This window comes from Aristolochia californica, unplaced genomic scaffold (genome assembly GCF_029961685.1).
Source record: "Aristolochia californica isolate CCGP_79_NKW_82.1479 unplaced genomic scaffold, dmAriCali1.0.hap1 SCAF_12, whole genome shotgun sequence".
NCBI classification, from domain to species: Eukaryota; Viridiplantae; Streptophyta; class Magnoliopsida; order Piperales; family Aristolochiaceae; genus Aristolochia; species Aristolochia californica.
The window spans coordinates 16209625-16265743 of NW_027181793.1; the positions used below are offsets into that span (position 1 = coordinate 16209625).

General features: G+C 39.0%; 2 protein-coding genes across 2 annotated transcripts; both read right to left on the reverse strand.

Moving 5' to 3' along the window:
- Positions 1-3527: 3527 nt before the first annotated feature.
- On the reverse strand, positions 3528-4877 carry LOC137946611 (pentatricopeptide repeat-containing protein At5g08305-like). The gene is made up of 2 exons (XM_068792941.1): positions 4582-4877; positions 3528-3849 (listed from the first exon to the last, which is right to left on the reverse strand). Exons 1-2 carry the CDS (start codon positions 4875-4877, stop codon positions 3528-3530), a joined length of 618 nt encoding a protein of 205 aa, XP_068649042.1.
- Positions 4878-16228: 11351 nt separating this feature from the next.
- On the reverse strand, positions 16229-54653 carry LOC137946180 (replication factor C subunit 2). Its single transcript, XM_068792391.1, has 12 exons — positions 54585-54653; positions 54396-54474; positions 54210-54289; positions 46110-46232; positions 45923-45992; positions 45740-45813; positions 45488-45608; positions 45330-45392; positions 32308-32367; positions 23936-24061; positions 23772-23855; positions 16229-16506 (listed from the first exon to the last, which is right to left on the reverse strand). Exons 1-12 carry the CDS (start codon positions 54626-54628, stop codon positions 16405-16407), a joined length of 1026 nt encoding a protein of 341 aa, XP_068648492.1. The 5' UTR covers positions 54629-54653; the 3' UTR covers positions 16229-16404.
- Between the last annotated feature and the right edge of the window lie 1466 nt (positions 54654-56119).

The window sequence follows — 56119 nt, forward strand, 5'->3', positions numbered from 1 at the left end:
TATTATTACATCTATGTTATCCCCCCTGTAATGGCTTTTATGTCTCCTACCACTTGAGAGTCATTGTCCTGTGGAGGGACACAGTGGTGGACACTTCAGAGCAATGCCGATAGACACACTACCGATAGAATTGGAGTATGCCCTACATCCAGCATTAGGACTGGAGTATGAAGCAATGGCTTACCGGCTAGGAGTGATTTTTACTCTCACTTATATAATACCGTAGGGCCTCAATGAAGGACGCAACAGCGTGAGGGAGAGTATTGGAAGATAAAGGCATATTGGAAGATGTGCAATATTATACAAAAATATTCTATACATCATTTGTAGCAAGCTGGGAGTTCATGTTGTTCTCTCACCCCCAGCTTGAGGGGGAGTGTTGAAAGATAAGCTCAAGCCTACACTACCAAGGAAGGCCCACATATCTAAGATTATTATAAGATGAGCCACACGACCAAGGAAGGCCCACAAGATGGGCCCAAGCCCATAAGAATTAGGACCCACAATGATTACCATGAGCTGGCATCATTATCACATGAGTTAGAAGATCAAGAAGGACTCATAAAAGTATCTTTATCTTAGGGTCACGACCAAGAAGATTTTTAGTTTGAGTTATGTTTGTCTTTTATCTATATTGAGTTATTTAATTATGTTAGGACTTATCTTTAAGTGTTAGAGTTTTGGTGTAGTTGGGACAAGGGTAGTTTTATTGTAATTGGACTCTACTACCTTCCTCTATTATAAATAGAGGTTCATGTACTCTGATTACAATAAGTTGTTGATGTCAATGAAGTATTTCACTTTTCCATAAATTCAACACATCTGAGTTTTCATCCTCTAGAATAGGTCATACTCATCATCGATGAGGGTCTTTTTGTTTGACAGTGGTGCAAACTTGTCCTTCTTCGTGCCACTAGTTGAGGCTTGATTAGTCGTGGCCCATTTTGGCTTGCCTTAGAGTTTCAAGCAATATTCAATGGTGTGACCATATCTCCCACAATGAGTGCATTCCTTGCTGTCTGTTCTAGTGGGACCACTCCTTCCACCTCTTCCTTGACCTCCTCTATAATTTCTACCATGGTCGTGGCCCCAGTCGGTTGGTGTGCTCCTATTACCGGAGTATATCACTGATGATACTTCAGTAGGAAAGGGGGAAGAAGTGTCTGAAATGCGGAGTAAGTTGGCACATACATCATCAAAGGTGGGAATAGTGAAGGAGCTAAGGAGTTGAGTTTTAAAAACCTCAAGATACGACTTAATATTTTCTAAACAGATAGAGGTTTCTAAGGCTTCCTTCTACTTGTCTTGGACAGAAACATCAGTGGAGTTAGGCTGAGCTTGCTTCCATTCTTTAAGAAGACCTCTGAATCTTGCCAATTACTCATGTATATTTTTTCCTTGTTTAGTATTAAACATATTTTAGAGGATATCATATGGCATTTGTAGGTTGTTTGAGCTAAAGTACAATTTAGCACATTTTTCCCAAATTTTCTTAGTTGTCTCTAGATGGACAACATTGTTGGAGACATGCTCTTCCATGCTGTTAATGAGCCAACTAGTTACCAAAGTGTCATTTTAACTTAGTGTAAGAAATACCTTCCTCATCAAAGGGTGGTCCAAGCTTGGTTAGGTGACCTAGTAGGTCTCGGGTAATAAGAAATTGCCTAACTGATTTTGACCAGCTCAAGTAATTTGATACCCTCGCAAGGGTATAATAGTATTCTTGAGAATATCACTCTTACTACCAATGTGCTCTTTAGCCATTAGAGACAATTTGAGAATGATAGTCTACTCAAAATAAGTGACATGGCCAAAGTAAGAAGCTTTAATAACCAAGAACCAAGTGAAGCCAAGAGATGACAAAGTAGATTTGCTCGGGTAAATTGAAGGGGAACCCGAGCTTAATTAGTCCTTTAGGCAAGTAAAAGACCCATTTAGGCAAGAAGAATTTCTGGTAAAAAGATGTTGTAATCAAAAATCTTGTCTTCCTTTTAGAGTAATAGGAAAAATCAATGAATAACACCTCAATCAATCAAGAATGTGTGCCAAGAGTAAGATCTTTCCAAAAAATCTTGATGCCAATTTGGAATAAAATCAGTCTAGATTAAGTCCTTTATGATTTAGGCAAGATATGATTGATTGAAATTAAATAAATCAGGCCTAATCAGAGATCTTGAGATGTTGTAAGATCTCAAAAAAAGTCTAAAACTTTCCTCAAATAAGTTGGTGCCACCGTAGCTGTCCAAAGAAACACTTCCTCAAATCTTTTTTCCTTGCTTCCTTTTATGTAAATCTTTCGCTCCTAACAGGCCGGTCTTTTGGGTAGTATTAGCTAGGTGCTTAACAGGAGATTAGAACAAGGATCCAAATCGTGGCTTTGGCTTTGAATCAAACAAGAGGTTCGACCTTTAAAAAAAAAACCTGTCACAAGTAGTTGTTTTAAAACAACCTTCTTCTTTCAACTTATTCTTGATCAAGAAAAATGATGAACCTTGGAATGATATATTATTCATGCACGAGCATATTTCTATGATCCCAGATCTGACACAGCGATTTGTAGGGAGGAAGAAGAGAAAGACGAAAATAAAAATGAACGGAAGCTTGAAAACTCTAGGTTCTTTAAGGATAACGCACACCCCTGAGCTCGTTGAGGAGAACTCAAAGCCCTTGTTTACTCTAAATCAATACTTGCCTTTTCTTATTACTCTTACCCCTTAACTAGGGTTCACCCTTTCAAGGTTCTTGATAAAATATTATAAAAATGCCCTTGTGGCCTATTAATTCTTTAACTGAAATAAAATAAAGTAAAGTAAAGAAAAATAATTAATAAAATTCTAAATAAATTAACAATGTAATTGCGTGCATAACATTACACCCCCCCCCCCCCCCCCCCCCCCCCCCCCCCCCTTTTAGAAAGAGCTTGTCTTCAAGCTCGAAGGTAGGGTCTGTTGTCGAATGTCTCCACATGTTCCCAAGTAGCATCCGCGATATCTGTGTCAGCCCTCTAGACGATAAAACTGAAGCATTCCACCTGATAAGCAAACTTTTTTTTTTTTGCCAACATCACTTACTATAGAACACCCCAATATGGTTAAGCAACCAAACAACAAGTTGAACTATCACCGGCTCCATTCTAGCAATTTTGGCTTCTACATTAATAGCCCTTGCGTGATATGCCCCAACGGTTGCCTCATGGCCAAAATGTAGCATGTCCCCAGTAACCTCAGTAATTGGATTGAGTTGATTCCTAATGATGGCTGGCTGCCCAAGTTCATCCAGTGGTCCTTCACTTGTCTGAGTGTACATTACAGCTATGGCTCCACAAAAAATCCAACACAAAGCAAAGATCAAGTTTTTCTTCTTGTCCCTTTGAGAACAGATTGAGGAGCACTGGTAAGGTTCCAATTGGAAATAACCAGCAAAGAGAGCACAAGTGGGTGGACAGAAATAACAGAAACACTCTCTAGCTTAACATGTGCAGACCTCATATTTTTGAAGAACACAATAGCCACTTCAGTTGGCATATGCTATGACTGATCTGCTCGACTAAGAACAACCACACAACAGGCATCATTTTCAGTCTTTGAAACCAATCCATGTTCAGTAAATTGCTCAACATTCTTGACTAAATTGCCATGAACGTAAGCACTGAATAGACATAGGTAAGTGACCTCATCTAGCCCAACGTCATGAATTTTCATTGTACCAAACATTTCTAGTGAAGCTGTGCATAACCCATGTGCTGCAAAACCAGCAGCTTCATCTATGGGTCCCTTACTATCCATTACTATGGATTCATACACATGCATGAGGCTTAACTTAATAAAATCGTGCACAAAGCTTCCATACCTGATGAAGTTCTCACAAACAGCAACATACTTTTGTTGTTGAAGTCTTTTCTCTAGCCGTAGACCAATATGGTGTAGGCTATTGTTGGTAGCAGCAATGTTGTTGTAATTCTACTGAGAGGACTCATGAAGAGCAAGTAGTGCGCTCTGGTGAATTGCTATAGCAGTAGCAGGGAAGTTGGCATTCCTTGCCATGTATGCCATTGCTATTGCTATCAAAAGGATAGAAAAGATTGCTTCAACTGCCCCAAGGCGATGACCAGTAGCTCCCTTTGTTGAAGACAATGAATAAGCCGCTGAACTTGAGAAGTTCTGCTCATCTACATCCTTTCTATCAGTATATATTTTCTGCTATGGTGCCGTGTTCTGCATTGCTACAGCAGCAGCAATTTGAAAAGTCGTCATCAGCTCAGTCATCATCTATCCTGTTGAGCATGCCAACATGTATCTGCACTGCAATAGCAATAGAAAAAAAAATTAACTTGATCCACCCCACACGTTTCATATATATCCAATAACATTGCCCCATTATCCTGGTTGGCAGCATCTAATGGTCCACTGACAGCACCCATTTTTGCCACCGAACAACAGAACTAATATATCATGTTGAAAAATGTGGTGCAACACTGTTTTCTGCACAGGCACAACAACACTATTTTTTGGTACTGGCACAACAGACATCATTTTGTGGAAGAACCCACGAGCCTCTTCAAGTGGCATGTTATGTGCATACCCGACTGTACTGAGAACAGCCACCCTGCAGTCACAATTGTCACTTGGTGGAGCCAGTCCAAGGTCCTCACATTGGCCAGCATGCTGCACTAACATACCATGAGCGTAAGCACAAGCTGAAATAACATTAACCAAAGTGACAACATCTAGTAAGGTGGAAGATGATCTCAAGTGGTGAAACCATGATAGTTCTTCAATCGCATACCCATTTAGAGCAAATCCATTGATCATTGTGTTCCACGGAACCACATCCTTAGATAGATTAGACGAGAAAATAAAGTTGGCATATCCAACCATACCACATTATGCATACATATCCACAAGATCATTCCTTACTATAGCATCTTCCACTAATCCTAATTGAATGGCAAACAAATGGACTACTCGGCCCATTTTCACCTTCCTTAATAGAAAACATGTAGAAAGAAGGCCAGATATAGTTATAGAATTGGGCTCCATAGTTTCCCACTTCTTTTCTGGAAAGAGCTCTATGGCCTCGCTAGGATGGCCTATTTGTGTAGAGCCCAACCTCAGTGCTATCCATGAGACTATCCATTTGGATAAGGCCAAATGTTCTTCAGGACCCATGTATGAATTAGAACTGCAATTGCAGCAATTCGCTCTCTAGGAGCTGCTCTCAACTTATTTTTTCTAGTTCTTTTGCACCACTAGAAATTGATGACCATGGATCAGATGCAAAGTCAATATGCCCACGCAAAAATTGCAGCACTTATACTTTGTCCAGACTCCACTCAGAATTTGATTTTCTTTCCCCTCAACAGTAATAAAAATCATTCCCCACAGCATATTCTCCACCATTTCCAGAAAACCCAAAATGCTAAGCGTAGAAATCCAGTTCTCCACCTTTCTTCCAGGCATTTCATCAAACAACTGCCCGTCATCTTCCATTTTCCTTATCTCCTCTGGATTATCTCCAACCAGTCTATCTACTTGAGCCCCTTTCAGCACTACAATAGTAGCAGCTAGTTGAAAATTCGTCAAACTGTTCAACCCACCAGTCTTTCTAGTTTTTCCCACATTTGCTACCATCTCATTTCCTGAACTCACACCTAGTTAAAGAAATGACACGAACAATGGCCGAGCAACATACATATCACCCAAAATATTAAGCACAACATTTTCAATTTGAAAAAGAACAGACATACTGGTGTTGTTCTCATCAACAGAAACATAAATCACCCAATGAAATTTTTCTACCATTCTCGAATCCCCAAAAAATTCCCATCTTGCATTTCAGACCCAAAAATCAGAATTCTGTAAAAATTGGAGTAATTGCTCTGTTGCTCTGCTTCACGGAACAGAAAATCCCCGTGCCCAAAATTCTAGCAGTGTTGCTACTGCTCAGCCCCTTTGAGCCCCATCACCCCTATGAGAGATGCGTTTTGTAATAAAAATCAAGGACGTTTCAGAAACTTACCCCCAAATTTCTCCTTATTGACTCTCACAGGTCTTGATTTCTCTTCCTGTTGTCGACCTCATATCTTCCACTGTGGTTCCCCTTTCTCTTGTCACCCTCTCTCACATGTTCTCCTTGCCTTGTCGGCCACTGGAATGAGGGACCCCCGACAGCTGTCTGAAGAGTTGGGGAAAAATCTTGTTGGACTTCTCGGGGTAGCAATTTTTGGGTTCCAATTTCTTCCAACGAAGTTTTCCCCACTCAGCCTTTACTGACGAGGGTTGTGCTGAATAACCCTTTGATTTCAGACTGCGCCGTTGGAATTCCTTTGGTTTTTTCTGGCCCATGGCCTTTCTTCCCATCCATGACTGCGTCTGCTCAAGCGAGTTTAGGTCGTATGACCTTCTTTTCTGCGGCAGTGAGATGCCTCTCGATTGCAGAAATTTTAATGGAAGATTCACGCAAGGCTTCTTCCCATGCTAAACACCTTGCGCGTATTTCTTCCAATAGATCGCGCATGGCAATCCATTTTTCTTGGGATGAAGAATCGTTCATTGTGTTCTGACTCTGATAATAGTTGTTGTGATCCCTGATCTGACACAGCAATTCGTAGGGAGGAAGAAGAGAAAGTCGAAAATCAAGCCGAGGGAAGTTTGAAAACCCTAGGTCCTTTAAGGAGAACGCACACCCCTGAGCTCGTTGAGGAGAATTCAAAACCCTTGTTTACTCTAAATCAATACTTGCCTTTTCTCATTACTCTTACCCCTTAAATAGGGTTCACCCTTACAAGGTTCCAGATAAAATATTACAAAAATGCCCCTATGGCCTATTAATTCTTTAACTGAAATAAAATAAAGTAAAATAAAGAAAAACAATTAATTAGACTCTAAATAACTTAGCAATTTTATTGTGTGCATAACACATATCTCTTTACACTCATAGGAATTCTGAGATCTAGAAAAAAATCTCTTCAAAAGCTTAAGACGAGTGGAGTTCCAACTCTTCAAAAACCACAAATCGGCTAGTGAAAAAACGTAGCATAGTAGCCAAGTGATTAAATTTTCGAAATCCAATAGACAAAAAACTCGTAATAGGATAAAAACATTGCTCTATATAAAAAAATATTTCACCCATGAAACAGTAACTTCTCTTGCAAGATATTTCAACATAACCCATTTCCAGCCAGAAAACTTGCAAAGCGACTAAAAAAATAGCTTTTGACAAGATTTTTCCAATCCGAGATATATAAATCTCAATAATTTTATATAATAAAGATAATAATCTCTGAATTATCTTCTAGAGGTAAAAAAATTAGAGCATGAAGCCATAAATGGATGATAATAACAAGAAATTTTTTTTTATCTCAATAGGCTTCAATCTTGCTTCACAAAGTGCTTTTTATGAGTAGCATAGATCATAAACTCCTTAGAGCAACTTCTTGATGTGAAGTCCTAAATTCAATGCTCTATTACATTGTTGAATTTAGGACCCCGTGCTTAGAACCTCGGGCAAAATAAGAGAGGGAGAAGAGAAGGAAGAGAGAAGAGAAGAAAAGAGGAGAGCAAAGAGGGAACTCGGGTAGATAAGAAAGAAAGGAAAAGAGAGAGGGAAAGCCTTTAGGCTAAGAGAGAGAGAGCTTCCAAGAATTGAGATAAGAGGAGAGAGCTTGATTCTCTACACCAAATTGAGGGCCTCTATTTATAGTTTTTGAGAATAATTTACAATGTCTATAATGCCCTAAGCGCTACAAGCTTATGAGAAAAGACATAAGTAGACATGTTCACCTTGACTAAAAACACTCTTGTGCCATTTTGATGAGATGACACCTTATTTACAATCATGCCACCCGTCTTGGACGTGTGGGCCTTCTCCATACTCGTGTGGGCTTGGACCCATCTTCTAACACCTTTCGGGTGTGGCTTTGAAAGATAGAAGTTTGACTTGCTTTTCTAAGTCTAACCTTTTCTTCTCAAATGCAAGTCTATCACATGATAACTTGTCTTTCAATCCACTTTTGTCTTGAGGCATTTTTTATATAGTTTTCATTAGCCTCCTTTAAGAAAACAAGCTCTTCGCTGAGCTTTGCAATCTTATGTAATTGAGCATTGCATTTTTCCTAGTATTTATTTAGACTATGAATAGACTTTTCTACAAGTAATTCAAGCTCAGTTTCATAGTCTGAGTCACTTACCTCTTCGGAAGTGGTAGACTCGTCATCGTTATTTTCAATTGCCATGAGTCCAACATCACTTTCTTCTTCTGAGTGCCTAGACTCTTCATGCACAACATCCCAAGCTGAGATCAAGACCTTCTTGTTGTTGTTCTTGGGATCTTTGCTTATGGATGGGGTTCTTCTTTCATAGTTTGGACATTTTTTTCTTCTATGTCTTGTTTTTCCTTTCTTATGAAATTTGTCATTTTGAGTTCTATATTGGCCTTTTCTAAAATTCTTCTTTTTCCTATAAAATTTTTAAAGATGTCTTGTGCTAAAACTCACCTCATCGGAGCTTTCAACACTTATTTTGGCCTTAAGAGAAATTGTTTTTCTTTTGGGTTTCTCTTCTTCAACATCTTGAGGTTCTATTTCATATGTGAGATGGATTCCTTGTAGTTCTTCTGAGCTTATAGTTCTAAAATTCGCATTCTCATAAATGAAGGTCTTCCTCATGTCCCATGACTTTGGAAGTGCCTTGAGAAGTTTGCCATTTTGTCTATATAAGGAAATCTCTTATCCTTGAATATTCAATTCATTAATTATCTGAGTGAACCTAGAGTTCATCTCAGCTATTGACTCACCCGGTTTCATTTTGAATTCATCATATTGGCCTATCAACAAGCTAATTCTAGAGTTTTTAACTCTAGTGCTTCCTTCATGTGTGACCTCTATTTTTTTCTAAATATCCTTGGCAAACTTACATGTGGAGACCCTATTGAACTCATTGGGTCCTAAGGCACATAACACGAGGTTTATTGCCATAGAGCTTGTCTTGAGCTACTCTTTATCTTCCCTAGTCAGCTCATTGAATTCCTTTGCAACTAGAATGCCATTTTCAAGCTTTTGAGGCTCAAAAGGGTCATTCTTGGTTACGTGTCATATATCCCAATCACTGGATTGAAGGAAGAACTCCATTATTATATTCCAATATCCATAGTTTGTTCCATTGAAAAAAGGATGATGGTTGGCCGATTGTCCTTCGAGAAGGAGCAATATATCTTGAGATGTCATTTAATCTCTTTCAAAATCAAGTGGATTTTATTTCAATTAAGTGTTTGGCCTACTCTGATACCAATTGTTGGCCTAGGTGAGATGGGGTGGGGTGGGGGTGGTGTGAATTGAGTATTTTAAATTATAAGCCTTGTAAGGTGTGTATACAAAATATCATGCAAATTCATAATTTAGATGGAAAATAAACATGCACACACTATAACACAAGGATAATTTTTGTTATCGATGTTCCCCTAAAGGTATTTACCACCCAAGAATCCTTGCTTGTAAAATTATACTATTTTAAAGCTCTAATAGCTGGAGTTTACTCAAAGAGATTCTAACTCTCTTTAAGCCATGTGTAGCTCAATATACAGTTTTACAAAGAACAATCTCCCCAAGAGATTGATGCTAGATTATAGCTCTAGTTGGTCCATTCTATCTAGATTTAATAGGTTCTAGATGAACCTTTTTAAAATTTAAACAAAAGAAAGGAAAACTTACACCCTTTACTTAGAGGGTACCTTCACCTTGAGAGATCCAAGCATCCACCTCTTTTCAGCACAACGAGAATGTATAGGAGCTAGACTATATGAAATGCAAAGAATAGGTAGAGGATAGAGTGAAGGATATACAAGATAGTGGCTCACTTTCACTCAAAAGGTCCTTTAGAGAAGATTTACAAGTTTGAGATTAAATGATCAAAGTATTTGCCAATAAATGCTCATTAACTTCTCTATGTGTGCTTTGGTGGGGTATTTATAACATTCCCAAGCCAAACTAGCCATTTTTTGCCCGTTTGAAATAGTCATTAAAGTGATTGATCAATCAATCGATCATAATGGCTCTTTTTCTGTCAGAAAGTGACTTATTGATCAATGGACTGATTGATCAATATATTACCATTGGTCATCAAAAGTTAAGTTGATCGGTCATTGACATAGGATGATTGATTTGTTGAAATTATGGAAAAGAGAAAAACTTTATTGACTTGTTGTAATCAAAGTACATGAACCTCTATTTATAATAGAGGAAGGTGGTAGAGTCCAATTACAATAAAACTACCTTTGTCCCAATTACACCCAAACTCTAACACTTAAAGATAAGTCCTAGCATAATTAAATAACTCAATATAAATAAAAGACAAACATAACTCAAACTAGAACTCTTCTAGGACGTGACCATAAGATAAAGATGTATTTGTGAGTCCTTGATCTTCCAACTTATGTGATAAGGATGCCAGCTCATGGAAATCATGGTGGGTCCAACTTCTTATGGGATTGGGCCCATCTTGTGGGCCTTCCTTGGTTGCGTGGGTTTGGGCCCTATCTTCCAACACTCCCCCTCAAGTTGGGGGTGAGAGAACATTAAGAACTCCCAGCTTGCTGAAAATGATGTATAAAATCCTTTTGTATAAAATTGCAATCCTCCAATCTTCTGACACCCCCCCTCACGCTGGTGCTCTCTTCCATGAGGCCCAATTAGCCAATTCAAGGGGGTATAACATAGATGTAATAATAACTTCCTCCGTCATGGTGTCCCAATCATTGACATTTGATATTTTTTACGGGGTATTAAGTTCCTCCGTCATGGAATCCCAACTGTTGACATTTTTTATATTTTTGACAGGGTATTAAGTTCCTCCATCATGGAATCCCAACCGTTGACATTTGATATTTTTGACAGGGAATTAAGTTCCTCCATCATAGACTCCCAACCATTGACATTTTTTATATTTTTTTACAAGGACAAATAAATAATGGTCTGAGGCCACCTCTTCTTCAATAATAATGTCCCCAAAGAGACATAATAGCTGCAGCTAAATATAACACGACCATCTTCCAACACATAACATGAACCATATAATAAACTTCGTAAAAGAACCCATGAAATAATCTAATATAAAAATTTCTTCTTAGATGTATAAGCTTCATTTGTGCTCCCATTCTCTTGAATATTTTGGTCACATAAACTTTATCCACAACATCTGGAATAAAATACATCTTTTTTGTACTTCTTCTACTTCTCCCCCTCAAGCTTAGAGGTAATGGCAGTGATCCCATCTTGAACCAATATAGATGCAACAATAAGCCCAAATAACGTAAATGTGGTAATAAGCTCTTAACCAGGTAGAAGTAATATATTTTTCTGATATAGCAACTCAAATAGGGACGCAAAATAATAGGCTTAAATTCGAATTTTTCAATGCAATAGGATCCCAGCATGACCTTTGATTCTTCTAATGCGAATATATCTTTAACTATAGATCAGATTGACATGAAATATTTTCATTTTGAAACTAGACTTTAATAACTTTAATCCAAGTATAAATTCTCTTCATAAAATATAATTATCAGAAGATAAATAATTTGATAGATTTCGGTCTTTGCCATCTGGCCAAACTAAGCACTGTTTCTCCTTTTTTTTCCAGCATGACCATTGCCTCTTCCAAGGTCAATATATCCTTATAAAAAATTCAGGTCGAGAATTGGTTGAATAGGTAAGAAAATAGACTTACAAAATATTTCTTTTGTTATGTAATTCTTCATATAAAGTCTCGTTCTTGATAACATAAAATACCTCGGAAGTTGAAACTTTCTGCTGGTGCTCGAACCTTTTTTCAATCTGACATTTGTTGCTTCAAATAAATTTCTCTTTGTATATAACTCAGATAAAAAATTGGTTGAATAAGTAAAATAATAGACTTACAGATATTTCTTTTTATATGTATTTCCATATAAATTCTAGTTCTTGAGAGCATAAAATACCTCGGAAGGTGAAGCTTTTTGTTGCTACTAGAACATCTTTTGCAATCTGACCTTCACTCATTCAAATATCAATATCTCTCTGTATATAACTCCGATTGGAAAAAATCCTTTTTCCTTGGAAAGTAGACTCAAATATATTTTTGTCAATATATATTTTATAATATAAAAATCTCGGTATAGATGTTAAAAACTCAAATCAAACTATGGGTGCAGGGACTAAAAAAATAACAACGAACCTAGACTTAGGGTTTAGGGTTTAGAGAAAAGGATCTCTATGAGTTGACCAAGTCAACTCATAGAACCCGCTCTGATACCATGTTGAATTTATGAAAAAGAGAAAAACTTTATTGACTTGTTGTAATCAAAGTACATAAACCTCTATTTATAATAAAAGAAGGGAGTAGAGTCCAATTACAGTAAAACTATCTTTGTCCCAATTACACCCAAACTCTAACACTTATAGATAACTCCTAGCATAATTAAATAACTCAATATAGATAAAAGACAAACATAACTCAAACTAGAACTCTTCTAGGATGTGACCATAAGATAAAGATGCCTTTGTGAGTCCTTCTTGATCTTCCAACTTATGTGATAAGGATGTCAGGTCATGGTAATCATGGTGGGTCCTACTTCTTATGGGTTTGGGCCCATCTTGTAATACTCTTAGATATGTGGGCCTTCCTTGGTCGTGTGAGCTTGGGTCATATCTTCCAACAAATCAGAATTCCCATTGGCTGTGCAATGTAAGCATTTAGATTGATCAATCGATATTGTCCAGACAAGCAAATTTAACATGGAATGATCGATCATCCTAGTAGATTGATGGATCAGACAAAATATTACCAGTCAGGGACATAAAATATGATCAATCATATGAAGCTTCATATAATCAATCATACTTTATGTCCCCAACTGGTAAGATTTTGTCTGATCCATCAATCTAGTAGGATGATCAATCATTCCATGTTAAATTTTCGTGTCTAGACAATATCGATTAATCAATCCAAATGGAATAATCGATCATGCTTTATAGAATGAAATGACTATGTTCTAGATGATCGATCAATCGACTTTGTTTGATCAATCATGCTTTATATTTTTGGCCTACACACTTCTGGATAATCAATCATTGGCAAAGGTCGATCACCATTCCAGTGCCATATCAACTAATTTGACTTTAAAAGCATGGAAATGATTTCGTTTAAGTGCTCTAACATGGTCTAAGTGATGTTTATGATGTTCCTAAACATGTCTACATGCAATTTATGACTTAAAGCTTCATATTCACTATTGTACTCAAAGAAGGGAGTTTAGGAATACTCTCTTGCATTGTGATTGAATTTAGACATATGACTTTTACATTGAACTCTAGTCTTCTCATTGTCTTCTTCCTTGTGGGTGCTTCTTCAAAAGACTTCCTTCAATGATGTTTGAGGTCTTGAGTAGGTTTTGTCATTTTAAAGCTTTAGTCCTTGAGATGCATTTACTCTTGATGGTAAAGTATCTGAAATACTTGATTTTACTAATTGTTAGCTCTATTATGTTTTTTTATTACCAAAAGCAGTAAGAGAGTCATCCTACGATCAATAGGAGTCTACTCAATAAAATAGGTGGCTCCTAGTTCTCAAACGGTCGCGGAGGTGGAGCAATGTGGCTGAGAAGGGTCTTGATCATGGAATAGAGTCGAAGTTGTCCTTCACTTAGCTCATGGTATCCCATCTTCAATTCTTCTTGTGTACCTACTATTTATTGTCGATGGCTTCATCAAGCAATTCGAAACGACCAATGGCTTCCTGAGTTGCTTCCTCTTGACAAATTCAAACTGATCAAACTGTGACTGATATTGAATTTTGGGAAAGAGAAAAACTTCAATAACTTGATGTAATTTGAGTACAATGAACCTCTATGTATAATAGAGGAAACAAGTAAAATCCAATTACATTTAAACTACCCTTGTCCCAATTAGACACAAGTTAAACACTAAAGGATAAGTCCTAAGGCAATTGAAAAACTAAACGTAATAAGAAGATTAACATAACTAAAACACCTTTAATTTAAAATATTTTGCGAGAGCTCCTCTTGTGAGACTCTTTTAAGACTTTGTGAGACTTCTTTTTGTGAGAGTCATGTAAGACTCCTCCATCTCTTCAACCCTCTCCCTCAAGCTAGAATTTATAACTTTAGCTTGCAAGGAAAAAGATTTTTGGCCTTCAATCTTCTTTTGCTGAAAAAAATCCTCATAGATGCAAAAAATTTCATCTTTTATATGTTCAAAGATACCCACGTGAGTAGGGGTGGCATGGCTAGTAAATAAGAATAGTCTTGTTGAGAAGTGACCCTATTCCTTGCATTCCATATAGTCAAGCTCCTATACATTCTCATTGTGGTGAAAAGAGGCGGATGCTGGGATATCTGAAGGAGAAGGTACTCTCCAAGTAAAGGGTGTAAGTTTTCTTTCTTTTTGTTTTAATTTATAAAAAAAAATCGTCTGGAACCTGTTCAATCTAGATAGGAAAGGGCCAACTAGAGCTACAATCTAGCATCCATCTCTTGGGGAGATTGTTCTTTGTAAAATCGTGTATTAAGCTACATGTGCTTTAAAGAGAGGCATAACTTCTCAGTGTAAATTCCAGCTATTAGATCTTCAAAATAGTGGAATTTCCCAATCAAGGGTTCGTGGGCTGTGAATACCATTAGCGGAAGTTCAATAACAAAAAATTTCCATCTAAATTACAAATTTGCATGATATTTTATGTGCACGCTTATACAACTTATAAGTTGTAATACTCAATTCACCCTGCTTTTGAGAAGCCTCTTGGACCAACAACTCCCTTTATACACATTTTGTATATGTCATAGTTTCTCAACATCCTTTTGCAATTACTTTTTGTAAATCTTTATAGAATAGTGAAATGAAAAGCCTTCGAGCTAAATTTTTTGTCTATGTTTCTCATTTGTACTATCTTTTTGCTTATGACAAAAAGGGGGACAAAAGGACACAAGCACCACTAAAATAAAATTTGAAAACTTGACGTGTATAGATTAAGGGGGTGTTATTTCCTTAATTTGATAAATTTTATAACCTCCTACCGATATGGATGTTTTATCATTTAGTTTTTTTTTTTTTTCAAAATTAGGCTTTGCCATCATCAAAAAGGGGGAATTGTTGATTGAGCTTTGACTCCTATCTTGATTTTGATCATATAAAACCTTATTGATCTAACATTTACAAATCTAGCTTTTGAGATGCAACTATTTGAAGAGACAAAAATTAAGGTTTATACAAAGAAAGGGAGATACAAAGAGATGTAGAAGGAAAAGATAGAAGAAAAGAAGAGAAAAGAGGGAAGGGTACTAGACAAAAATTTGAGAGGGGAAAAAGAGATTTGGAAATGATTGACTAATTTCTTCCTTCAAGCAACACCCTATTTATAGCACTATTTAGGAAACTCCTTAGTCAACTAGGATTATATAAATTTTTTAGGAAATTGAAAGAATTGCATCAATCTAAGAAAGATTCTAAGAATTGAAAATTTACATCAATTAAAGATAAATCTATTCTAAGTTTATCTTATTTTACCAAGAATAAGGGGTATTCTCCTCTTTTTGCCATCAGATCCCACACCCCTTGGACATTTTGCCTTTTACCCTCATATGTCCCATGCCCCTTGGGCATTTTCCCTTTTTTTGCTCTGATGCCCCACGCCTCTTAGGTTTCTATCAATAAATAATGGCATCAACTGTAACTGTAACGAGGATTGGATCAAAGACAATTGATTTTCTGTAGATGTTGCTGAATAGTTCCATTATGTTTTTACTGAACTGCAACGGTTAGTACCAACTACAAAGCAGATTGTACAAGTTCCTAAGTTGATCGAGCTAATTATTTTTCTTTCTTCTTCAACCTTTATTTTATAGTTTTGTGGCTTTATCTCGTCTTTAGAAAAAAATGATCACTTTTTAAAGAGAGGTTTCCAGGTTCATATCCTATTCAAATAAATCAAAGAGCCTTGAAATACATTTCTTGTTGGAAATCGATTCTAATGCTTACAAAGGGCACCGATACGCTATAAAAATCATGCTAAAAATCAATATCCAATGGTTTAGAATCATTGTTGAGGTCATTTTATCAGTTGCAGTCACCTCTCCATGCATTTCTTGGCTGAGCTTTAAATAGTTTTCATCAAGTTTGGTCGACTAGTGGTGACACTCAATTTACTGCTCATGGTTGCCTTTTGAGACGGTAAAACTCCATTTAATTTCTAAGTAAATAAGAGGCACTGTACGTTATAAACAAATATTGATTGGAATTTCTCTGTTACTATGTTACTATCTCTCCGCTTTCTAGATTATTTCTGTTTTGCCTGAGAATAACAAGGAAGCAACACTGTTTTCATCTACAAAAACATTTTAGGCTCAAAAGCCTAACAGCTATTCATAGCAAAACTCCTCAGGCATGTTACAAAGAGCTCTCATTGTGTTACTTGCCACATCCATTAGCTGAAAATACTCATCTGCTCCATCGACCAGACACTGGAAATGCAAAACCAAAAAAGTGAGAAGAGTCTAAAAGTTGTTACTGTTTCGTTGGAACACAATTAATCGGAACCACTCTATAGAACCCTATGCAGAGAAAAGTCATCATCTGGTAAATAGAGTGTCAAAACCTTCAATCTCAGATCGATTTTATGAAATGAAAATATTTTATGAGTTAATCAAAATTCGATATCTCAAAAAAAAAAAAAAAAAAAAAAAAAAATACAGTAAGACCTTCTAAAGATACATTGCTGTCATTCACTGTAAAAGACTCAGACTCGGAATATGTCCTTATTGACTAATCTGAATAGGTCTCCGTCGGGAACCAGTTAAAAAACTCACTACTTTTAGCAGTTCGATCGAATGCTTATAGCTAGGTCATATGCCACTGATGTGGGTAAAGCTAAAGCAACAGTAGTATTTACATCATTCGTAGGTGCTGCTAACTCTCCATGAGGTAACTGTAAGATTTTCCAAGGTAAAAAAGCACCCAACCAATTAGAAACAAAAATAAATAGAAACATAGTTCCAATAAAAGGAACCCAGGGGCCATAATCTTCTCCAATCTGAGTTTTGCACAGGTCTCGAATGAATTTAAGGACATTCTAAAAAATTCTGACCGTTGGTTGGAACAGTTTGTGGATTCTGAACAGCTATAGCGGCTGAACCTAATAAGATAGCAATTACAACCCAAGAAGTAATAAGTACTTGGGCGTGGACTTCGAAACCCCCTATTTGCCAATATAAATATTGGCCCACTTCCACACCCGATATATCGTATATATCCCTTAGTGTGCTTATGGAACATGGTATAAAATTCATATTACCCTCTGACAGAAATAGAACTAAAAAGGAATTATAATTATTTTGATTCAACCATCTCTTTCTCGACTCACCCACTTCCGACTTTAATCACATATTTCAGAGTTACAAACCCGTGTTAGCTCAGGCCAGACCATGCTCACCTTGTAGGATAGGAAAGCAGACCCAAGAGAATTTGCTCTGTGGGAGCCTAATATGAGTAGGACCAGTACGGCCAAAGAGAGCCTCAGTAATAGTCAAGAGTACAAGAGTCCAAAGCAGCGTCAAAGCTGAAGCTTTGTAGGAAGCAAGAAAAGTTAAAGAGTAAGAGTAGCAAATCCTAAGCAGAGTCGAAGCAGAAGCTTTGTAGGAGGCAAGAAGAGTAAAAGAGTAAGAGTAGTCAAGCCAAAGGTAGAGTGCGACTCAGAGTAGCCAAGTCACCAAGTAGGAAAAATAAAGTCTTATGACAGGTTGGAGGAATTCTGCTAGGCAAGTCATAGAGTTTATAAATTTGTAAGGCCTTTGAGCCATTGAGGCATCCAATCAATTCAAATTCAATACAAATTTAGCTGTGGCCAACTCAAAGCGATTAACCATCCATATTTGACCACAAGGCAGCTAACCCCTGAACCAAGGGTTTTTATCCAGTGATAGCTGCCAAGCTCCACCACCATCTTGCCTGTATGCCACCCTTCATGTTGTTGGCCCAGTGGTTTCTCAACAGGGGGTGAATTGAGAATTACAAGGCATGGAATAATAAATCAAGTAAATATGTAAAGTAAGAGTATAGAAATTTACACACCACGATTTTGACACCAAATGTTTTGTTATCGGGTTCCCCTATTGGTATTCACAGGCCAAGAACCCGTGCTTGGGAAATTTCACTAATTATATATCTATTAGCTGGAATTATACAAAAGATATTACGACTCTCTTTTAAACCACATATATGCTCAAATACACGATTTACAATATAATCTCCCTAAGAGATTAGTTAAATTCTAGCTCTAGTAAGACTCTCTCTATCTAGATTTAACAAGGTTCTAGATGAACCTATTTCAAATTGAAAAATACAAAGAAAGGTAAAACTTACACCTTTGTCAATTGAAGAGAAATCCTTATCCTTTGAGAGTTCCAAGCTACCAGCCTTTGTAACACAAAGTTGAATATAGGAGCTTGACTATAGTGTGTTCAAGGAAATGGAATGAGAAAGAAGTGTAGAATTTTGCAAGGTTTTGGCTCTCTTCTCAAAAATGCACTTAGGAAGACTTTTCAAAGGATTGAGAATAAATGCAGGTAGGTATGCAAATAAAAGCTAATTAACTTCTCAATGGAAAGTTTGGTGCGGTATTTATAAGTTCCCTCAATCCAAACTAGTTATTTGTTATTCGTTTAAAAAAAATTGAGTTCACATTGATCAGTATAAAGTGGTTGATCAATCAGTGTAAAGTGGTTGACCAATCAATGTAAAGTGGTTGACCAATCATATCCTATGTAATGACTATTTTTCTATAAGAATGCGACTTATTGATCGATGGTATGATCGATCAATATCTTCCCATTGAATCTGACATTTTAAGTTGATCGATCAATGCACATGGTATGATTGATCAATCAGCATTTTTACTTGCAGTACATACAAGTATGATCGATCATACTTTATGTCCCTGACTAGCAAAGTTTTGTATAATCAATCAATCACTGAGGTTGATCAATCAATCAGCATGAATTTTCTTTGCCTGGACAATATTGATCGATTAGTCCAAATGGGTTGATCGATCATGCTTTATAGTACAATTTGGCAATGTTCTGGATGATCGATCAATTGACCTTGGTTGATTCATCATGTTTTATATTTTTGGTTTATGCACTTCTGGTTGATCAATCATTCCAGTGCGAGTTTACTAAGTGGATTTTTAAAGCATGGGAATTTGTGATCCTAGGTGATTCTAACATGTATGAAATATATGCACGCATTTGTAAAAAACATGTTTGAATGTAAAATATGTCCTAAAGCTCCAAATTTGCATTGTACTTCAAGTTTTGGAAGAAAATTGACTAACTCAATGATTCCTAAAACTCTAGTCTTCAATTTTTCTTCATCTTCTGAGGGTGCTTCTTCAAGAGTTATTTGACATTCCATGGAGCTCGAGGTCTTTGAGAAGTTTGTGTCGATTCAATATTTTAGACCTTCAATTTGCTGTCTCTTGAAGGAAAATTATCTGAAATACTAAATTTGTGATTGTCAGTTCAATTAAGTTTCGTTATCATCAAAATCAAGCAGAGAGTCAACGCTTGGTCAACACACGCACTATCTTCCCCTAGCTCAACTCGATCAACCACTTCACCACCTCTCCATCCACAAGTCCACCCATTTCATCCAATTGCCACTCATCCACGCCCCTGTCCAAGTCCTACCTCTACTAGGACTCACCTACAAGCCACACCCTACACCTTCTCAAGTCCCAATCTCCCTAAGAGCCCCCAGCCAACCAAACTACTAGACTCCCACTCCCCTTCCATACCTCAACAGCCCACCACCTTGGAGTCCAATCCCAATAGGACTACCTTTTTAGTTGAGTCCTCATCCACTAGAAGTCCCTCTTTTGTCACCCCATGAGCTCTCCCACTTCCTCTATACTTCCTCCCATGAATTCCAATCCTCCTCTAACCAACTCACATCCTAGAATCTCTCCAACCTAGACTTTCCTATTTGGGAAGCCACACGCCAGCCACCACTTCCTCTTCCTTTCCTGCACTATCTATGCAGCTTCCTCTCTAGCTCTATTTACCAACTAGGTCTCTTATCTCACTCTCCATCATCTACACATCTTCCCCAACCTTATCCATGTCCAGCCTACTCTCTCTATAAAGCATCCTTCTCTCCTCTCATAATCCCCAAGCACATCCTCAAGCCTAACCTCTCCAATTCTCACTTCGTCTATCCCACCACTCCCTTAGCCCTAGCATCCTAAGTTGACACCTCATCCAGTACACCCTAGCCTCGCTCCCAATGACACCCTAGACCAATCCCTCACACTCTCTCTCACAATACAACTCACCTGAACCCTATGATATCCTAAGTCTTTCCCTCTCTCCATCATGGCCATCTTTCTCTTGCCCAACCTACTTAAAAATCAGCCCACATCTTACATGCAACACTTCTAAAAATCCCCTACAATCTGGGCAAGCCCCCAGACCTATTGATAAGAACCACTTGAAGGTTTTATCTTCTCAGCTTCCAAAGAAAAAATTAAGGCTCTTCTAGGCAATGGAGGGAGAAAGATAGAGATAGAGAAAGAGAAGAAGACAAAGTGGGAGAGAATGGGAGATAGGGGAACGAGCTTTAGGAGAGCGAGAGGAGAGCAAGGCAAGAGAGAGACTTGAGGAATAGGCTTAGTTAATTTTTCCTCCAACTAAGACCCCTATTTATACTTTTTTCATTACATATTTAGGGAAACTCCTCAATCAATTAGGCTCCCTAATTACATCAATTAAGGGAAAATTACAAAATCAAATGAGAGAATCTAGGAAACTTCAAATCAATTACAATCTTATCTTCTAGAGATTCTTTAACAAAGGAAAGTAGAAATTCTAAGAATCCATCAAAAGGTAAGACTCTCATTTCTACCCTTGACTTCTAACCTTATTTCCACTTTTGCCCTTGAATATCATTTTTCCTTTGTTGTCCATGAGCTCCTACGCCCCCCATGCATGTGAATGGGTCCACATGTGTGCCATCTTTTCTCTTGCTTCTTCTTCCTTCTTCCTTGGTTTTTTTGAGGATTTTAGAGTTCCTATCAACTCTTGCATGCAAATGAGAATTGAAACAATTAGTTGAGATGCAGTGTAAACGGCCAGAATTCAGATTCAGCCATATCGTCACCACGTACTCTTCCAATCTATGTCCTCCCCTCTCACACAGACAAACGCTTTTACGCTCTTAGTCAACCCTCGGAGTCCTTACATGTAAAATGGCCTCAATCATTCTCATCCCACAAGGAGAACAGCCCTAACAAAAGGGGCAAGAAGGAGAAAGAAATCAATTAAAGAAGATTTCACAATTGCTATTAGCAATTTGTTAGGTCCCCTGGGTACTGTTATCTAAAATTGTGAATTTTTATTCATCTTACTGCTTAATAACTTATAATCGGATCTTCTTAAATAAATATTTGCGACTTGAGAATTTAAAAAAGCCTTTCAGAACTATTCAATATTATTTAATAGATGAAAATGGGGGAATGATAAGGTAGCTTCAAGCTCCCAAAAAGATCCACAAGTCCACTCACTTCACAGGCAGCATCCGGTGCCCAATGACCCGTACAAAGAAAAGGTGATTGTAATTCAGAGGAATAGACTATTTTAAATCTTTCTACTTCAGGTTAAGCCCAAAAATCACACCTTGGTCAAGCAAAGCTACGCTCTCAACAAGAAACAAAGACGAAGTGCCATCTAAAGCAAAGAATGGACCCAAACTGAGAAAGCGCAAACACACATTGTTGGTTGAACAACCAAAAGCAATGGCAGGATTTGACCACCATATGTGACCACATTGCAAAATTAGGTCAATAGCTACAGCAAACGACCTACGCTCTAGTGAAGTTGGAGAACCTGATTCTCTTGCCAAAAGACAAATCTCAGGATTAGATGACCAAGGTCGCTTTCCGAAGCCCCAACAATTGTGTGTCAAGCTGAGAAATTCCCTAAACTCACAACTGTGCAAAAAAAGTTAGCAATGGCATCCTTGTACTTAGAAGGAGGCAGCGGCCAACGCGTGGATGAAACTCAGAAGGTAGACAAATGACCAAACAACCACCCATAGATGGCCTCATACCTGCAACCACAAGGGTTAGAAGCATGCCTCGCCTAAAAAGAAGACCTGATGGTGGCCATGATTCCTATCGCAGGGAAGGCTCACTCAGCCACAATATAAAATTGTGACCCACCTGAACTAAAAACTTCATCTCTCCAGACGAAGCCACATGCTAACTGCAAAGAAAACCTTCGACAAGGTGCACTGAGACATTTATTACAGTCAGCACAGAAGGATAGAACTCGTTTCCTACTTCAGCTGTCAGAGTGCCACTGCATTCAGGTCGCACCTTGCCACTATGAAGGCAGACATTTTGCTTGGCTGCTGATGTTCCAATCGCAACACAAGCCCGAGATGCAGGTTTGACATAATCAAACACCAGGGAGGAACACTGATGCACGGAAGAGGCATGGTTTGCAACTATCAGAAGATCTTGGTAAGGTTCTTATTTAGGCAGCACTCCTCCAGAGATTCTAAGCAATCAATGCCCTACAGAAGGAGTGTAGTCATGCTTGTGGACAAAGGCTATCAAGAGACAAAGACAACATACATGACTTCTAGAAAAGATTTATGACTTTTCAGGACCAAGATGGTAGGTGTGTGCACTTGAAAAGCAAAAAGAAAAAGGAAGAAGACTGCTACCAACCACACAAGTGCTTCAAGGTCCCAAGAAGACCAAGTGCGTTGGAGAACAAAAACACCAAGAGCCACAAAAAGGCCAGGCCATGTTGGCCATATGGAATAGTAGACCAAAAGAATTGGCCCTGCAAGGACCCAGTAAAGTAGAAAGAAGTTGCCCCTGCATGGGCCCAGTGTGAGTAGGACAAGTAGAATCAAAGAAGCTAACCTCTGGAGTCAAATTCTAAGATTCCAAAGAAGAGTTGAAGCAGCAGCTAAGTAGAAGAAGGCAAGAAGATTTTGAGTACAGTCAAGCCACAAGCAGAGTTCGATTAGGATTTGCCGATTCACCACACCAAGCAGAGCCAAAGAAGGAGAAGTAAAATATAGTGATAGTAGTCCCCCAGTCAAACTGAACTACCCCAGCGCACTTTCTCTCTACCTCAAAAAGTCCTCATTCAGTAGAAGTCCCTCTCCCCTTTCCAGTCACCCCACGAGTTCCCCCACTTCCTCTATATTTCCTATTTGAGAAGCCACACACCAGCTACCTCTTCCTCTTGCCTTCCAGCTCTATCCATACAACTTCCTCTGTAGCTCCAGTTCCCAACTGGGCTTCTCATCTCACTTTTCCTCTTCAACGCATGCAACCTTATCCACATGCACCATACTATCCTCAGCCCTAGCCATCCTAAGTTGAAACCTTAGCCTATAAACCTAACTTTTAACCCACCCCGACCCCCTGTAACCCAGTTCCAGTTCAGCAACTTCGACGGATGGAGCTGTCTGATCAGTCATAAAAAACGAGGGTAAGACTACTTTCACCTTAGTGGTTTATCAGAAATCCTGGGCAAAATCCAGTAATAAATATTTTCAACTGCAACCTGCCCACAGAAAGAGAAGCTGGATGGCAAGTCTAGATTACTTGCATTCAGTAATCTTCAGTGTTCCCTTAGTTGAGTTGCTAAGCTAGTTTGCTCTACTGAAGAACCAGAATAACTTATAAGCCATCAAAACAATGGTACATGGCTACCTTATCTGCCTCAGCCAGCCTCTTGCAGACCCTTGCCTTCTGTTCATCCGTGATATCCTCTGCTTCAACAATTACATCAAACAACTGCAGAAAGTAACATATAAGAAACAGTGCCTTTACTAAATAATATAATCAGTTTCTAGAGAGGAAAACAAAGAGCAGACCTGAGAAAGCATCTGTGAAACTGGGTATCCTTCAGCAATAATATTGCTGACTTCCTTATTTGCCATTTCAAATTCTCCACTTTTACAAACTAAAAAGAGAGCCATGACAACATCTGGTGAGACAACCTGAAAATGTCAATTGAAGAGGTATAACTGGAGCTGTTAATATGCATTCCACTATTAATAAATTAAAATAAGAAAGCCTACAGACTCCTTGGAAACAAGACTACTTTTTCACAAATAATTGCTAATATAGATGGTATCATAATCTAGTAAAAGAATCTAAGTATAAGTAATTGCCTGGACATCAAACACATTTGGCATCAGAGAGTAGCAGAAAGTACTTCAGCAGCATAAACATGACACAAAGCCCAGCCAGCTCTGGATGGTTATGTTGGACGACCTCCACTAGAAGAAATAAACAGCTTCATGTATGAGCAGAATCTAGATTCCCCATTTGACAGCTACAACCTCAACAAGCTTTTGTCCAAATCCTGGCCCCTAACAAATATGAACTGATTTTAGCTGTTAGAATCTTTCTTAACTCAAGCATCACCTCAAGGACCTCTAATCGTCTCAAGGTCCTCTATTCATCTCAAGGTCCCCCACACGTTTCAATAAGTCCACCCACTCCAACATTTCCACACCTCATTTTCGATCTTTGAACTACCTTTTTTGAAATGATGATGATTTTATTATGAAGGAAAGCAAAAGAGTACATCAAGGGAGGCTTCCCCTAACAACAAGAGATTACAGGGAGGGACCCAATTTAGCACATAAATCAGCAGCCGAATTGGTTGATCCAAGAACATGGGACAAGTATAAGAGGTAGTGGAAACAATATCCATAATATCAAGAAAAAGCTATCAGTGACACCACGGGGGGAAAGAGGCAGTGGAACACTAAACAATGACGACTTTGGAATCACCCTCCACAATCAGTGGACCTCTAAAGCGATCCTGGTAGAGGAGAAGGTGGTTGATGGTCTCGGCTTCCACCCCACAAAGGGAGCAAAGAGGGTCAAAAGCAGTGTTTCCTCGTCTAATAAGATTTTCAGCAATGAAAATCCTATTGCGGCAGGCACTCCAGAGGAAAATTTTCACCTTTGGAGGAGCCAAGAGCCTCCAAGCAAAAGCAGCCTAGGTGAGGAGCAGGAGGCTGTGTCCAACCCATTTTTGAACTACTTGAAAACATATTCACATCCATTAACAAAAAGAGAATTTACTAGTTTATGCAACAAACTAGGCTTACTAAATAACTAAACTACAACTTGAGAGGAAGTGTTAAGAGAGTAGATATAAAGTATTTTTTTTGTAAACAAGTCCATCGAGGTGTCTTAAGCACTTGTTAGGATTACGTTTATCTTATTTATATTTTTTATGGTGCTTTAAATCATTGAGGGCATTGTAATTATGTTTAAGGTCAAGATTATGACCTAATAGATTGAATTAAGCATCAGCGAAACTTCAACTGCCACTTGTTCCAACTTCTTCTTCGTTCTTCTTCAAGCGGGTATTTTTCCTTTCCTCCACACTTACCTTCTCTACTCTCCAGAAATTTGCATTCTCCACTACCCTTATAGCTGAAAAAACTAATACCAGAATAGGGATTTCCCACTCCACAGCTCTCTCCTTCGAGGACGGTCTTCCATGTCAAGTATGGTTGCATTAAGTTGCATAACAAAGTTTTTTTGTAAAAAGTGTGAAACTTAAAGAGAGAGAGAGAGAGAGGAGAAGAGAAAAGGAGGCAAAAGCTCTGAATGAGCTGCATTGGGGATCGTGCATGACCCCAAATGCTATTTATTAGGTTTAGATGACAAATTAAAAAAATGCCACTCTTTACATAAAAATTACTTATTTCCTTATAACTCTCATTCTACTCTTCCTATGAATATGAAAATTTGTACATAGATTAAATCAAACATGCTGAACAAGATAGTGCCATAATATAAAATGTTTGATCATGTAAAATGACCAAAATACCCATGAGCTGATTTTCTCACGCTCCCCCTCAAGTTGGAGCTTATATATCCATGAAGCCTCACTTGTCACAGAAGATCATCAATTCATGCTTTCCTAATGCCTTTGTAAAAACATCTCCAAGCTGATCAGCCGATTGAACATATAGGGTGATCACTTCTTTCTTCGTCACAACATATCTAACAAAATGACAATCTACCTCTGGGTTTTATTCTCCCATGAAAAACTAGATTGCTGGCAATAAACATAATTATGGCTTCCTTTGTTGAAAGCCTAACTCCCATGACATTGACCTCACCCACATGAGATCACTAACAATATGTGTCATAGCTTTGTATTTTGCTTTTGTATTGGATCTAGCTACCACATTCTGTTTCTTACTCGTCCAACTGATTAAGTTGTCATCCAGAAAGACACAGTAGCCTGTAGTTGATTGTTGTCTAGCTTTGACCCCGGCATAGTCTGCATCAAAGAAAGCCTCAATTTTCAAGAGCCCATTATTTTAAAAAAAAAAAAGACCTTTCCCTAGTGCTCCCTTGGCAAATCTCAAGATCCTGAGCTGCTTCAAGATGGACCTTCCGTAGATATTCCATAAACTAACTTACTACACACTAAAAAAAATATTGTTAAGGAATAGTCCCACATGGATTATTAAGTACAAAGATCTTGGGTTTATTAGCTGGGAAAGAGGTTTCCTAAGTTGGCTAGTCATTTTGGGATAGACCTTGGACCCAATTTAACATAGTATCAGAGCAAGTACTCGTATGGGGGCATTCCACCCAAATTATCCACGTGCCTACACGTGAGGGCCTCCACCCAAATTATCCAAGTGCTTACACTTGAGGGGGAGTATTAAGGAATAGTCCCACATATATTAGTCAAAGATCTTGAGTTTATTAGTGAGCAGAAGAGGTTTTCTAAGTGGCTAGTCATTTTGGGATAGGCCTGGACCCAAGTTAACACGGTATTAGAACAAGTACTCATATGTGGGCCTACACCTAAACTATTCACTTGTAGAGCCACAAAAGAGGGCCTACACCTAAACTATCTACTTGTAGACCCACAAAAAGAAGGCCTACATCTAAACTATCCACTTGTAGAGATACAAAAAAAGGGGTCTACACCTAAAACTATCCACTTGTAGAGCCACAAAAGAGGGCCTACCCATGAGGGGAAGTATTAAGGAATAGTCCCACATGGATTAATGAGTACAAAAATCTTGAGTTTATTAGTTAGGAAAAAGGTTTCCTAAGTTGGCTAGTCATTTTGGGATGGGCCTTGGACCCAACTGCACATGGTACCAGACCAGGTACACAAAAGAGGGCCTACACCTAAAGTGTCCACTTGTAGAGCCACAAAAGAGAGCCTACACTTAAACAATCCACTTGTAGAGCCACAAAAAAGGGTCTACACCTAAACTAACCACTTGTAGAGCCACAAAAGAGGGCCTACACGTGAGAGGGAGTGTTAAGGAATAGTTCCACATGGATTACTGAGTACAAAGATCTCGAGTTCATTAACTAGAAAAAGAGGTTTCCTAAGTTGGCTAGTCATTTTGGGATAGGCCTTGGACCCAACTTAACAAATATATGTGTGCATGTAACTGTGGCATATATAAATTTCCCAAGTATTATCCTAAACAATGTTTTATCATTCAATTTTACACTCTAGTAATCGCACAAAAAGTGTCCAAATTTTGTCGAAGTATCTACCGATTTAGCTCCCAATAATCCATACTCATGTAGCATATCGGTTGTATACTTTCTTTGAGATAACACCTATCCTTTGCTTCTTGCATCTTCAACACCCAAGAAATATTTCAATGCCTCAAATAATCTTTTAACTTCTTCAATTTCAGGGTTATCACCACCAAACAATATAATATCATCCATATATACAAGCAGAACTATGACCCCCGAAGGTCTTTTCATGACGAACAGTGAATGATCGCAGTGGCTCCTAGAAAAGCCCATAGACATCACTACTTGGCTAAAATTTTCAAACCAAGCACGAAGACTTTGTTTCAGGTCATAGATTATTTTCTTGAGTCTGCTTATTTTGTGCATCTCCCCTTGAGCAACATACCCCGAGGTTGCTCTATATAGACCTCTACTTCAAGGTCATCATACAGGAAAACATTTTTTTATGTCTAACTGGCATAAGAGTCACCCCTAAGTAACAACAATAGATACCAGAATGTGTATTGAGAACAATCAAGCAACTAGAGAGAAACTTTCAAACACATCTACAACATAAGTTTGTGTGTACCCTTTAGCCACCAGACGAGTTTTATATCTCTCAACCAAGTCAACAACTTTGTATTTGACTATATACCATCTACAGCCAACCACTGCAGCACCTAAAGGTAACTCACATAACTACCAGGTTCCTCGCTCTAATAAAGCTTGCTTACACTATGGAGAGGACATAGTATCCTGCACTGAAGAAGGAATAGCGCAAGCAGAAATACACAATGCAAACTTTATGTAGTTGTCAAACAAACGATCATATGACACAAAATGAGACAACAAATGACGAGTTCCTTCCCGAACACCTTTCCTTAAAGCAATGGGTAAGTATAGATCACTTACCTTAGGATCCTGAGATAAAGATGAGTCATGGTCTGGCATTAGAGAGGAGCTTGTGGCCTGAGAAGGATGCACCTATCACTGTTGATATACTTGCAAGGATTTCTCAACAATGGTATTTGGCGTAGGTCCAAGACAATCATCAACCGGCATGGGAATAACTAACTCAGAAACTGGGAAAGAAGATGGTATATCAATAGTAGTAGACTCAAAAAAGGAGTATCTTCAAAGAATGTGTCATCTACGGATACAAGTGTTTTTCTAGTAGATGGACAAAAATATGTATCCCTTTTGTGTACGATAATACCCAAGGAATACATACTTAACTACACGGGGAGATAACTTATCTTTGGATGATCCTAGAACATGAGTAAAACAAACACATCCAAAGACACAGGGAGAAACTGAAAACAATGGAGTTGAAGGCAACAAAATCTGAATAGGAATTTTACCTTCAAGAACAAATCAAGGCATCCTATTGATCAAGTAACATGCAGTAACCACCCAAAACTCATATTTATCTATAGTAATAAAATAGAATACTTTCCCAAAATAGTGACATTCTAAAAAAAGTAACCTACTTTGGACTTCCTCTTTCCTTTTCTGCTTCTTTCTTTCATAAACCTTCAATGTTCTCGAATGACTTTGTTTGTCCTCATAATTTTCAGCAATTTCTTCAACATTAAATATATGTTACACTACATCATAGGCCCATTGTCCATTTGTTTAGGCCTGGATATGAGGAGAACCATTAGCGTTAATAATCCTACATGGGTTAAAATCAGAAAATTCTTGTTGTTATCAGTTGGGAGAAGGTCTCAAAGTTTCGACTAGTCATGTTGCAATGAACTTCCTGTTGTGGACTCAATCACACACCGAGTCGCTCAAAGGAGGAGACAATGACTCAACGAGTTCAATAGTTTTATAATTCATCTTTTATATTGCTTCAAGTATGATTTTTCATTAAGTACGTAAGGATTATGTTCGTAGGGCAGTATGGGTATTTTTAGCCCTAAAACACTTATGACATCAAACCCTATTTAAAGGGTAACGAAATAGAGAGAAGGCAAGCATTGGGAATTAGGTTAAACAGGCTTAGAGCTCTCCTTGACGAGCTCTAGGGTTGAGGTCTCCCTTGATGATCTCGAGTTTGGATTTTCCCTTAGAATTATCACATCTTTTCATCATCCCTGAATTGTTCTCCACTGGTTCACATCGAGGAAGGGAAGGGAAGTTCCTGTCCCTTTTCCTAGTCCAAGAAGAGGGTTCATCCTCACTCTCATCAACAGCAGAGAGAGAGAGGGACCCAACCCTCCTTACCGAGCAGAAAAGTGAGGATTTTAACCCTCATCTCACGAGCAGCCTTGGTGCAACTTGGGAGGCGACAACAGCAGCAAGGAGGTAAGATTCTATCATACTTGTCCTCAAAGTTAATTAAGATAGAAGTTTGGCAGTCCTATCACGAGCAGCAACCAAGAGGGCCACAAACCCTATTTGCCGTGATCAAGAAAAGAGAAGTTCTTGTCTAGCGAGTTCAGCATAGCTGTTAGGGTATTCTATCCTTCACAGCAACTCGTTGGCATCATCCAAGAGGGAGAGTTCCTCTTGGCCGAGCACTAATCAAGAGAAGGGTTCACCTATAGACCTTGACGAGGGTAGTACCTCAACCCTAAGTGCTGGAGTCTCAAGTCCAACGACGTGTTACACGATCCAGAGACTAGAGACCGTAACAACGTGGTATCAGAGCAGGGTAACATGAGGGATACATCCAGCATTGAAGAACTTCAAACCAGGATGCACAAGATGGAGGATAGCATGAAGGCAGCACAACCACTGCTGGGAAAAGTTTGTGGTTTGGAAGTAGAGATGAAGCAAATCAGTAGCATGTTATCTGATATATGGGCAGAGAGACAGCATAACCCAGAGATGAGGGAGGTGACTCAACCGTACAATCGGAGAGGGGAGCAGTGGCCTGGGCGCACTGCTGTCCAGGGACCACAGAATGGAGGCATAATACCAAGGTACACAAAATTAGATTTTCCTACTTTTAATGGATCAGTGGATCCCTTAATTTGGTTGCATAGATGTGAGAAAAAAAATTTAAATCAAGGGACTGCTGAGTGGGATAAGGTGCAACTAGCCTCCTTCCATATGTTAGATGAAGCCCAATTATAGGTTCACCAGGTGAAACTAAAGAGACCAGTGCTGGATTGGGATGAATTTAAAAATTTATGCACAATCAGATTTGGCCCTCCCACCCACACCAACCCCCTGGGAGATTTACTCCTATTGAGACAAACTGGATCGGTTGAACAGTATCAAAAACAGTTTCAAGAAAAGTTGGCTCGTGCTGGCGGGTTGGTACGGGTCGACCAGCAGGTCTCCTTATTTACAACGGGTCTCAATGAATCTCTGAGGATAGAGGTTGAACTCCTTTTCCCTCCTGATTTGGCTCCGGCAATGAATTTAGCCCAGGCAATGGAACAACGACAACGGTTGCAGCAATGTAAGCCGGGTTGGCAAGGTGAAAGGAACACATCCGCCACTTGGCAAGGGCGCTGCCATAATTCGTCTCAGGTGACACCCCCTGCATTACCTTCCTCCAGACACAATCCAAATACGGCTCCGGTAGCCGATACACGCTCAAGTAATTCCCCACCGCAATATATCAAAAAATTAATAAGTGTGAAGATGGCAGAACGGAGGTCCAAGAATCTATGTTACAACTATGATGAACAGTACCGGGTGGGGCACCAATGTAAAAGGTTGTTTTGGCTCGAAGTGGATGAATTAGACAATACAAAGGAGACGGATGATATTCTTGAGGAGGAACCACCGGCGATTTCTTTGCATGCTATTACTGGGCAGAAATGTGTTGTTGTGATCCTGGGTTAAGTACTTAGCTTTCCACACCTAACAAGCCGGTCTTTTGGGTAGTATTGGCTAGGTGCTTAACATTTGGCATCATAACCGGCGCTTACGTTGCAAGTTTGAATCCCAGCGTAAACAAACCTAGCGGAGGGGCGACCTAGAGGTTGGATTAAAATTATTGGTAGGGTCACAAAAAGGTGGGTCGGCCAGTGTCACTAGAGTGGGCCATCGCTAGGTGGGCCATCGGGGCCGTCCTAGATTGTATGGGCCGTCCATGGACGGTCGGCTCACAACAAGGGAGCTTGGGCTTGAGCTCGTAAAGAGCTTGAGGACAAGCTCTCCCCAAGGAGCGTTTGTTGTTGTGGTCTTGGGTTAAGTACTTGGCTTTCTGCACCTAACAGGCCGCTCTTTTGGGTAGTATTGGCTAGGTGTTTAACACTTCCCAACACTGCTAGAAATATGTAACAAAAAATTAGACCTAATTATACAATAAAAAAACCTAGAAAATAAAATTAATAATTAGTACTGTTAAATTGGGTCGAAGGCCCTATCCCAAAATGACTAGCCACTTAGGAAGCCTTTTTCCCATTTAATAAATACAAGATCTTTATACTCACTAATGTATGTGGGGCTATCCTTTTAACACTCCCCCTCACGTGTAGGCACGTGAATAATTTGGGTAGAGGCCCCTCACGTGGTGGCACAGGGATAATTTTGGGTGGATGCCCACATATGAGAACCTTGCTCTAATACCATGTTAAATTGGGTCGAAGGCCCTATCCCAAAATGACTAGACACTTAGGAAGCCTTTTCCCATTTAATAAATACAAGATCTTTATACTCACTAATGTATGTGGGACCATCCTTTTAACAAGTACAACAATGGCCATAGTAAAATATTTTCTTGAAGTGCATAAAAAATCATCCAGATTACCCCAGACACACTAATTAGATCCCTGGCTGAAATAGATGATCCAAATAAACGAGCTGCTCCCTGAAATATATACAAGAACAACACATAAGATTGCATCTTTATAAAGACCATGAGATATTTAAAGCCCCAAAGAAATGTAAGCAACAAGTTACCAACTCCTACTAATGCAGCTAATATTTACAAATGATAATTAATACTAAAAATTGGGTTAAGACAAGAAAAATAATACTAACAATTAAAAATATAAAAATTATTATTCCTCATATCCAGTTAAACACTTACAAATGATATAATAACTAGACATAGCCAACTCATTGTGCTGCTTTGTAAATACTAGAGACCAAAAGTTATTAAAAGTAACACTCCATTTTCTAACATAAAGCCTAAAGTTCTAATCTTTTTTATTGTTGACGAATAAAACATACCAATATGATGAATACTCAGTGACTTCAATTTTATACCTTAGAAAATGACCAAACACTTTTAACATTTCTTAATCAAATTCTTAAGAGAATCTTATGACTTGACCCAATCAGGCATAAGTCAAGATGTTGACCCATGTTAGAAATTATAATTGATAGTTTATGTAGTTCTATTTATTTTCTAGGAAACTTGCCAAACAGAGAGCAGCCCTCCAATCCCTTGTTGTTAGGGATTTGCTCCGCTGATTTTGTCTTGGTTTTGTTTTCTTTGTTAATATATACATCATTTTCTCCACAAAAAAAAAATTATTTTCTAGGAAAGTTGTTTTTGTAAAAGTAGTTCCAGTGTTTAAGGGAGACAAGGAACATGGATGTAATATTTGGTTATTGTTTAAAATAAAAATACAAGAGAGATCCCTGTAAACCGTAAGGGTCTATTTGGAACCCCTAGAAAAGAAAAGAAAATGAGAATTGACCATTATTATTCCCAAAAATAGTTAGTGAAAACGAGATAATGATCAAATTCTCCTTTTCACTAACTACTTTTGGGAATAATAATGGTCAAATTCTCATTTTTTTTCTTTTCTTTTCTTTTCCATGGGGTTCCAAACAAAGACCCTAATCTCCCACACACTTTCACTCCTATAAAATCAACATAATATTAGAGTAGGTGATCATTAAGGGTTTGTGAGTTGATGATAAAATCACAGTGATGATGGTAATGATCCCTTCGTATCTTTTTATTCGCTATTCTTCTTCCTAAATGCTTTTAGTAAACAAGCTTTCTTCTTTGTTGTTTTTCTGAAGACTTTCTCCCCCTTGGCATAATAATCTAGTGCCACCAAAATTCTTTGTTAATCTCTCATGTTAATGCTAGGTTCACCAATGCTAAGGATTGAGGAACAATAAATTTTCCCTCTTTTCTTTTGTGGCCTTCCTCTATTATGTTTTCTCTCACCAGCTGTTCTAGTTTTGTCATCTTCTGCAGCCTCTGCTCCTATGAGTACTTGTGCAAATTACTCTTATACAGAAAAGACAAAAAATGGCTCTTTATCCATCTCCACTTGCTCCATCAGATCACAACAATGATGGCTGAACTTTGTTCCCTGGCTGAAGGAGGTTAGATGACACGCTCTGCTGCTAGTGTACTCTGCTTTAGTAGGTTCACTCTCGACAGGATAGTTTCAACTCCTTTCAATTTTAGGGTCCCACAAATGAATTGAAGTTTAAACACCCCTGATTGAATCTCATGTTTGAGGCGGTTCAATTCATCATTACTGCTGCTGGGAGCCATTTGTCCACTTTCAATGTTTTTATGAGGCAAAGTACCATGGAAATTGTTAGCAGACAAACTGCCAGATACGATTAGAAAACATAGTCTCTGTCTTTTCGATAAAAAAACCAGGGAAGTTGCTGGAGTTTTTGCTCTTTCTCGACAATTGCCACTTAACTTGGCAAACTGTGATGCAGGAGTCATTCCAACATCATAATTTTCGGCTTTGTTAGCAGCTGCTGGCTTTGAATAGCTGCCTGGTTTGTCTTCTCCCAACATCATAATTGTCGGCTTTGTTAGCAGCTGCTGGCTTTGAACACCTGGTTGGTTTGTCTTCTCTGCCAGCCAAAGCAGAGTATAAACTACAGTCCAGAAGTCATAAACATCCGTACTAGATTCCCAAGGCCAATATTTGACAGGTCAGGTACTAAATTCTGAATTTAGTGATTTAGGAATCAAGATTAAGAGAGAAAAAGAAAAGAGGTTTCGGTACGTAGGGTTGAGAAGAAACAAAAAGAGAAGAAGAGGAATTTGATAGGGACTGGGAAGAGGAGAAAAATCAGGATTCTCCTCACTCACGTTATTTTATACCTTCACTCAAATCTTGTCAAAAGATAACAATGTCCTTATAAAGGACGAGTACATAGGAAAGAGAATTGCAAACATTGAACACATGTAATGAACATAAACTAAGTATTCCTAACTTATTCATTTACATTGTCACACTACCCCTCAAGATAGAACATAGATATCAAACATGTCAAGCTTGGTACAGATATCCCCAGATATTTTCACAGACAATAGTGTCCCCTAGCTGCTCTAATGTTCTCACATGAGGTGTAGATATAATAACATGCATAACTGCATCTCTTATAAGTGACAATCTACTTCAATGTGTTTAATGTGTTCATGGAAGACCAGATTGCTTGCAATGTAAACAGCTACTTGATTGTCACATATCATAGGCTTAGGCTACTCCCTGATCCTCAACGGTTCGGTATGTGGATATTTTAAAGGAACCAGGGGAATTAGGCAAGGTGACCCTCTCTCTCCACTCCTATTCAACATAGTACCAGAATTCTTCTCTCCTATGTTTTATTCGGCGGTTGACCTTGGATGGCTCTCCCCAACAAGCCCCCACCAGGCATTTAATATACCAATTTTGCAATATGCAGATGATACTATTATTTTTGGAATCGGTGATATGGATAGTGCAAAGAGGATAAAAGCAGTATTGGGGCTTTTTGAAATAGCATCTGGGCAAAAAGTTAATTGCGGGAAGACCTCTCTCATAGGATTTAATGTGAGCCCGAAGAATCTTGCAGAGATGCAAATTTATTTGGTTACTCTACGACTACTCTTCCAGCAAAGTATCTTGACCTCCCACTCTTTCATGGGCGTATCTCCCAAAGTTTATGGAACCCAGTGGTCGAAAAGATTGAATCTCGATTAGCAACTTGGAAGGGACGCCTGCTCAGCAAGGCCGGCAGACTAATCCTCCTTAAGTCATGTATTGCTGGCATCCCAAACTATGTTTTATCCTTTATGCCTTGCCCATCTTCTGTATGCAAAGCCATGGATAAAATGAAAAGAAGATTCCTCTGGAGAGGATCAAGTGATTCTTTCAAATATCACTTGGTCAGATGAGATAAAGTATGTCTACCTAAGAGATTGGGTGGATTAGGGATTCGAAAATCAAAAGAAATGAACAAAGCTTTACTTCTTAAATGGATATGGAAGTTTTGTGGCACATCAGTGATTGAAGGACCTAGATCCATGTTAGATGAAGGAACGCGGGAGAAGTAGGAGTCACATGTTCTTCAAGTAAATTTCTTTCCTAGCCATCAATAATCAGTGGATGGACTAGCTGGCGGTTGTAGAAATATGGCACTGACTCAAAAAAGGTAACATCAGCTGACACATAGGACTTTTGAGTTTGAGGATCGAAACATTAGTATCCTTTTCGCAACCGAAAGTATGCACGGAATATGCATTTAACAGAATGAGGAGAGAAAAAATTTGTGCCAAAGAAGTGTTATGTTAGAAAATCTACTAAAGAGCAATTTTGTCATTTTATGCTTCCAACAAAGTCCAGAAGCTACACTATCCTATTTTGTGTTCCGTGTTATCTCTAGTTCAAGTTTCATGTAATTTGAATAAGTATGTAGGGAGATATTAGGGTTTTAAGTGTTTTTAAGTGAGTAGGGGCATTTTTGTAATTGTATTTCAGGACTCTATAAAAGCCTTGGGGGTCAAACTCAATCCCCACACAAAGTCACCAGAACTCTAATTTCTTACTTTTATCTATCAAAGCGGTAGGTCCTAGTTAAAGTCTTCTAGCTCTCTCCAGACCTTTCAACAAAGCCTGGAACTTTAGAAAAGAGGATTTCCTAAAATCTACCTTGACTGGTTGGTAAAAATCTGAACTTTTTCCTTCATATCCTGCTATAACCCTAGGATTGATGGCTTCTACGGTCTGCTGAGTGGTTCTGAACTACTTGCTGGCCTATAACTGGTTGTTGAGTGTAAAGATCACTTTTTTAGACTATGCGAACACAGCACTGTCCTAGTTTGCCTGTATCATCTCCTAGTTTGCCTGTATCATCTCCTAGTTCGCCTGCATTAGCCCTGATTTGTGATTTTTTATTTTTTATTTTGAGAAAGTGATAATTTTATTAACCAAAGAAACAAAACAACAAACTAGGGTAGTACACCCCTTACAACAAGGGATTGGAGGGAAGCTCCCTACTTAGCAAAAGCATCACTATAGAATTGGCAAATCTGGGAACATGGGACCAAATACAATTAATGTGGGGGAGAATGTCTAAAACAGAGCAATAAACATCTCAATAACACCACGGCGGAGAGGAGGGAGAGGAGAACCATCCAACAATCACCGCATAGTCTCCCTCAATATGGAGCGGACAAGAGAGATTGTCGCGGAAAATGGTGAGACCTTTGAGGCGGGTCTGAAGCTCGGCAGAAGTGGAATCTGAAATACCCATAGGCCTAGAATAGGACATGAGTTGCCAACAGAATCATGAAAGATACCACCAAAGCCCGCCATGCAGGGATTGCCGAGGGAGCTACCATCGAAATTCATCTTGGTGAAGCCTGGTGAGGAGGCTGCAATTCCTACATAGAGGGAGGTTTCGTCGAGGAGCCCATCTGAGCAATGGCACTCCAATTGTCCCCGAGAGTGCCCCGATAGAGAGGAAAACTCCTTTCTGGAATGAAGCCATAAGGAAATGAGGCCAATGATGGAGGAGGTGACCCGATCCTGGAAGAGATGTTTGGCGTTGAAGCGCCTATTATTGTGCTCCTTCCATATACCCCAGGGATTGAAGGCAACACAAGCAGAAATGATCATCCTACCCAGTTTGGGGAAAGAAACCCTAAGAAGCATACGGCCGACCAGAGGAGGTCTCTCGCCATACATAATTGAAGGCCAATCCGACTGAAAATGCTCATCCAAACTGACCAAGAGAAGGGGCAAGAAACTAGGAGTTGATAGTCTCTTCATCAAGGCCACAAAGAGGGCAAGAAGAGCACACACAATGATTACCACAGCGATGAAGGTTGTCAGCAATGAGAATTTCATTAAGCCCGGCATTCCACGGGAAGAATTTAACCTTCGAGGGGGCGCTTAAGCACCAGATAAGAACCACGTCGTGATTAAGGGGCGTCGAAGTTCATCCCTTGATGAGGGAGTAGGCGAAGGAGACAGAAAACACACCACTAGCCTCCGGCCACCAAACCATCAAGTCAGCCAAGGTATCTTTAGGAGGAGATCACGTCCAAAAGACAAGAAGCAAGAAGGGCATCCACATCATCAAGACCACGGCGGAGGCAAAATTTCCAAGCACGTGATCCCCAAGCATCAACAACTGAGAAACAACACTGAGTAGAGACCTGTCAAACATTATTGAAGGAAGTCTTCAGTGACCCAAAACTAACCCATCAATCCTCCCAAAAGCGAATCGAGCGATCGTTACCAACGTGGAATTGAATGCCCGAACAAAATGATGGAAGAAGGGGGTAGATAGCTCTCCAGATAGGAGAAAGGGCATATCTCCTTCCTCCCGAGGTCCACCAAAGCACCTGCTAGTTTAGCTTGAAAGTCACCATCGGTCTCCAAAGGTTATTGCCAACAGTGTTAAATTTTCATATCCACTTGAGGAGGGCCATGTTCATATCTTTGGTGAGCCAAAACCCCAAACCTCCCCTAGATTTGGAAGTGCATGCATCCTACCATCCCACTAGATGATATTTAAAGTCCGAAGAAGTACCACGCCAAAGAAATTTTCTCATCAATCTATCAATTTGTTGGCAAATCGAAGCAAGACAATGCATGAATGAGAGAAAATAATTAGGGATACCAACCAAACAGGATTTGAGAAGAATAAGTCTTTCAGCCTTTGAAAGGAGACAACCCCTCCAAGTCAACCGAGACTCCAACCTCTCAATAACCGCGTTCTAAAGTTCCTTGTTGATACGAGAGGTAAAAAGGGGGAGACCGAGGTACATGGCCGAAAGGGAAGAAAGAGAACATCACAATAGATCGGCCATGGATCGAAGGTCCTCCGGGTTGATGTTAAACCCCAATAGTAATGGTTTTCTACCAGTTGACTTTCTGACCCAAAGCAATTTCAAATAATCCCAGCAAAGCCTTGATCTTCATAATATAATCTAGGGATCCAACCCCAAATATAAGAGTATCATCCGCATATTGAAGGAGGGGAACGTCAAACGCATCAATGTTGCTCATCAGCTCCAACCTCCTTAGCCCTGTCGATCATAGAAAAGAGGAGCTCGGCCACGATATTGAATAAAAGAGGGGATAGCAGATCTCCCAGTCATATTCACCGAGTCCCCTTAAAGAATCCGCAAACAGTCCCATTAATAAGGAAGGAAAAGGAGGCCGAATAGATGCAGCTCCTAATCCAAAGCGGCCATTGGTCACCAAACCCCATTCGACCCAATAGATCATTCAGGAGATCCCAATTAACCTTGTCAAATGCGTTCTCAAGATCCAGCTTCAAAGAAGAATGAGGGGTGCTAGAACGGTAGTGATAAAAAAACTCATGCGCCGCCATGGAGGAGTCCAGAATATTTCTTCCCCTAAGGAAGGCACCTTGACCATGATGAATGACCAATGGAAAGAAGGTCTTCAGAGGACGAGCCAGGAGCCAAGAAATAATTTTCTAAGAACTGGAGATAAGACTAATGGGGGAAAAAGTCACCTGGCTGCTCAACATTAGCCTTCTTCGGGACCAAGGCAATAAAGGATGCCCCCATGCTCTGGAATGTAATGCCCTCTCTGTAAAAGCCCCAAACCATATCAGTAATGTCCTGCTTAATAGAGGGCCAAGCCCTACAGTAGAAGTCACCATTAAAGCCATTGGGGACAAGCGCACAGTCACATGCCCCAAAAAAGCCTTCTCAATCTCCATATTAGAGAAATGAAGCTCTAGAAAGAAAGCAACAGCAGCAGAGATTTTGGCAAAGTGGAGGTGTTATAATCTTGGTCTACATGGGCACTCCTCAATTTAAAGATTTGCATAAACCTTGATCAAAGCATCAGTAATGGAGGATCTATCCGAGGTAACCTCATTGTCAATGCATAATAAGGTAACTAGGTTAGTCCTCCGCCTCGCCTAAGCAACGACAAGAAAAAATTTCATGTTGGCATCCCCTTCCATCAACCAACGGAAACGGGCACACTGCTGCTGCCACCACACTTTCTCCAAGTAAAGAATAGCTTGAAGGCGGATCTAAAAGTCAATTCGGGAAGAAAATTCAGCATTCGAGAGGTACCTTTGTTCTTCAATCTGGTCCAAGATATCGATTTGGGAAAGGAGGGAGTCTTTCTCAGCACGGAGAAAGGAGATGAGATTAGAAGCCCAAGTTTCAATTTGACTTCGAGGAGTTTCAACTTCTAAGGGAGGAACCAGTCAGATCTACCATCAACATTAAAACTTGACCACCACTATGCCAAAAGGCAATCAAAATCAACATCCAACAACCATGAGTTTTCACAACGGAATGGAGCCAATCCCCATCTTCCAAAAGAGGTGGACAGGAGGATTGGCTAACGATCAAATCCCACGCGATTAGGAACCTTGCCCAATGCATTGCCATAAAATTGAAGCCAATTTTTACTTGCAAGAAACAAATCAAGTTTTGAGAGTATGGGTTTCCTCTGCCCATTCGACCAAGTGCAGGTCTTTCCTGACATCAAAATCTCCACAAGTTCACAACTTCTAATGAAATCTGCAAAGAGACTCATGGAAGAAGAGATACGGGTGGTTGGTAGGGATTTCTCGTTACAAAATCTGATTGTGTTGAAATCCCCCGAATTAGCCAAGGCATTGACCAGAGCTGGAGAAGATCATGTATCTTCTCCCAGACGATATCTGGTAGGGCCGTAGACCCCAGCCAGCCTCCAAATGCCATGCGAGCAACAATCATGAAACGACAGCCCAATAGAAAACTGGCCAAGGCAGAGGTCAAGGTCCACATTGCTGGAATTCCAGATAACCAAACCACCCAAGTGGCCCACCGCATCAATGGCACACCAATCCAAAGTAGGACAAGGCCAAATTTCACAAGCAATGGTGGCAGTCATACTCTGACATATAGTTTCTTGACGGATAACAATTGAGGGCTTACAAGAAGCAAGAAAATGGCTAATTACAGCACGCTTCGTAGGCGAACCAACTACTCGAATGTTCTAAGAAACCACAATCATTTCTGGGGTGGTTTACAAACTCTTGTACTCTCATCACTAGGCAGAAAGCCTTTGTAGACGACTCCCATAAGTCTGGCAAGATTCATCATATGTTGCCAGGAATCATCATCGTAACAGTGCCTCTGTTTGAAGGGCAGCAATAAACTAGTCCGAACGAGCATTCAGAGGAGGAAGTTGAGTGTGCTCTAGGGAGTGATCAGGCCGACTAGATTGACGGCCAATAGATTCCCCTTGCAGGGATGCTTGATCAGGAGCTCGACGACGCCTCTAATAGGTGGCCAGAGTAGGGGTGGACGATCTCCCCAGATGACTCGTGTTGGGGACTATAGTAGCCTGCTGAGTAAATGTTTCAATGGTAGACTCTTGAGTCCAAAAGATCATGGTCAGGGTGAGGCCGAGCTGGAGAGGAGGACAAGGTGGGAATTTATGTGGGAGGACAGGGACTGGATGAGGGGTGATGAGTGTTTGAGCCAAGGGGGGTGTTTATAGGGCTGCGGGAAGTGTCCGATAGGGCACTTCAGGGGGCCTGAGGTAACTACATGTCTAAAGGGGGAGTTTCTAGGTGGTTGGGAGTTGGCAATTGTGAGGAGTGGTGTTGTCCAATACTGAGATGAAGGGAGTAATTAATGTTTGTAGGAAAGGAGAAGGTCAAAGTACTAGGGGGGTTAGGACGGAGAGGTGGAGTCGATGAGGGTCTATGAGGGGGAGTAGTGGTGCTAGTGGTGGTAGGTTGTGGTAGGAAGCTTGACTCAATGAAGGAGAGGAGGAAGGGTGGATCTGATGGAAAATTGAAAGCACCGTCAGTGACAGGGCTAGGTGGCCCAACACCGGATTGAGGAACATGACTCGGTCTGGCAATGATTCGATCAGTCTGAGTCAGTAGGGAGAATTGCTGTAGTGAGGGACTTTGTTCCCCCTACCAGTGGTCGGCGCCGTTGACAGTGGAGAAATCATCGAAGACAACCTTTGTCCAAAAACATTCCTCACCAACCGAAAGCCTATGATAATGGAACCCAATCCAATGCTGCTTCGAGAAGATAAAGAGTCTCGCCACGTCCATGCGAGACAACAAGGCAGATTTCGGTGCCTGAAAGAGAAGGCTTCCGAATGAAGTTACAATCCGATGAAGAGTGTCATCCAACCAAAGTTCAACTGGGATGCTCCAAATCGAAATCCATTGTATATATTGGGTGTTAGGAATCGATGGATCCCAATCTGTGAATCTGGCAAGAGGTGCCTCACAGTAGGATAGCTGGAGAGGAAGGAGATTAGCCATACTAGAGAACCAAGGTAGGAGACCTTTGGAAGATATTCCAGTTGAAGTCGTGCACTAAACCAGCTTGTGAGGCTAGTAAAGTTCCAATTGGGGTCAATCATGGTGGCCAATGCATCATTTGCACGAAGTAATATCCCACCCGACAAAGACTCGGGGGGGAGGGGGGCAGCGATAGACCTCCAGGGACAGAGATGACAGTGAAGAAAGGGTTGGGAGGTGGTAGAGCAATGTTTGGAATGGCGGCAAGGGTTGATAATGGCGAAAAGTGCCCTGGTCTAGATATGGTCACGTGCTATTTAGATGGAGACGATGTTGCCAGGAGGTTCTGATCGGTTGGAATATAGTCCTTGAGTGCCACCCAAAATGCCAACCCACCAAAGGATCCCACCTATTCTGAGATATAGACCGTAGCCAATAGCAGCTCTCCAGGACTCTGAACTATTTTGCATTCCCATCGTTCCTAGTAGCAAAAGACGGAACAACGGAAAGTTATCTTGCCAATTTGAAGCTCCTTGGACCGTGTTCTAAGTCCTCCATCAGAGATAACAACGTCAAACTCTCTAAGGAAAGTCGAACATTCAATTGCCGGGAAGGAAACAAAAGCTCGTTTCCCAGCATTGCAGATGGTGATTCAAATCAAAGGTCTTGTGTGATCCCAAGTGCAACGATCGATAAGGTCAAGTCACCGATTGTAGACAACATTTCTGATGACCCATTTCTTGTTCTTCTGTCAGTTTTCCTAGCTTGAACTATCTTCCAACCACTTCCGTCGCTTTCTTCATCCTGATTGGTTCCTCTGTAGCCGTCAATGTGTTGTTGTGCTTCGAAATAACCCTCTTTTCCCGTCCCGCGACCCCAAACCGAGACATCAAGACAAAGGACCCCCGAACTAGCTTCGCCCTTCTCGAATCGACGGACATCTCTACCATTCCAAGTAGGTCGACACGAGATGGGGGGGAAGATGCATCATCTTCCACCCTGTCAATCCCCTTTCCTATAGAAACCATCACCAGATCATCATCTGAGTTGTCGTTGAAGTCGCTAGCCGTCATCTTCCGCGCAAGGTGCCAACGGCTCTCCGAGTCTCCTTATCCCCACCGTCACGCATCACTCTTGCTACAGCCCTGATTTGTGATTTGTTGTATGAATTTGTGTACTTAAGTGCTTAATCCTGGAAGTATGCATTAAAAGAGAATTCTCTACTTTAATTCTCTTTGTTTTCCTTGTCGAACAGCCTGTTATTGGGCTGGACTGCCTGTGTCATCACAGGGTTAGGTAACAGTAACAAGAATTGTGTGTTAGGGTGAGTTGGGTCTTCCAATTTCCAAAAACCCAAATTTTTCCCTGCAAGGTGGGGCCACAACACCTTTGGACATTGACTTGCAAGCTGTTTTTTTTTTTTTTTTTTTTTTTTTTTTTTTTTGAAACGATACTGATTTTTATTAAGACAAAGCTCAAAAGAGCAATTTACAAAGGAGGGAAGTGAAGCCTTCCCAAACAATGAGAGATTGCTGGGAGGTTCTGAATTTTGCCAATTTATCAGCCAAAGAGTTGATTGATCTAGGAATGAGATTCCAATTACAATGAGTAGAAGATATAATGTCAGTAATACTATCAATGATAGGCCAGTGGCACCAAGGGGGGGAGATGTCTTTGGAACACCAACTAATAACAGTCTTCGAGTTACCTTCAATGATTAACTTGCGTGTTGTTTTTGAGACTGTTTAGGATCATAATGGCTGATTCAAGTGAAATTTTTACTTCATTGAGAGGATCTATAAGTTCAGAAGGAAGGAATACTATTATAATAAATACTGAGAGACTGAATGGCCAAAATTACTTGAGTTGGTCACAATTAGTTCTTCCATATTTGAAAGGTGAGAAACGTTGATTTGTAGGCCAACACATAAACACAAGACATCTCAAGGGAAGGAGAAAGGAAAGGAACTCTATCTCTTAGGAGAGAGGAGAGAAGAAACCAAGGGAGAGAGAAGAGGAAAAGAGAGTTGTAAGAACGAATTTGAGCCAAGTGAAAGAGGTTTGAATGCTCTACCCCATGCCTTAAGGATGTATTCATAGATATGAGAAGGTGTTTACAAAGACTACAATGCCTTTAAAGTTATATGCCTCTGAAATAACTGTTGAATCTCCTCCTTAGGACCAGAATAAGAAGTCGTGCCTCTGCTTGTCATAGTGGAGTTTGCCAATGCTGCCAAATTTCTCCCAACATTTAATAAGAGAAGTGATTTATTCTGCCACAATGAATATCTTCCTATCCACTCTATCACTACAACCATAGCCTCAAATAGAGGAATCTGGACCACCACCTCTATTACTGCTCCCACAACCTCGGGCCTCAGACTTACTAAATGATGAGTGGAGCTTGAGAGCAGTTGCATCACAGAGTCTTGTAACCTTGTCACTTTTATGTTCTACTAAGCCTTTTGCCCAAATGACTAGGTTAAAAGCTTGTTCAAGTATGATCACATCATCATTAGCAAACAATTGTGCCTATATGGCATCATATTCAGATCCAAGACCATCTTAAAACCTTGCCACCTAAATTTGATTCTTTTTCTTACGAATATCATCCACATTCGTAGCAAACAAACAACACATGCTCTCAAATAAAAAAAAAAACAGCATGTAAACAAATTGACTCCTTTGATTTTCAATTAAAAAACCCTTGGGAACTATTTATTTATCAATTATTGAACCAATAAGATCCCACCTTACATCAAAACTGTTTGTCCACTTAGAAATATATTGTCTACTCAATTCCCCAATAGGCACCAAACTCTTAATTTGATGTTTCCCATATATGAATCATTAAAAAATTAGTCAAACAGAATTTTTTTCTTTTATAGATTTTTCTCAAAGGTAGTCCATTTCCCATGGAAAATATTTCACACAAAGGCACTAACTCACTCTTATACAATTTACCTTCAGGGCCTTCTTGTTTTTGGTACTGTGGGTTTACTCCAAATTTTGTAGCTAACTACATGGAAAAACTCATTTAGCTTAACTTCATACACACTAAACCACCAGATCACTACAACCATTTAATTAAATACAAGTTAACCGATAAATTTTAGGACTTACGTTTGCTGGACATTGTGGTAGTAATACATAGTTCCCCTCATTGTACATGGTAACAAGGTGACTTCACAGATAGTTTATAACACAACATTCATCTAAGTGACCAGCACAGTCTCATGACATTAGACCATAACTAGCTCTCGGTGTGAAACTCTGACAAGTCCAAACAGAATAGAGAAATGAAAATTGAAATGATTGTACCTGCAAATAAGTTATAGCTCGACGGAGATCACCTTGAGAAATAGAGCTTAAAGTTGTAAGAGCCTACATTAACACATTGTAAATTTATCCAAAGAAGTTGAAGAGATTTCACATAAATAATAAATCATAAAATAGACTAAAAATTATCCAATAAAAACCTCAGCATCCACATTTAAGCCCTCTTCTTTGCAAATGTGTATGATGCGGCTACTCATGATTTCTTCAGATAGAGGCTTGAATCTAAACTTTGCACATCTTGAAGCCAGTGGCTCTATTATCCTTCACAAGATGAGATCAAGTAAGTCAAATCCAATTCTAGTCCACAGCTTCTCTTGGTAAACTAAAAGGAGGCAACTGAAAAGACAAATAGAAGATACACTTCAAACCCCCCCTAAACACAAAAAACATACCTGCTGATGTAGTTACAAATGAAGAAGAACCGTGTCACTTTGGAGTATGTTTCCATTGTACGTCTTAAAGCATTCTGTTGAACACTTACAATAGTATCATATGTATATCCAATTAAAACAATGTAAATGTTAATGAGCGGAAAAACTGCAGAAGCAAATGATGCCCCAAAATAGCTTGTATACCTGAGCATCTTCAGTCATCGAATCAGCCTCGTCCAGTATAATAATCTTAAAAGGAGGACAGGGATAAATTCTGGAAGTTACAGTGAAAATCAGCCATAGTAAAAATCATTTTTGCACGAAAATCAGTCATGAAGCCATTTAAATGCTTCCAGAATTTGTGTGCACAGGGTAAAAAAGAAAAGTATACCCCTGGCGGCCACCAGAACCAACAGCAACAGCAGCAAAATCCTTGATCTTAGTTCGTACAACATTTATTCCACGATCATCACTAGCATTTAGCTCCAGTACTCTCGACTTATAGAGTTCAGGACTGTAGAGAAAATGAATAAAAAGCAAGCACTTGGCCACAATATAATTCTTACTATTCAAAAAAAAAATTATCTTATTCCTAATAAGCATCTAGTATAGCAAAATATGCAAATGAATATACACACTTAACAGCCTGCAACAATCCAAAACACCTCAGGGCACTAAACTACGACATGCCTAACATTGTCTATGAAAAAGAATAAGGAGACCAAAGGAAGAGCAGGCAACAAGAAAAGACAATTGTAAATCCATAGTTAGACATGCAATCAGATAACAAATATTCTATTCAGAGTAATGCTGTGCTAATTACTGTAGTTTGCTTATAGGTTGGCAATAATGGTTTCTTTCAGTTAAGGTTTGTAAAAATTAGGGTTTTAGGTGTTGGAAGAAGAGAAGATGGAAGAAGAGAGAGAGAGAAGAGAGAGTTTGAGAGAAGCTCCAAAGCAAGCTCGTTGGGAGTCATCCACGACCCCTGCTCTATTTAATAAAAAAGGGTTTGAAGAATTATAAAAATACCGCTACATACACAATAATACTTCTTCTCCTAATATCTCTCAAACTATGTATCATATGTACATGAAAATTAAACGATAGACAAAATTCTATACATAGAACAAGATTACATATTGAAATAACTCCACCTAAGTAGTGAAATGACCAAACTACCCCTGGATATATTTTCTAACACTCCCCCTCAAGCTAGAGCATATATATCCAAAAGTCCCAACTTGCCACAAAAGGATAAGAATTCTCACTTGCCTAGTGCCTTGGTGAAGATATCTCCAAGCTAATCTCCAGATTGGACAAATGGGGTAGCTACCTCTTTCTTCATCACAACATCCCGAATAAAGTGACAATTTACTTCTATGTATTTAGTCCTCTCATTTTTTTTTAAATGTTAGTCCTCTCATGAAAGACTAGATTGCTTGCAATGAAGATATATGCACGTCGGTTCACTCTGGTAGAAACCCAATTCCTATGAGACGAATCTGACTCACGTCAACTCTCCCACTGTGTGAGCCATTGCCATGTATTCAATTTCGGCACTAGATCAGACGACAACATTTTGTTTTTTACTTTTCCAACTAATCAGGTTGCCTGCTAAGTAAACACAATAACTGGAGGTTGACTTCCTATCTGTTGGCCCAAGTTGCTTCTCAAGAGGGTAAATTGGGAATTACGAGTTTAATAACTTAATGCATGCAATAATAAATCAAGTAAATATGCAAAATAAAAGCGTAGAAATTCACACACCACAATATTGACGCTAAATGCTTTGTTATTGATGTTCCCCTCACCACCCAAGAATCTATGCTTGAGAAATTCCACTAATTTAGCTCTATTAGCTAGAATTACACAAAATAGATTTTGGGTCTCTTTTAAGCCATGTGTATGCTCAAATACACAGTTTACAATATAATCTTCCCAAGAGATAGCTAAACTCTAGCTCTAGTAAGGCTCATTCTATCTAGATTTAACAAGGTTCTAGATGAACCGATTTCAAATTGAAAAATACAAAGAAAGGTAAAACTTACACCTTTGTCAATTGAAGAGAAATCCTTATCCTTTGAGAGTTCTAAGCTTCCAACCTTTGTAACACAAAGTAGAATATAGGAGCTTGACTATGGTGTATGCAAGGAAATGGAATGAGAAAAAAGTGTACAATTTTGCAAAGAGATGGTATGAGAAAGAAGTGTACAATTTTGCAAGGAGATGGTATGAGAAAGAAGTGTACAATTTTGTAAGGTTTTGGCTCTCTCTTTCTCAAAAATGCACTTAGGAAGAATTTTAAAAAGGATCAGAATAAATGCTGGTGGATATACCAATAAAAGCTCATTAAAATCTCAATGGGAGTTTTGGTGGGATATTTATAAGTTCCCCAAGCCAAACTAGTCGTTTTTTGCCTATTTACAAAAAGTTGAATTTATGAAGTGGTTGATCAATCAATCATGTGTAACGGTTATTTTTCTGTATGAATGTGACTTATTAATCGATGGTATGATCGATCAATATCTTCACGTTGGGTTCAACATTTTAAGTTGATCGATCAATGTATATGGTATGATCAATCAATTAGAATTCCCACTGGCAATGCATTGCAAGTATGATCAATCAATAACCTTGCTATGATCGATCATACTTTATGTTCATGACTAGAAAATTTTTGTATGATCGATCAGTCTCTGAGGTCAATCAATCAATCAACATGAATTTGTTTTTCCTGGACAGTATTGATCAATCAATCCAAATGGGCTGATTGATCATGCTTTATAGCATAGATTGGCCATGTGTTAGATGACTGATCAATCAACCTTGGTTGATCGATCATGCTTTATATTTTTGGCATGTGCCCTTCTGGTTGATCGATCATTCCAGTGTCAATTCAACATGTGGATTCTTAAAGCATGGGAATTAATGATCCTAAGTGGTTCTAAGATATATGAAATATATGTATGCATTTGTAAAGCCATGTTTGAATGCAAAATATGTCCCAAGGCTCCAAATTTGCATTGTACCTCAAGTTTTGGAAGAAATGGATTGTTCACTTACATAGACTGAGTTTTTGACTTTTCTCAGTGATTCCTAAAAGTCTAGTCTTCGATTTTTCTTCATCTTCTGAGGGTGCTTCTTCAAGAGTTCTTTGTCATTTTATGGAGCTTGAGGCATTTGAGAAGCTTGTATCGATTCAATTCTTTAGACCTTTAAATTGATGTCTCTTGAAGGAAAAGTATCTGAAATACTTTATTTACATTTGTCAGCTCAATTAAATTTTGTTATCATCAAAATCAAGAAGGGAATCAACGCTCAGTTAAATACTGTCTAGTTTGGAACCAGCATAATCCGCTTTAGAGAAAGCTTCAATTTTCATATGGCCATTGGGTCTAAAAAAAAGACCCTTTCCTGGCACCCCTTTAAGATACCTCAAAATTCATTGTGCAACTTCTATGTGAATTTTGCGTGGATGCTACATAAACTGACCCACTACACTTTACTGCAAATGAGATATTATGTCTAGTAATTGTTTCATATATGAGTTTACCCACTAATCTCCAATACAGTGTCCTACCATTTAACTTTACACTCTGATCATCATGGAGATCATGTCCCACTTCCATTAGAGTATCAGCTAGCTTTGCCACTAACAAACCATATTCTTGTAACATATCAGTTATATATTTCCGTTGTGTCAAGACAACTCTTTCTTTGCTTTTTGCCACTTCAATGCCTAGGAAGTATTTCAATGGTTCCAAGTCCTCGATTTGAAAATGTGCAACTAAATGGGACTTAGTTTCCTCTACACCAGAATTGTCACTCCCTGATAAAATAATATCATCAACATAAACTAGTAACACCACAATCCCGAATGGCATCTTCATTATAAAGGAGTGATCACAATGACTCCTCGAGAATCCCATAGATATCGCAGCTTGGGCACATTCATGTGAATAATCATTGTCCTAGCAGCTTCCAGTAAATGACAATTCTTATGTTCAACCACTTCATTTTGCTAAGAAGTGAAAACACAAAACATTTGATGAATTATCCCTAGGCTTTAACAAAAAAATATGAAATTTGTGATTCAATAACTCAAGGTCATTGTCAGTATGCAAAACATGGAGTGAGACAGCAAACTGATTCTTTATTTTATTATAAAAAAGTTTGAATACATCAAAAACCTTAGATTTCTCCCTAAAGGAGGTAAATCCAAATGCACATACTAAAATTATCAATTAAAGAAATAAAGTACTATGACCAAACTGACTAGTCACATGACAAGGACCCCAAATGTCGGAGTATACAATCTCAAAAAGACGGCTAGACTAGTGAGGTGAGACTGGAAATGAACTTCTATGATGTTTTCCCAATTGACATGACTTGCACTGAAATGAAAAAATGGAAGGAAATTCTAGGAAGATAAATCGGTTTTGCTGTTGACAGATGACCTAATCGCAAGTACCATAGTAGAGGAGAATTTGCTGAGTATAATGCCTAGAGAGGTGGTTGTCCATGTATTTTTTTTTAAACGATGCTGAATTTTATTAAGAGAGCTCAAACGAGCAGATTACACAAGGGGAAGCCTTCCCAAACAATGAGAGATTGCTAGGAGGTTCTGAATTTTGCCAATTTATCAGCCAAAGAATTGGCTAATCTAGGAACGAGGTTCCACTTACAATGAATGGATGACACAATGTCAGCAATACAATCAATGATTGGTCAGTGGTGCCAAAGAGAGGAGCTTTCTTTTGAACACCAGTTGATGACAGTCTTTGAATTACCTTCAATAATCAGTTTGCCATGGAACCATTCTTTCAAGATTTGGAGGCCGAACAGAAGAGCACTCACTTCAGCAATATTTGAATCAGCAATACCCACCGGCCCTGCATAGGATAGAATAGGATCTCCACTGCTGTCTCTGAAAACACCACCAGATCCAGCCGGCCCAGGACTGCCTAAAGCACTGCCATCAAAATTGAGTTTGATGCAATCGTAAGGGGGAGGATCCCAGGTGGCCATAACCGGATTCCTACGGGGGCCCGCCATGTGCGCTATCAAACCCCAATTTTCTCGAAGGGAGACGCCCGATAGAGAAGCAAACTCCTTCCTAGAATGTAGCGTCTTCCTCATCACGAGATCTTGAAATACACAGTGAATAGGATAAAATGTGAAAGAATAATTCATAGATTTGGCTAGCTGACTGACAAATAACAAATTTTAAAGGAAATTTGGGGACAAATAGTGTTGATTGAGGATACAAGGAGGTTGGAGTGATAGTGCCTACTCCTTGAACAGAAGAAGTAGACCCATCAGCTAGATTGACGTGCTTTATATACAAGGACTCCTTCAAATCAGAAAATAGTGACGATATACCTGACATATGCTTGGTACCCCTGAATCAAGAACCCAGGATGGTGACGAGCGAATATGAAAAGTTGACATACCTAAGCTGGCACCAATAGGAGTAGGAACAACGATGGAAGCATGAGCCACAAATGTAGAAAATGAGGCAACATAGATCTAAGCCATACGTTGTGCAATTTGTTGTTGCAGTTGTATCAACTATTGCAACTCATCTGGAGCTCCCGGTGTAACAGAGGTAGAAGTGTCGGAAGTACCACTCCGACTATCATGGATAGTGGAGTTAGCCCATGCTAATTTTCCAAACTTAATCCAACATTTGTCAGAATATTGGTTACTTCATCCACAATGAACACATTTTCTTTTTGACTTATCATCACCATAGCCTCTACCTCGACCGGAGCCCGCTCTACCTCTACCTTTGCCAGTACTTGTGCAACCTCTAGATGAGTCTATGAGGGCCGATGTAGTGTCTGAAGCATTAAGAGTCATAACTTCCATTATCTTGCCATCTTTACCTGCTCTGGGTATTATCGTCTTCTCAGCCCTTATAATTCAATTGAAAGTGGTAGAGAGAGTAGGAATCTCATCAGAAGCTAATACTTAGGCTTTAATCCCATCAAATTCAGTGCCTAACCCATCAAGAAATTTTACCACCAGCAACTGATTTTGTTGTTTCCTAAATTCCCTTTCATCCATAGTGAATAGATGATACACACTGATCTCCTGCCATATACCCAAGAATGCACTATAGTATTTTGTGATAGATTTATTTCTTTTTTTCAACCCAAAGAAATCAATATATAGCTCATAAACTCAATAAAGGTTACCTTCCTGAGCATACAAAGACTCTAAGGACACCCACATAGCTTTTGTTGTCTCACAATTCATCACTTGATTTCTCAATGTGGAATCACAACTATTGACAATCCAAGTCATAACTTGGTTGTCCTCTGCCTCCCAATCATCATCTATAGGGACCGGAGGATCATCTCTAATAAATTTTATCTTTTTTCTTGCCTTTAGATAAATTTTGATAGATTTCGCCTAATTAATATTGTTAAGGAATAGCCCCACATGGATTAGTGAGTACAAAGATCTTGAGTTAATTAGTAGGGAAAGAGATTTTCTAAGTTGACTAGTCATTTTGGGATAGGCCTTGGACCCAACTTAACAAATATAATTAGACCCTATCAATTTCTTAGATGTAATCATAATTGTGTCTTTTCCATCATATCTTATATTTACTCTCGATGAAGTGTAAACTTCTCCTGAATCGGCCCTAATATATATATAAATCACAAAATAATCAATTAAAATACTAAAAAAATCCAATATATCACCAATGTGGGCCCCATCCTTGCTAAATTAGGGTTAGGACAAAAGTTAGGATGTGTGCTCTTTAATACTTCAAATCACTATACAAAGCTTCAAATTTCAGGAGAATAGTATAGATTACCCTTCAATTAGGGATGATGTCAGCCTAATAAGGAATGATGCAGGCACAATACCAGGATTGGGTGACACAACCGAAAAATATTCAAGAGAAACCCACTTAGAGCAATTAAATCATAGGAAATCACTCACTGATCAAGAAACCAATAACCCTAGGGTTATGGCAAAGAAAAAGAGGAAAAACTTGAATTTTTACCAACTAGCAACCGAAGAACTTGATAAATCCTTCTTCTAGGAGATCGTCCTCCACAAATCCGATAGAAAACTATAAGAAGATGCTCCCAGATGAGATCTACTGCTTTGATACCATGTAAAAATTAGGGTTTTAGGTGTTGGAAGAAGAGATGAGTGAAAAGAGGGAGAGAAAAGAGAGCATGAGAGAAACTCCAAAGAGACCTCATTGGGGGTCGTGCAGCAAAAATTCTTGAAGAAATTAGAAGGGTTTGAATAAATTACAAGAATAACCCTACTTACACAATAATACTTCTTCTGCTTATATCTCCCAAACTATGTATCTTATATACATGAAAATTAAACCATAGACATAATTCAATACATAGAACAAGACTACATATAGAAATAACTCCATTAAAGTAGTTAAATGACAAAAATACCCCTGGTTATATTTTCTAACAAGGTTCATGAACCAATTCGTGAAATACTTAGAATATTTGAGTTGAGAGGATTAACCATCAACCACAATGCATAACATAATATTAGCAACTTAGGTAGTTTTGTTATTGATTGGAGGTAAAATAGAATTTATAATTTAATTTGGATAATTTTGTTAGTAGGGGTATTTTGGGCAATATAAGGGGTATCTTGGGAAATTAGCCAGAATTAAAATTTTAACAGGGACGTCCATCATATGTGGGGCCCAGCAGCTGTAACCACTTAGATTTATTTTAATGAACGTACATCGAAAGGAAAATAAGCTTAGATTCCAAAAACCTTTGTTTTTTGTTCTCTTATAGCCACCAAATCACCACAAATCCAACAAGTGAGAGAAAACTAAGCTCAGTTCCTAACACAGGTTGTTAAAATTCAGGAAAAATTTGACAAGGGTCCCATTGACAAAGGTTGTGTTGAAAGAGCTTGCTTAGAGGTACAGCAGAGGCAACCAATATGAATATCAGCAGTTATTGTTTTCACTTATAGATAGGTGATGCTATCGAATAAGGGACCTAAACAACAATAAGGTTTACCCACCCCCAAAAAGCAGATCAGTGAGACAAACGTATCTCCATTTGAAGACAAAATAGGAGTTACGTCTCATAAAACATGGGTTGCATTTAATTTTCAAAAAAAAAAAAACACACATGGGTTGCATTAGAGATCTTTTACTTTTGAATTTAAAAAGATGCTAGAATTCCTCCAACAAGTCATTTAAAATAAGACAGGTAGCAGATAGCCAGTTGGAAAGCTCCTAAAGTTCACACTTTTATTTTTTTTCAGAAATAAAGTTCACGTTATTATCAAATCTACCACCAGAAAGACTGCATAGTAGGTTTTACAGGTTTCTGTTCCTGTTGAATATAAAAGGTTTTTTTTCTAGTAAAAATCACCATCAATACGTAGAGAGACAGAGCATAGCAAAGTACCTTTTTTTTTAATATACGGTATCAAAAGAATAAAAAAAATCATAAACCCTCGCTTAAAAATTTACCCAAATAATTGGTGTGCAATAGCAAGAGCTGTGGTGGTCTTCCCTGTTCCCGGAGGACCATAGAAGAGCATGTGAGGGCACTACAAAATTAGTAAAATGCTAGAAATTCAGTTCAATTCAATCGAGCCCATTTCATTCTTGGTTAAACAAGAGAGAGAGAGAATAGAGAAGGGTACTCCGTATTACATTGGAAGTTTCAAGGGTGTTAGTGAGGACGCGGACAACCTCGTCCTGGTGAGCGACATCTTTCACCTGTTTGGGACGACTGAGACGATGAACAGAGGAACATCAGAAAAACAGAGACTTGTCGATCGAAGAGAAGAGATTGCAGAGCATGAAAGCAAATTCTCGTGAGGAAAGAAGGGATCGACTTACTATTTCTCCACCCAGGGCTGAAAGCTCTGAACTACAGGCGCCATTATTTTCTTTCGCTTCCTCTCGCGTTTTCCCGCTCCTTGCACTAGAGAATTCAGAATCCATATATCTCGCTTCAAAAACAAATAAAGACAATAATAATAATTTCCAAATAGGCTCCATGCTCGAACGAAACCTCTTCGATATGGTATTCCTTTAATTTAATTAAATTTAATTAAATTTAATAGACAAGTATATCCTCGTACTCATAGTGCCATAATAAAATATTAAAAATTAATATGATAATTAATATCCTTTATTTTAACATATTAAACCTACTGAAAATTACAAATAAGGAAGGCCACATGTAGGCCTATTTTATCCCCGTTGTCAACATGATGGGGGGAATGTTGTAGCATGAAGGAGGGGGAGGAGCATATGCATCCATGCCGGTTTGCAAAGCTCTACATGGTGGAGGGGGGCCTCCCCTCTGTCACCAATAGAGGTGCGACAACTATACAATGAGGCAAAGAGAGAGATGGAGAGAGGTACCCCCTCCCTCCCTCCCCAGCTTTGCTATGAACAAAAAACATAGGGTATGGTTTACTTTGTAAGTAATATGAGCTTTATTTTGTGATTGATTCAATATCTATTTGACATGGTTCATGGTTGCACTATATTTAAGACATTATTTATGGGGAGGTTAGTCCACAATGAAGTGGAATGAATTCCTCCCGCATTACCTAGTTCATCAAATTATGGTGTTAGTATAGAAAGAATTGAATTGAAGTGAGATTACACCATTTCATTCGCTCAGGCAAAAATGGGGGAAAGCTGATTCCTACCTATTTTGCGAATCATCCACTTTACTCGCGCGATGCGCGTTGCTTCTTCCCCCCACCTGAAAGGAAAAAATTATCCTCATTCGCTATTCTCCTCTCCCTCTCCTCGGTCTTCGTCTCCCGACGATTTTTTTCGCCCCATTTCTTCCTCTCATCTTCGTTCTCTCTGCTTTCTCTCGTCATCTCTCATTTTCGCTTTCTGCTTTCTCCGTTCGCCCCAGCTTCATTCATCCTGTCTCTCTCGTTGTGCAATGCATAGGGTTTTTGCCATCGGCATCAGCGATTCGCAGGATTTTAGGGTTCTTACCGAGTCTATGATGCTTCAGAGAAGGGATTGGGACAGGAACCTCACCGGCGCAGAGCAACGGAGGGACATTTGTTGCCGTGAGGTCGATCTTCACGCCATAACATAATTTTGTGGCGGTTTCGAAGGTCTCGGAGCTGCCTGGGAAATCCAAAATCAAAGGTCTCTTTCGCGGCAGGGCTCTTTGACGACGACAACATGTTATTTTTTATTTTTTTCACTTTTTGAAAATTTATTCTAATAACACGTAATTAGTATATTAATTTATAATAAAATTTAATCATGAATTAGTTTAATTATAATAAAATTTACACCACTAGATTTACATTTTATGTTAATATATTATTAATTAATAATACGTAAATAAATATATTATGTTATTGATAAATTAATATATTTATTTTTTTATT

Excerpts from the sequence above, each read along its gene's own strand:
- LOC137946180 (XM_068792391.1), bottom strand. The coding sequence starts at position 54,628 with ATGGCGCCTGTAGTTCAGAGCTTTCAGCCCTGGGTGGAGAAATA. Across the intron at positions 45,993-46,109 it reads GGTTCTGGTGGCCGCCAGGG|AATTTATCCCTGTCCTCCTT; the intron begins GTATACTTTTCT and ends TGTAACTTCCAG. Across the intron at positions 45,814-45,922 it reads CGATGACTGAAGATGCTCAG|AATGCTTTAAGACGTACAAT; the intron begins GTATACAAGCTA and ends AGTGTTCAACAG.
- LOC137946611 (XM_068792941.1), bottom strand. The coding sequence starts at position 4,877 with ATGGTTGGATATGCCAACTTTATTTTCTCGTCTAATCTATCTAAGGAT. Across the intron at positions 3,850-4,581 it reads GCTGTTCTCAGTACAGTCGG|GTATGGAAGCTTTGTGCACG; the intron begins GTATGCACATAA and ends GAACTTCATCAG.